The sequence below is a fragment of the Spinacia oleracea genome, chromosome 4, assembly GCF_020520425.1.
Source record: "Spinacia oleracea cultivar Varoflay chromosome 4, BTI_SOV_V1, whole genome shotgun sequence".
NCBI classification, from domain to species: domain Eukaryota; kingdom Viridiplantae; phylum Streptophyta; class Magnoliopsida; order Caryophyllales; family Amaranthaceae; genus Spinacia; species Spinacia oleracea.
This window is the reverse complement of record NC_079490.1, coordinates 109,865,168-109,937,256: the sequence shown is the minus strand read 5'-3', so window position 1 is coordinate 109,937,256 and position 72,089 is coordinate 109,865,168. Positions and strand designations below refer to the sequence as shown.

At 37.9% G+C, this 72,089-nt stretch overlaps 1 protein-coding gene and 1 long non-coding RNA gene across 3 annotated transcripts; both read right to left on the bottom strand.

The window, feature by feature from the left end:
* Nucleotides 1–22,313: 22,313 nt before the first annotated feature.
* Nucleotides 22,314–27,916, bottom strand: LOC130459406 (uncharacterized). 2 transcript variants are annotated; one of them, XR_008918788.1, is made up of 5 exons: nucleotides 27,248–27,916; nucleotides 25,252–25,572; nucleotides 23,406–23,491; nucleotides 22,740–22,916; nucleotides 22,314–22,649 (listed from the first exon to the last, which is right to left on the bottom strand). It is a non-coding gene; the product is annotated as an uncharacterized lncRNA (long non-coding RNA). The 2 variants fall into 2 exon arrangements; XR_008918789.1 differs by lacking the exon at nucleotides 25,252–25,572 and having other exon boundaries at nucleotides 27,248–27,914.
* Nucleotides 27,917–30,736: 2,820 nt separating this feature from the next.
* On the bottom strand, nucleotides 30,737–36,543 carry LOC110774833 (uroporphyrinogen decarboxylase 1, chloroplastic). Its single transcript, XM_021979422.2, has 6 exons — nucleotides 36,384–36,543; nucleotides 36,102–36,241; nucleotides 32,701–33,083; nucleotides 32,328–32,612; nucleotides 31,225–31,460; nucleotides 30,737–31,146 (listed from the first exon to the last, which is right to left on the bottom strand). Exons 1-6 carry the CDS (start codon nucleotides 36,404–36,406, stop codon nucleotides 30,984–30,986), a joined length of 1,230 nt encoding a protein of 409 aa, XP_021835114.1. The 5' UTR covers nucleotides 36,407–36,543; the 3' UTR covers nucleotides 30,737–30,983.
* Between the last annotated feature and the right edge of the window lie 35,546 nt (nucleotides 36,544–72,089).

Genomic DNA, 72,089 nt, shown 5'->3' with positions numbered 1-72,089 from the left:
GTTTTATTATTTAATAGAGGTGAGGGAGTTCTATTAATTAAATGTGCGGAAGCGAGAACACACTCCCCCCAAAAATAAATAGGTAACTTTGCTTGAAATCTCAAAGCCCGGGCAACATTTAAAATGTGTTTATGTTTTCTCTCAACCAGCCCATTTTGTTGTGGAGTTCCGACACATGAAGAGAAAAATAGAATTCCAGTAGCGGAAAAATAATCACGCAAACAATTAAATTCCGTGCCATTATCACTTTGTACAATTTTAATTGTCTGAGAAAATTGGCGATCAATCATGGCAATGAAATTCATAAAAATACGAAAAACTTCTGTTTTATCATCCAACAAATATACCCAAACGGCTCTAGAAAAATCATCAACTATGGTCAAAAAATAACGAGCTCCACAGGAAGAAACATGTCTATATGGTCCCCACAAATCACAATGAATTTTCTCAAAAATACGACTAGCTTTATTTTCACTAATAGGGAACTTGTCTCTAGGATGCTTGGCATGAAAACAAATTTCACAAGCTTTATTTAAACTACCCTTAAGGTCAACAGTGGGAGCAAGTAACTTTACTACTTTTTCTGAAGGGTGCCCCATCCTTTTGTGCCACAAATCTAACGTTGATGTTGTTCCATTCACCAAAACATGTTGCACCGAGTCAGCCTCTCCGAAGTAGTAAAGTCCATCTCTTCTAACTCCCGTTCCAATCAGCTCCCCCGTTTGGTCCTGTATAGCACACATAGACAAATTAATTTTGACTATTCCCTGCAAATCATCATTTAATTGAGAAACCGAGAGTAAATTGCAACTAAATTGAGGAACATAAAGAACATTTTTTAGAACAATATTTTCTGACAATCGAACCGACCCGCCTTGAGTTGCATTCTCCGTTTTCCCATTGGGAAGGGAGACCGGGCAATCATAAATATTCGAAGTATTAAATAATAAATTTTTATCACCTGTGACATGATGTGTTGCTCCGGTATCAATTATCCAAAAATTGGTATTAAACTTACCATTGAGTCGATGGTCTGAAACGGATGTGCTGCCAAATAAGCCTGCTAAAGCCTTCCATTGATCAGGGGTAAATAGACTTTGGGCCTGATTTGTTGAAGACTGCTGGCCCATTGCACATGTGTTGGGCGTGAGTGAAGATTGGGCAATATTAATACCTTGAGTACCATTGACACGTTGTTGGGCATTATCACCATTATTACTTTGAGAAATATTAGTACTTTAAGCAATATTAGTACGGACTAGGCCTCGATTTCCAGACCCAAAAGCCCGGCTACCATGCCCACGTGTGGACCTGCCACCACGCACACGATTTGGGCCAGTTGATCTTAGTTGATCAGTCCCATTCTCTGGATAGCCACAACCTCATAACAATCTTCACTCGCATGACTATGTTTTTTGCAATGGATACAAGGATTTAAAATCCAACAAGATGAAATATTATGGCCTTGTTTTTGACAATTTGTGCAAAAAGGAACTTCCCGTTCCTTCTCCGTGCTAGAAGTTGCACGGATAGAGAAACCAGTAACCTCGGTTGGGTTGTCTTCCATCGGGGGTTTGGCTTGCCGAACACGTTCATCTTGTGTGACCAATTGATACGCTCGGTCAAGTGAGGGAAGCGGATCTTGAGACAAAATATTGGTACGTTGTTGAGCATAATAGGGAGAATAAAGACCCATTAAAAATTCATGAAGTTTAGCCGTTTCACGTCTTTGAATGTGCTTCTCTGCAGCAGAACAATTAGAACAACACGTACAGGAAATAATAGGTTCAAGATTATTCAAGTCCTCCCACAATGCATTAAGTTTTCCATAATATTGAGAGACCGACATAGACTTAGTTTGGTCACAACGAGCAATAGATGTTTTAATTTGTTGAATTCTAGGACCATTAACAACAGTAAAACGATGTTTAAGATGATCCCACAAGCGTTTGGGCTCTCTATATTTTGTTAATTGAGATTTTACCTCGGGATCAATAGTGTTGGTAATCCAAGAAACGAGCATGGCATTGATTGCAGTCCAATCCGATTGTGTGCATGGTGGAATTGGAGCCGTGATGGTGCCGTCCAGGAACCCAAATTTTCGCCGTGCTTCTAATGCGGTTTGAATATCACTAGCCCATTCATCATAATTGTGATTACGGAGTCTAGTTGGAGTGATAAAATCACCCGGACGATCTTGACTACCTAATTAAAACGGAGAATCTGGTTCGATTTTCTTAGGTGGGGGAGGCGGTGTGGCTTCATCGCCTGCCATAGAGAGGGGAAAAAAAACGGGTTTATAAAAACCTTGCTCTTGATACCATGTAAAATATTATTAAGAGGATAAAAGCTTGAGTATATTGATTAAGCCATGCTCATATTTATAATACAATGTTGACGCAAGATTCTCATGAACCAACTAGGATTAGAAGTCTACTAATGCTACTGCTACTATTTACGTAAACATCTAGTCTAACGTAGATAATAATACTTAGGAATAGGAATTGTACTTAACTTCTAACTCTAAGAATTATTTAGTTGTACTAGGATTATATAATTCCGTAACACTTTTGCTGGTGTTTTATTTTGTGGTTCCTGAATCTCCAAGGTACTTGGTTTTGAAAGGCGAAAAACAGAGCACCCATGCGAATTTTGGAGAAGATATCCAAAGTTAATAAAACAGAGTTGTCATTTAGTGATCTTTGCTCTAATATGAAAATTGAGCAGTTAAGTGGTGTTCCTCCATAACGTAAACCATTGTTACAAAGTGTAGAAGCAGGAGTTAAACCTCCTCCCAATTCTCAAGATAGTCCTCACACGGGGATGCTTGATTCACTGTCAATGCTTCTTTCACCAAAATTAATTAGGTCAACCTTGTTTTGTGGGTAGTATTTTTCTGAAATGCCTTTACTTACTATGGCCTTATGTTGTTGACCACGGAGTTAAACAAGACTGACAGTACATGTCATCGAAGACAAATTGGTTTACAAGAGTCTGCCAATGTCAATTACAGAAATTGGTTCTAGTTTTAGCATTATAAGTTGGAAATTCTAGTTTATAGAACCTATTGGAAAACCCTTTTCGCTCCGCGCCCTATTTCCCTCACATCAGCATGGTAGTGGTGCTTTGTATTTTGCATCAATTTTCGTAAAAGAACAGGTTAACATGTTGTTTGGCAATCATGTCTCTGGTTGTGATGTGGGTTATGGGGTAGGCGAAGCATGATGGAAGTTTTCGTAATAGGATACCCTGTATCGTTTATATGTGGGGAGAGTGTTGACTAGTGTCTTTTAGATACATGATCATGCATGGGGATCTCCCTTGGTATTTATATGTCTGGTTATAGAGTGATTTTATTGCTACTGTTTCTTCTTAGCTTTGATAAAATTCTTTGTCCTCTCACTCTATAATATATGAAGGAAATAATGCCCTTGGTCCAAGTATGCATTCTATGTTAAGTCTAATAAATGCGGTTCAGTATTAATTAACAAGTTAATAATTCAGTGAGATCAAGTGAGCTGAATGCCTAGCTAGAGGCCGCTTCAGTTCAAGTGGAATTAATGATATTAATCCACAGCTTACTCTTGACTGAACCCGTAGGGTCACACAAATAGTACGTAAACGGATCAAGTATTTAATGGCATTAAATACTCCATCTATGGATATTCGGAATCGACGGATCTTGGTTTCAGTGGGAGCTGAGATCGTCACAGGCAAGAAATGAATACTCCGGAAACGATGATATTGCCGGAAACGGAAATATGGATCGTATCGGAAATATAAATATTATCCAAGTCGTAGATGTTGCCGGAAACGGAAACATGGTACGTATCGGAAAATATTATCGGAAATGGAAATATTGCCGGAAACGGAAATATTGTCAGAATCGGAAATATTATCGGAATCGGAAAATAATTCCGGAAACGGAAATATTAAATATTTGTTCGAAACGGAAATTGATTCCGAAATCGGAAATATTTAATATTGTTCGTATCGGAAATGAATTCCGGAATCGGGAATTTAATCGGAAGCGTATCGTACGAATTAGCATCGGACGAGGCCCGCTAGACGAAGGCCCAGCACAAAGCCAGGCCGTCGCCCAGCGAGCCAACGCACACCAGCGCACGCCAAGCCTCGACCAGGCCCAGCGCAAGGCCAGGCCCAGCCAAGGCCTTGGGCGCGCGCGCGGAGCACAGCAGTGGGCCGAGCGCTGTGCGCCTAGCGTGGGCCGCAAGGCTTGCGCGGGTGTACGGTGCTCGTGCAATGCTTGTGCGGGAATCCTGAAGCAATCGGGATTCGAAGTGTGATTAAATCCTAAAACTATTAGATAATGATTATTTAATTAGAGTCCTAGTAGGGTTATAATTAAATAAATTAGTATCCTAATAGGATTCAAAAACCCTTTCCATAACTCTATAAATAGGTGCCTAGGGTCACATATTTTCATAGATTATTCAAGTATTCAAAGTGAGTTTTTGAGAGAAAATTCAGACACATTCCTTGACTATAAGTGCCGAAAATCTTTAGTACCTTAAGGGCGATTCTAGTTGGTCAATCTTAAGGCGGATCCGGACGTGCTGTGGACTATCTACGGAGGGACGACACTTGGAGTCCTAAAGACTTGTTCTTGTTCGGTTCGGGCGCAGCTAGGGAAGGCACGCAACAAAGAGTATGCATCTAAACTATGCTATATAATTATGTGTAAATAATATGTATTCCTGGCTAAATGGTTTTTCCGCATGATTTATGAATTGTCATATGTATCATAACCTAACAGTGGTATCAGAAGCCTCTTATTATTTTCATAATCTAAATTGCATGAACATGGTTAAATATTACAAATTTGCAAGAATTAAAAGGGGTGATTAATTTTCGTAATTGTTAATTAATTGCAAATTGCATTTATTTAATTATACGTACGCAGTTTTTCGGCAGTTTCTTCGTTACTCATCCAAATCGAGTGATTTTTCTGCCGAACCCAGAATTCTCAAATTCGAAGCCTAACTATGACTTTTCGAAGGTTTTAGTTTTTCGAATGCAAAATTTCGTAAATTTAAGATGTTAAATTAAATATTTGCGATTCTTGTTGATAAATCTTGAATTTTTGATTGACCTACTGTATATGTTTAACAAGTTTGAATGCCTAGCCTTGTTAATTATGCAATCTAATTTGTAATTATGATTAATTTGTTGAAAATTAGAATAATTTAGAATTAATTTGATTTTCATAATTAATTACAATTTAATTAGATACCTATGATTAAAAACCACCATAAAAATTGTAAATTTATGTTAAATTTTAAATTTTTATGACCTAGGCTTGAATCCATAATAATCGGAAATCAATTGAATAATAAATTTTCGATTTTTCGCCCTAAAATTATGAAATTAATATTATTTATTAATTTGTCATTAATTTTAAATATAAATTTTAAATTTTTTATGCGATTCGTTCATATAACTTGCACGCACAAAGCAATGGACGCTTCGTGTTACCCTTAAGGGGTGTTGTATAGTGCGGGCATGCGACGACGAGCAAGGGAGCTCGTCGCCCGTGCGGCACGAATGCAATGAGCAGGGGCATGGTGCACGAGCACAAGGCAGCAGCCCTGCCTTGTGTCGTGGGCCACGAGCTATGGATGAATGGGCATGGGCGAAGGCAAGGGATGGCAGTCGCGTGTGGGCAGCAAGCGAGCTGCGCCACAACGCGCACTGCCTCGCGCAAGCGCGCGCAGCCTCGTGCGCAGCGAGCGCAAGCTCGCGTGCCACGAGCGCTGCGCCCAGCGTTGATCGCGCGCAATTGCTCGCGCACAGCGAGCGATGGCTCGCGTGCATCAAGCGCTGGAGCGCGCGCAGCAAGCGCTGGCGAGCGCGCACAGCGAGCGATGGCTCGCGTGCGTCGAGCGCTGGCGCGCGCGCAGCGAGCACCACTTGTGCGATGGCTTGCGATGGGAAGATGCAGCAGCTATGCGACGAGCGCATGGGCTGCGCGCACATGGCCAGCGATGGCTGTGTGCGTGTGGCCCATGGGCGTGCGATGCGTAGGGTGTTTGCGTTGCGATTAGATCGTTTTGAATGTTTAATTTGAAATTTTCAGTTTACGTAATTTTAATTAATTTTAAAAATTAATAATTTAAATTATTTTCTTGGATTTTAATTTTGAATATTGTAATTATAATAAATTTTATTTATTCTAATTATTTTACTAAAATTAAAATCATGAATTAATTTAAATACGACTGAAATTAAATTGAATTTTTTGGATTCAATTATAAATTCATATGAGCTTTAAATTTTAATTAAATTTGTATGTTTCCGGTTAGACTAGAAATACATTTTTATGTTTAAAATTAGTAAAGCATACGAATTTATTGGTTTAAGTGGGAGCCCTTTTAGTCATAAACTCTTGATTAGGTCTACAAATCCTTAAGGTTAAAACAACTTGATTAGAATTAATAAGGACTGAATAATTGGTAGATTATTGGTGCTCTTGATTAATTGCTGCAAATGTTTACGTGATGCATAATGTGTTTTACTAACCAGCTATGTGGGCCATTCATGATAATGAATGGGTGAATGGTATATATTGTATATGTACTGTTTTGCAGGTTATGAAGTGACTAGTATGGCCCAAATAGGATAGAAAATATGGTCTGCGCACCATTAATTTGAATGTAATTGGTCTAAAGTACCAAAGTTATTTTTCAATTCAAATATGGTATGCGTACCATCAAATAGTTGTAATTAGTTTTAATTATAGCTTATCCTATTTGAAGAAAATGGTGCCTCCCACGGAGATTTTCAAGACGGACTTTGAAGTCAAAGCTTCAAGATGAAGTCGGGCCATACTAGATCACATTTATCTTATGCATGCTTTAAGTTATTTATTGCTTTAAATATGTCTTAATTATGCATAAGATTGTGGCTTGATTATGTTGCATGATTAAGGATTTTAGTTCACTTAAAATCTAACCAACATAGTAAGAGCCTTAAGTTCCAAACTTAAAAATTGAGTTATAAGGTGCCATGCCAAAATATACACTTGCTTGGATATCCTTTACATCAATCTAGTAATAGTTTTCGCTCAGCGAGGTGTTACTTATTGGTCCTAAAGGGGCAAGGTACACAAATAATTGTGAGTACATGTTAGTTTTGGTGAAACTCAACGATATAAGTAAGGAGTCCTTTTATGTCGTGGCAAAATCGATAGGTTTACCTAATAAGTTCTTAGACGTACCTATCAACCAAGAATAGTTTCTAGACTATTAGCAAAAGGCTTTTGCTTACCTAAGATGTTCTAGGATTAAGTCGACAAACTGTGCTTAGTTCTTCAATGATTTTAGGATCTTGGAATCATTTTATTCACACCTGCCGGAACACATAACTTGAATAAAATGCTTAATAAACATTGAATTATGCATGTATGCTAGAATTTAAGTTTATTAAGAGAAACTGTGAATGGTTATTTATTTGTTTATTCTTTTCAATTGTATTTTTTAATATGGCAAACAACAATCAAAACATCATCGAAGGTTCTGAGCTTATGGTCAAGCTGAAACTGGCAAATTTTCTTGAATGGGAAGCTAAGCTAGTTGAAATAGTCAAACTCAATGGACTTGAGTATGTACTGTCACATCCCATGCCAAGCTACTATGCCAGAGACATGACCCCTGAGAGATTTTACGCCTGGGATGCGGATCTCAAAAAGGTTATGAGTCTCATGCTGAACAATATCCCTGATGATTGGGCTAGAAGGTTTGTAGCCTATGAACCTTTTACGCTCATCAAGAATCTGAGGGATATCTGTCGTGGAAGCACGGAGGACAGGGACCTGAACGTCCACGAGTTGATTGAATCAATGTCTGGTCTAAAGGTTAGTTCTCCCAACAGGTGTTATAGGATGGAAGTCCAAGAAACACATGTTCAGCTCCTTCGCACTAAACAGAGGGTAGGCGTCCCACTGAGGTTCCATGTGGATCTTATGCGTTCATACTTTGATCGCCTAAGTCTACTAGGAACACCAATAAGCGAAAGGATGGCAGTCTCTATCTTGCTCAATTCACTACACAGTGGGTTTGGTCGCTTCAAGCAACTATACCTAAGTGAACCAAGAGAAGAAACAGTTGCAGAATTTGTTCACCTTGTCAGAAAGGCTGAAATAATATTGGACTGTGAAACCAAAGATTTACTCAAGGCTAGAAGGAGACCGTTCAAGAAAAGTGGAAAGTCCAAGGGCAATGCTAAATCAAAGCAGGACAAGTCCACATCAAGCTGTCTTTATTGTGATGGAATAGGCCATTACAAAAGAGAATGTCCGAAGCTAAAGGAAGATCAGAAAAACGGAACAGTCGTTCCATCTTCAGGTATTTTCGTTATAGACTGTATACTTGCTAATTCAACTTCTTGGGTATTAGATACAGGTTGTGGCTCACACTTATGTTCCAATCCACAGGGACTAAGAAGAAGTAGAAAGTTAAGCAAGGGTGAAGTCGACCTACGAGTGGGAAATGGAGCACGGATTGCTGCATTAGCTGTAGGAACTTACTATTTGTCGTTGCCCTCCGGGCTAGTTTTGGAACTGGAAGAATGTTTCCATGTTCCAAGTCTTACTAAAAACATCATTTCAGTTTCTTGCTTAGATGCTAAGGGATTTTCCTTTTTAATAAAAGACAATAGTTGTTCGTTTTATTTTAAAGAGATGTTTTATGGATCTGCTAGATTAGTCAATGGACTTTATTTATTAGATCACGACAAACAAGTATATAACATAAATACCAAAAAGGCCAAAAAGGATGATTCATATCTCACCTATCTGTGGCACTGTCGATTAGGCCATATAAACTTGAAACGCTTAGAAAGACTTCAAAAGGAAGGAATTCTAGAACCATTTGACTTAGAGGATTATGGTAAATGCGAATCATGTTTACTTGGCAAAATGACAAAGCAACCTTTCTCTAAAGTTGGAGAAAGAGCAAATGAACTATTGGGTTTAATCCATACAGATGTATGTGGACCAATGAGTACAAATGCTAGAGGTGGTTTCAGCTACTTTATCACTTTCACTGATGACTTCAGTAGGTATGGTTATGTCTACCTAATGAAGCATAAGTCTGAATCCTTTGACAAATTCAAGGAATTTCAGAGTGAAGTAGAGAATCAATTAGGCAAGAAGATTAAGGCACTGCGGTCTGATAGAGGCGGTGAATATCTGAGCTATGAATTTGATGACCATCTGAAAGAATGTGGAATTCTATCAGAATTGACTCCTCCTGGAACACCACAATGGAACGGTGTGTCGGAACGGAGGAATAGAACCTTGCTAGACATGGTCAGGTCAATGATGGGTCAGGCCAAACTTCCATTAGAATTTTGGGGACATGCACTAAATACAGCTGCACTCACTATAAATAGAGCTCCGTCTAAAGCTGTCGAAAAGACTCCATACGAATTATGGTTTGGAAAGCCTCCAAATGTGTCTTTTCTTAAGATTTGGGGATGTGAAGTATACGTCAAACGATTAATTTCAGACAAACTTCATCCAAAATCTGACAAATGTATCCTTGTGGGCTATCCGAAGGAAACAAAGGGGTATTACTTCTACAATACATCTGAGAACAAGGTGTTTGTTGCTCGAGATGGTGTCTTTTTGGAGAAAGATCACATTTCCAAAATGACAAGTGGGAGAAAAGTAGACCTCGAAGAAATTCGAGTCGAACAACAAACTCTAGAGAATGCTCAAGATGACATTCAGGATGAAACTCAGAGATCTTTAGAAGAATCTGGTGAGAATCATGGTCAATCTAGAAATATTACCCCGCGTAGATCGCAAAGGTATAGATCTCAACCGGAAAGGTACTTAGGTATTTTGACGAACGAGAGCTATGACGTTCTATTACTTGAAAGTGATGAACCTGCGACTTACAAACAAGCTATGACGAGCCCTAGCTCCAAGCAATGGCAAGAAGCCATGCAATCTGAATTAGACTCCATGTCTGAAAACCAAGTATGGGATTTGGTCGATTTGCCAGATGGCTACCAAGCCATTGGAAGCAAATGGGTTTTCAAACTGAAAAAGGACAAGGATGGGAAACTTGAAGTTTTCAAAGCTAGATTGGTTGCAAAAGGTTACAGGCAAGTCCACGGTGTGGATTACGATGAAACCTTTTCACCAGTTGCAATGCTAAAGTCTATTCGGATAATGTTAGCAATCGCTGCATATTACGATTACGAAATATGGCAGATGGATGTCAAAACTGCTTTCTTAAACGGCGTTTTAACAGAAACAGTGTTTATGACACAGCCTGAAGGTTTTGAGGATCCAAAGAATGCTAAAAAGGTATGCAAGCTAAAGAAGTCAATCTACGGATTGAAGCAGGCATCCAGGAGCTGGAATATACGTTTTGATGAAGCAGTCAGTGACTTTGGTTTCATCAAGAACGCGGACGAATCTTGTGTATACAAGAAGGTCAATGGGAGCAAAATTGCTTTCCTAGTATTATATGTCGACGACATATTACTTATCGGAAATGACATTCCTATGTTGAACTCTGTCAAGATTTGGCTTGGGAAATATTTTTCGATGAAAGATCTAGGAGAAGCACAGTACATATTGGGCATCAAGATTTACAGAGATAGATCTAAAAAGATGATTGGACTTAGTCAAAGCACTTATATCAATAAGGTGCTTGATAGGTTCAAGATGGCGGACTCCAAGCGAGGCTACCTACCCATGTCTCATGGAATGACTCTAAGCAAGATTCAGTGCCCAAAAACACTTGATGAGCGTAGATGAATGAATGGGATTCCATATGCATCATTGATTGGTTCAATAATGTATGCTATGATATGTACACGCCCGGATGTTGCGTATGCACTCAGTGCTACGAGCAGATACCAGTCAGACCCAGGGGAGGCGCATTGGACTGCTGCCAAGAATATTCTGAAGTACCTGAAAAGGCACAAAGATGACTTCCTGATCTATGGTGGAGATGATGAATTAATTGTTAAAGGCTATACGGACGCAAGTTTCCAAACCGACAAAGATGATTTCAGATCACAGTCTGGGTTTGTCTTCTGCCTCAACGGAGGAGCAGTAAGCTGGAAAATTGCTAAGCAAAGCACCATTGCGGATTCTACAACTGAAGCGGAGTACATTGCTGCACATGAAGCAGCAAAGGAAGCTATATGGCTAAGGAAGTTCATAGGTGAACTTGGTGTAGTCCCCTCCATTAAAGGACCAATAGCCCTGTATTGTGACAATAACGGAGCTATTGCACAAGCAAAGGAGCCTAGACACCACTAGAGAGTCAAGCATGTACTTCGTAGATTTCACCTTCTACGAGAGTTCGTTGAAAGAAAAGAAGTCGAGATAAGCAAAATTGGAACTGATGACAACATATCAGATCCATTGACTAAACCTCTGCCGCAAGCGAAGCACAACTCGCACACTGCAGCTATGGGAATCAAGCATATTGGAGAATGCCTTTGATGTCTCTGTTTAATGTTTTAAAGTTTTAGAGTTTAAATCTTTGTAAAACATTATTGGTTAATCATTCACAATAAATGAAAAGAATTCATTTTTCCATTTAATTTGTGGTTTATTAAATGATGAGTCCCTTCAATTTGACGATATATTCAAGATAGACTGTCAGGACCAGTCCTGTGACTAAGAAATGTCTATCAAGTGAACTTGAATGTCAAAGGTTAAAAATGGTCCCTAGTTGGAGTTTTCTATAAAATTGGACGCATAGAAAACGTTAGACGATTAGAATGCAAGATGACTAGTAGTTCTGTTTCTTGAACTATGTGGACATGGCAATGTCATAATCATTTGCATAGATACTTACTTTGGGAAGACTAGTATCGGACAAGACCTATGAAACTTTACTGTAAGAGATGAAAATCTGTCATAAGTAAATTTCATTAAAATTATTAGACACTAAATCCTCAATACCTGAGTGAATTGAAATTACTTGTTTGAGAACTGGTTGCTTTGACGTTGACCAACCGTCGCACCGTAAAAGGAGGCTATAAAGGCAACGCTCAGGTAATCACCTATCAAACGAAGTCTAATCTCAAGATCACAAGATTGGGATTGTCCTCCCATAAATCGGGATGAGATGCTTAAAAGTTGTACAAGGCCACTCGGAGAGCTAGAAACTGTGAAATGCATGGCCGTGCTCGGATGAATCATAGGCTATGATTATCTGTTTATTTGATCAGTTGAACTCTGAAACCGAGAAACACCTCTGGACATAATAAGGATGACAACTCTTACCTTATGTTCAAGAGCAAGCATCGAGCGACAAAGGAATTAGGAAATGCACACTTGTCCCTAAGGACAAGTGGGAGACTGAAGGAAATAATGCCCTTGGTCCAAGTATGCATTCTATGTTAAGTCTGATAAATGCGGTTCAGTATTAATTAACAAGTTAATAATTCAGTGAGATCAAGTGAGCTGAATGCCTAGCTAGAGGCCGCTTCAGTTCAAGTGGAATTAATGATATTAATCCACAGCTTACTCTTGACTGAACCCGTAGGGTCACACAAATAGTACGTAAACGGATCAAGTATTTAATGGCATTAAATACTCCATCTATGGATATTCGGAATCGACGGATCTTGGTTTCAGTGGGAGCTGAGATCGTCACAGGCAAGAAATGAATACTCCGGAAACGATGATATTGCCGGAAACGGAAATATGGATCGTATCGGAAATATAAATATTATCCAAGTCGTAGATGTTGCCGGAAACGGAAACATGATACGTATCGGAAAATATTATCGGAAATGGAAATATTGCCGGAAACGGAAATATTGTCAGAATCGGAAATATTATCGGAATCGGAAAATAATTCCGGAAACGGAAATATTAAATATTTGTTCGAAACGGAAATTGATTCCGGAATCGGAAATATTAAATATTGTTCGTATCGGAAATGAATTCCGGAATCGGGAATTTAATCGGAAGCGTATCGTACGAATTAGCATCGGACGAGGCCCGCTAGACGAAGGCCCAGCACAAAGCCAGGCCGTCGCCCAGCGAGCCAACGCACACCAGCGCACGCCAAGCCTCGACCAGGCCCAGCGCAAGGCCAGGCCCAGCCAAGGCCTTGGGCGCGCGCGCGGAGCACAGCAGTGGGCCAAGCGCTGTGCGCCTAGCGTGGGCCGCAAGGCTTGCGCGGGTGTACGGTGCTCGTGCAATGCTTGTGCGGGAATCCTGAAGCAATCGGGATTCGAAGTGTGATTAAATCCTAAAACTATTAGATAATGATTATTTAATTAGAGTCCTAGTAGGGTTATAATTAAATAAATTAGTATCCTAATAGGATTCCAAAACCCTTTCCATAACTCTATAAATAGCTGCCTAGGGTCACATATTTTCATAGATTATTCAAGTATTCAAAGTGAGTTTTTGAGAGAAAATTCAGACACATTCCTTGACTATAAGTGCCGAAAATCTTTAGTACCTTAAGGGCGATTCTAGTTGGTCAATCTTAAGGCGGATCCGGACGTGCTGTGGACTATCTACGGAGGGACGACACTTGGAGTCCTAAAGACTTGTTCTTGTTCGGTTCGGGCGCAGCTAGGGAAGGCACGCAACAAAGAGTATGCATCTAAACTATGCTATATGATTATGTGTAAATAATATGTATTCCTGGCTAAATGGTTTTTCCGCATGATTTATGAATTGTCATATGTATCATAACCTAACAATATATTGCTTTCTTAATAATGAAATTTAGCTTCTCTGGAACATAAAAAGAGGTCTGGAATATATTTTAGGAGGTTAGGGGTTGGGGAACTCACTGATACTATTGTACATGTTTCATGGGTAGTTGATTTGTTGAGTTATGCTTATATGCTTAATGGACAAATTTTTTGGGAAATCTTTAGATTGTAAGTTCATTCTTTTTCTGATGTTAAGTTGTCATGTATTCAAGAACTTCACTTGGCTAAAGAAGCTGTTGATAGATTGCAGGTTGTAGGCCAGAGATTCTGCGGAGATGCAGACCAGATTCTGCCCAGATTGAGAGGAGCTCTTCCAGCAGGTAGATAAATATATTGTTTAGTTAATTTGAGTAGAATTTGATTAACTTTTTATCCTCACTGACTATATTTTATATAGTAAGTAATATGTGACTTTTTTCTTCCCTCCCTTGCTCAAGTTTCAAATTGATAGTGGACCTGGTTTGGGGTTTTCAGCGGATACGTTGGCTGGAAAGTGGATCCTTTCTATATTCCCATTTTCTACGTTCCGCTACATTCATCCTATTTCCCTTCCTCTCCTTCCCAAATTAAGAAATTAGTTGGATTCAGAAGAATTGAAGTGAACCAAATAAGTTTGAAGGCCCCGATTTTGCTTGCCAGACTTTGTCGGTCTGTTCTCATGGTTAATGTAGACATGCGTGCTTGTCTATTTGAGTGCATGAATACAAAAAGGAACATTGTACCTTAATTTTTATGCTTAAAGTGTAGTTAGGTTCGTTATCAACATGTTGGTTGATCTATAGTGGATTTGCCTTTTATAATATTGGGTTGTAAAACTTTATTGACAGGTTTATGTGTATTATAACATTCTCGGTATTGGGAAGGGTCAAATTACAAAGAAGACTTTGCCGAAATTTTCAACTAATTATTTACTTTTATTTTATGCTGATGTATATTTAGTGTAATGTGATCGGGCAAACATGAAATGAACCTACTAAATAAAAATACCCGAAAAAAGAAAAAAAAAGAGTCATTTGCGATCTAATCTTCTATGCAAATGACTTTTTTTTTAAATATGCTGAAAAATCATTTGCGTCGCACTTTAGCTAAAGTGGGACACAAATGACTTTTAGCTAAAGTGCGACGCAAATGACTTTTCAGCATGTTGAAAAAAATGTCATTTGCGTCGCCCAAATGTGCGACGCAAATGACTTTAGTCATTTGTGTCGCAGCCAATTGCGTCGCACCAATGTGCGACGCAAATGAGCTTAAATGAGCGACGCAATTGAATAGTTTTCCACTAGTGTTTTTTCGGGTGTATATACCCACTATAAGCCCACACTTTGACTGAGGTTTTTTGGTTATAAAAACTCGCAAGTCAAAGTATATTCAACTTTTTCTTATGCATATGATGACTCGACTTAACACGCCGGTCTAGGACTAGAATGTTTGAAATTTGAACAAATAACCCGAAATTTACCCGGGTGTTGATTCGAACTGCTTGAATTTGCGCAACTTGCGGCTTTTGAAATATTCGGCACAAATCATTGAAGCTTCGATTGTACAATGCCATGAAGAGAGGCGTACTCGATGGCATAAAGGGGGACGTTGGGCTAGTCCTTTTAGCAGGCCATGCGCCTGGCGCAGGCTATGCGCCCAGTGCTGGTGGTATTTCCAAGTACCGCCATAAGTGTTGGTTCTTGTATAAATAGAGGGCTCTCAAATCATTTTTATTGCTCCTCTTTTTTTCTGTTCCACTTCACCCTCAACTTCTTCACAAAAAAGAAATCAAATGGCTGTGTCTTTTGAAAATGCCTTGAACTTGTGGCTAGGTTTGCAAGGAATACTGGAGAAAAGAGAACTAGATGTCATGCATCTTGGGGTGATCGTCTCCTTCTGGTTCGTGAAACATGATTTTCATTTCGTCTATCCTGCTTTAAAGGCTTTTGATCCAGTGCACCACGTTTTCCGCTTTGGCAACAACGAGGTATGTCCCCTCCCTGAAGAGTTTTGCTATATTTGATTGGCCCTTTATGATAGACCCTTGTCTGCCTAGTGTTGAAGAACACTTCTCTTCAAATTTTGAGAGGTATTTGGGCCTTAAGCCCCCACTTTTGAGTGTTGTTGTATATGGGCGAGGGGTGGACTTATCCCTCTTTATTACCCATTTTTCTGGAGTGGACATCCCCAAGGTCTACCGCTTGAGGGCTTTGAGTTTTTGTATCTTTGCTCGCTTCACCTTTTTGAAGCATGGGTTTGGCAATGGTCATGCCTCCATAATAGAGATCGTGGAGCAGTTCGCTTGTGGTAGAGACCCAATGCCGCTCGTGATTGGCGAGACACTGCTAGGTCTTGATATGCTGAAGTCGGACTCCTCTTCCATGCCTTCGGGAAGCCCGGAGTTACTCCAAGTAAGAACCTGGAGTTTCTTGTATATTGAAATTACCATTTGTATTTGGAACATTGAATATTGAATTATTTTCTGGTATTTTCCCCAAGGTCTGGCTTATGGAGAGACTCATGTTGGTGGCACCACCAGAGAACATGGCAAGCTATAATAGAAAGGGATTCACTGTGCTGCCTATGCTATATGGCCGACTTTCCTTGGATGAGTGGCGCTGCACACTCTCAGGGATTGGATCTTCCATCAGGTGGGTAATTCCGTGGTCGGGAATTTCTTCCATGAGACATGCACCTGGCTCTACTGTCTTGAGGGTGCCTAGCCTTTCTACATTGGTCTTCTACTCTCCTGCTCGAGTGATGAGACAATATGGCTTGAGGCAAGAGATTCCGGATTGTGCTATGGAGCATCTGAATCCTGTTGTACTGAACATTGACTGTCTTATACGGTGGAGGAGGTATTGGGTTGCCAAACCATTCTTGAGCATTCTATTCCCACCAGAGCCTGTTACTCTGTCTACGGGGTATGTTGTATTGATGAAAGGTCCAAGCCAGAGGGACATTTCTTTCTCTGAGTCTATGGGAGTCAGAGGTTCTACAACTAGACATCCTACATCAATAGCTTATGAGGAGGGAGATGAAAGCGTGGCCCATTCGGTGCTTGACCGTTCGGGTTTCAGAGGAGGCTCGTCATCATCCCGCCTTAGAAGATTTGCTAGTCCCTTCTCCCGCCGCTTCCACAATGGGAAGATGGATGAATGATTACAAGAAGGGCAAGGGGATAATACTCGACGTTCTAGGGCTCAAGAGCATAGTCGCCCAACCCTAGATCTTTGTAGGCTTTAATTGTTTGAAATTGTACTTGTACGGGATGTGTATTACAGGGGTTTAGAAAATGTATTTTGGAAATGTATTTAGTGGAAGTGAAATGGCTTTGAATAACTTTGCTTCACTTGATCCCATCCTTGTAACCTAAAACAACAGTTATTTGAAAGTTGTGTCAAATTCCACTTGAACATGATTTTATTTGATTTGCACATTTGGAATAAGAACAAAAACAATTGAACTTCAAATTTGGTTTGATTTGTTTTTTAGAATGCCCTTAATTGAGGAAATTTTGATTTTTTTGTATGAAATTGGCCGGGCCTCGGAATGAGGTTGCCTACCTGTCCTGTTATGGAATCAGGCCGAACGTAGTTTTAACTTACAGAACATTTTGAACATTGAACTTTAAACTTCGAATTTAGACATAAAACTTCTTGAGTTGATCCAGGTTCGTCAAAGAACGTAACTCGGTCCCATCGACATCTGTTAACTCGACTGGTCCTCCGGAAAGGATTTTCTTTACAATGTATTTCCCGGCCAAGTTGGGTCTGAGTTTTCCCCTTGGGTCCATGACGCTTTTGCGAAGGGTCTTCGGGACAAGCTCGCCTTCAGTGATGTTCCGTGTTTTGACCCTTTTGTTGAAATGTCTGGCCACTCGGCGCTGATAAACTTGTACATGGTGAGCGGCTAATAGCCGGCGCTCATCGAGAATGACTAGCTCATTGTATCTTGATTGTACCCATGCAACTTGTGGGATTTTTCTTTCGAGGACTATCCTTAAAGAAGGAAGATCCAACTCAATAGGTTATACTGCTTCCATTCCATATACCAATGAAAATGGAGTTGCGCCAGTTGAAGTGCGAATTGAAGTTCGATACCCCCACAATGCAAAGTGTAGTTTCTAGGGCCAGTCCTTGTAATTGGTTGTCATCTTCATGATAATATTATTGACATTTTTGTTGGCCGCTTCAACTGCCCCATTGGTCCGTGGGCGATAAGGCGAAGAACGGTGATGTTGAATTTTGTACTCAGTGAATAGATCTTCACACTCGCCTGGGAAATGGGTTCCCTGGTCACTGATGTCTGATATGATGAACTTGTAAGGAACACCGTACCTGCATATGATGTTTTCTTGTATGAACTGGGCCAGTTTCTTGAAACCCAGTACTTTGAAAGATTTGGCTTTGACCCACTTAGTGAAATAATCGATTGTAACCAGTATAAACTTATGACCCCCGGTGCCTGTTGGAGTGACCTTGCTGATGACATCGATACCCCAAGCTGAGAATGGCCATGGTGATGATTGTGAATATAGCAAGGATGGAGGAATGTGCTTCAGGTTCGCACATTTTTGGACAAATAGGACACCTCTAGACGAAGAAGTAGCAGTCCCGTTCGAGGGTGGTCCAGTAATACTAAGCCCTAATGACTTTGAGAGCTAGCATCTTCCCATTCATGTGAGTGCCACAAACCCCGGCATGTACGGTGTCCATGGATTTTTTTGCTTCGTGCTTGTCAATACATCGGAGGTTGAGGCCGTCGGGAGACCTTTTGTATAGGATGCCACCTTTTGAAACGATTCCAAGACCCTAAAAGTCCTAAATCCTTAAGCAGCTTTGGCAGTCTTAAGTCTTTTAAGATTCTAGGTAAGCAACACCAATTGCTAGTAATCTCCAAATTACACTTGGTTAATAAATTAATACCATAATTTATCCCATTGCCACAACATATGCCATTGTTGTTTGAGTTACAACCACAATCAACGTGTTCCTTTGGGATACCTTACCATCTAAGTCAATTAAAATAGCACCTCGCTTTGGCGGAAACCTACTATCTTAGGTCCTTAGATTTTTGTAAGCGCTTGATTTGGAAGGCATGCAATTATAAACTCAATATTACTTTGGACCTAGTTGTTTCTATGTCGGTTCGATTATTTAGTGAGCTAAATCTAATCGAGCATACAAACAACATTCATGCATAATATACATTCATTCACAATATATATAGTGCATAAATTAATTTTGGTGAACTAGCATGGCCCAAAACTTTGTCTTGAAGCATCCAATCTTCTTCACCTTGTTAGCTTGGCATCGTCTTGAACTTCATTCAATAAGCTAACTTAAAGTTCTAAATTTCCTAGAAATAATTGAAATAATTAAATAATTACATCAAAATTTCAATGGTACGCATACCATATTTAAAACTTTACATTCAAAGAAAAACGATATGTAGACCGTATTTAACTATCCTAGATTGGCTATACTAGTCACTTGAGTACCTGCAATACATAAAATATACATTCTATGCATGCATCCATTCGTATCCTAAAACGAATGGCCCAAATAAATATGCAAGTATTTACATGATTTATTTAAAAATCACGTTCACATAAAACGCGTACGTCCTAAAAGATTTATCAATTCTGAATTATTAATCCTTAGAATTATTCTAATCAAAATTTAATTTAATTAAAATAATGGTGCCCTACGAAAATAATTAAAATAATTATTTCATTTTAATTTCATTAAATGGCTCCCACTCAAACCAATATTTTAATTTGGATAATTTAATTTTAAATATTTAATTAAACTCACGGCCCAGCCCAAGTTAAATAAAATAAATAAATAAATATCCACCGTTAGCCATTTCATGCAAAAATAAAATTTAAAGCCCAAACGAATAAAATAGCCAATTTTTTGCAATACGGGCCAGGCTTGCGCCCAACCCAACATCGCCAAGTGCATTGTGGCCATACGAGGCCTCGAGGAGTAACGCCCCTGCCTCGCAAAGCCCACCGCACATCACCGCAGCCTTGATGTTGTTGCTTGCTGCTTTGCTCGTCGCTGCTCGCAAGCCAAGGTCAGCTTTGTGCCTTGCTTGCTCGCTGCTTCGTCGCTGAGCCAAGGCATAGTTGTTGCCTTGCTCGCTGCTTTGGCCAGCGCGCGCTGGCACGCCCAGCTCGCTTGTTGGCTGCCTCGCGATGCTGCGCCAAGCTACGGGGAGGCAGCGCGCATGGGCTACGCCCAGCCACACACACCGCACACCCATGTTCCGTGCCTTTCGCTGGTGCCATACGAGCCAATTAACCAATAATTTCAGGGAACTTTATTTGCATGACGTTATTTTCCTTTGAAATAAACAAAATTAATCGTTTTATTTTCGAAAAATAACAAAGTGGGTGATTTAATTAATTTTCCAACAATCCAATTTTGCAAAATTTATTAAATCTTGGATAAAAACATTCAAATTTAACGAACGATAATTAACAACAAAATTTTGAACATATTTGATAATCCAATCCAAAATTTCAAATCGTTCTAAACATTTAAATTTCAGATTTTTATCAATTTGGTTTAAGTGATGATTAAATTAACGAATCTAATCAAAATTTTAATACAATAATTTTTAGAAACTTCCATTTATCATGAAATTATATTCCCTTTCCCAATTAAAACAATTTCCAGATCTAAAGTATTTAAAAAATTAATTTACGATCTAAAAATCACCAATTTAGGGAAAAATAAAATTAGGGTTTATACTTAACATTTATGGCCGAAAACTTTACCATAATTTTAAAATATAGCCAAGAACAGTAGCGCAAAATTTCAATTAATTTCGAGTAGTTTCGGTCTTGCAATTAATTGAAAAACTTTCCAAAATTGTTAATTTAATTCATTAATTAACAAAAACGCCCAAAAATCAAATTTCGGGGCCTATTTTGCGATTCTGTTCTCTTGAGTTGATCTTAAAACGTCGTTTTAAATCAGACTAGGTTCAGAAAAATCGAATTTCCGACAATTTTTGAATTCATAACATATTCTATGATCTATCCAATAATCCAGAAATATTTCGTAAATTCATGAAAAAATTCAGAAAAATTCGACAGCACCAAAAACATATTAACATGCTAAAAAGTACTTAAAATACATGTTGCTCTGATACCACTATAGGGAATACAGTTAAATACACATAGCGGAACAATACCCAAAGCCAGGAAGCATGTATAAAGTACAGATTAAGCAAACTTACATTCGAAGCGTGTTTTCCCTAGTTCAAAAATTCACGAACACGAGCAAAGAACTTCAATTGTCGTTCCTCTATTTGGTTCACCAGCACGTTCAGATCCGTCTCGAGATTCATAGCTTAGACGTCACTCAAGAGTTTTTAGCTTTTAGGGAAGAATGGTATGAACGGAGGCAAATTAAGAGAGAATTAGGGTTTCTCTTTGATTAGTTTTTTCTGAACTCACGTACAATTAGAATTGTGTTGTGTTGGAAAACATAATGGGAGGTGGTGTGTTATAACCCTAAGGTTATAACATGACCGGCCAAGGCACAAGGCCTCAACCGGCCAGCTACACACGCACAAGCCCACAACAGCGCGCACAAGGCAACGCAGCCGTGGGCCTTGGGCCTCGCTGCTTGCTTGCTGCCAGCGCTGCTGTCCGCGCGCGCCTAGCCGTGGCCTTGGGCTTGCTCTCGTTGCTGGCGAGCTACTGGCTCGTTGGGCCTTGCGCGCTTGGCTCGATGGGCCGGCAGCCTCATATTGCTCGTATCCGCGACCAATGCCTTACGGCTATTGTTTATCGTATAGTACTTGACGAATCACCGTCATACGATACGATTATTCGTTTCTCCTAGCTTACGAATATTCGCGATATGATATACGATTCTGATCCAACGTCATATCGTATATTTATGTTTTTCCGAACTAATTCCTGAAAAGCTATTAAATGAATTTCCGATTCATTTAATCCGATGATCTGTAACATGCCATTGGTGTGACCTTATAGGTTCGGTCAAGAGTAAGTTGTGGGCCTAATATATAGATTAGAACTCACTGATCGAAAGCATTGCTCCAGCTAGCTGTTCCGATCACTTGAGCTCACTTAATTAATTCACTACTACAAATCCCGCCTTTTAGTGACGCTATATAGACTGTTTACCGTCGTCGAAAAGCGTCTAGAAATTATCCCTCGTCGCTTTACATAAGCGTCGAGAAAATTAAAGTCGAGAATCTTCTCGACGCTTTTTTGCGCCGAGATTGTCGACGCTTTTTAGCGTCCAAGATTTTCCTTCAGCGTCGAGATTCTCGACGCTAATAGGCGTCAAGATATTTATTTTAGCGACGAGTGTATCCATATTCCCACTTCGTCCCACAATTACTTATTGCATTTTCTCGACGCTAAAAAGCGTCTATATTTTTTTGCGGGAGCTATAAATCTAATTGAACCCTCTATCATGACATCAAAAAGCGCTCAGATTTATTTGTATAAAGCCTTTTTTTCAACATATATACAATCAATTTTAAACTATTATACAAAAATAAAATTCAATAATGATAAATGACTAATAACCATAGAAGGTCTAAATGTTGAATTCTATTCATTATTAATGATATAAAATACAAAATAAGGTTTGATTGAGTCTTACAAGGACAACAAAAAACAGTTACAATACTATTATAATACTGTATACTATCAAGGCATACTTCCTCCAAAATTGTTTACATTAGAAGCATTGAGAAATTTAAATTAATTAAAGCTTCTCTCTTCTTCAAGAATTGATGCAGTTTCTCATTGTTTGCGGATTTGGACCTACTTGAATAATCTCAATACCAGAACTTCTCTGTATTATGGAGCCATATGAAGCCAGGATACACGAGACTTGAATCACACGGTCATTCATCTTTAACACAAATCTCATAACTTCACCCTGCAAGTAATTAATTAATTTTCAACAGCCATAATAAACTATATTGACTTTCAAGGAATTGGCCAACAACGTTCAAAAGCATTTCAATACCTTTTGAACATTTTGAGCAGTTTTTGCAGAACACTCATAAATATCAATCCATGTCCCTTGGGAAACTATTCACCTTCCACGATCACAATTGTACCTATAAGCATGATTGTCATGTTAGCATTAGCGTGTTGCCTTGCATCCTCCAGCCAACTTGCAAGGTGATTAAAAATCTCCCTCCTACACAAACAATGAGGTTTCATATACCTGGTAGATTGTATTATAAGCCATATTTATCTCCCAAATTAAGCATTTTAGAGGAAAAAGCAAGGGACCAATGCCTCTTTTGTAATACAAAAGCCCACATGGCCACATGATCTCCATCACAGATTAATCCCCATCTTTACAAAACCCCACCAAAATTTTCATACATGCCGCTTATATCTCTTACTGTTCTATACTAATTTCAAACAATTGCTTTGTCAAAAAAATTTGTACCCAAGTATTCAGAATACATGTTCACGCCAGGAATTCCTTTTCAATTTTTCTGGTATTATATATCCTTCAAAAAGTGGAGATCCTACTCAGGAAGCTTTGATGCCTTGTTTTGACAGGGGAGCATGTTGGGGACATTATAAAAATGACCTAAAATGAAGTACTCCGTAATTGCTAATGATAATAAGATGTGAAAACCAGAAAAATACTCGACAATCTTAGCTACAACGTTACCTAGTGATGTGAAGCGCGCCAGCAACCCCTCAGTAGTAGGATCGTGTGATAGACCTGAAGGATTTTTGCCCCAAGAACATCACTTGCTGAACACAGACGGAGAAATTGCAGTCAATTACAAAGGATTAATAGCCTTACACTTATTCGAGCAAAACTATGAATATTTAAGCGCTTGATAATTGATATACAATAATTCTTGTGTGTACACTTCACTATCAAAAGGAAAACATTTAACGTAGGCATTTAGAAGTAATACTAGACAATTTTAAGACATAGAAGTATTTACCTAAAAACTTTATGAGATATAAACATATAATTTATCACAAAGTTCAATTAAACAGATAACCCACTATTCTTTTCTACTTATCTTGACAAAAACTCCTCAGACATAAAGATCTATTTTATTTATCACCCATAAATGGAATCTACGCGAAAAGGAAAGATATTTTGAGACTCAAGAACAGGTAAATGTATACAAAAAGTAACGACAAGAGTTTACCAAAACTTGGTGCATATACAATTGGAAACTAAGAGAACAAATTAGAATAATTTTACAAAATGAAAATGAACTATGGAGGCGAACTGTGGAAAAATACATTTGGAAGCAAGACGAACTGTGGCAAATTAGAATAATATTACAAAATACAATAGAATAATTTTACAAACTAAGAGAACAAATGAGAATAATTTTACAACATACATTTGGAAGCAAGACGAACTGTGGCAAAGTTTCCCCGGAAATACAAATTATAAAGTGTAGCATCATCACATGACACAACAACACATTTCACAGAGTAATATGTAAACACGAAGGACAAAATAAAAAGTTATAACTCACTAAATCATTGTATACTTGCAACTTTGTCAATAGGGACAGGGAGCCCATCTAAAAGTCCCATTCCGAGGCTCAAAAGTTCCTCAATTACAACTGCAAACTCGTCGAAACACTAGGAATTCAGGCACAAAACAACATAATCACAGCTCCTAAGATATTCAATGAAAAAAATCTATTGTTACTAATACTTAAAAGAGCATGAATCACATATCAAAGCTCCAACCTTGTCTTACATCACAGAAGTGTCAAGGTTTAGGTTCTCGCTAGTGCTTCTTATTACACTAAAAAACATTGACGAGTTTGAAATACAAGCAAGCCTCACAGCAGACATGGACTAAATTTTGCCTGTACGAGGCTGGAAAAGAAAATTATTCTTGTACTCGTAGTAATTTATAGAATCAACAGTAGACAGGAGGCATAGATACAACAAATCAAGAGGAAGGCAACTCAATTATAGCCAGCATTAAGCCATATGTAGTGCAAAACATTATGTCAACATCTTAAGCTTATTAGGTCCCTTAAATCCATCACACTTTACCTTTGAATCATGACAGAATATCAAGCGAAAAAGAACAAAGATTTTAACAACACACAAAAACGAAAAACATAATATAAAATAGGGCTAGAACCGCAAATTTCTACTCAAGATAGACAAATATAAACCCAATTTAAAGGGTGAACCCAAAATTACTCCGGTTTAAACCAATTATATTAGAAGAACGAAATCAAACAATATGACTGAACTGGAAAGAAATACCTAAAACCCTAGAAATTCAGATTTCAAAAAAGAAGAACGAAAATTGAAAAGACAAAAGAAAAAAATCAAAATCAAAATAAAAGAAATGTAAACGAAAATTTTGTTTACCCTTCACAAGAAGGACAAGGTAGAAGATGATAAATAACCATGGGAATACCGAACAAGATCTACAAGTTCAGAGAATAAAATTAAGAACAATGGGAGAGGCGAGACAGAGGAAGACATGCCCAACAGAAGACAAATGAGGAAGCTACCTGTAAGAGCTTTCCAATGAGAGAAGAGTAGATCTGAGATTCTTTAGCACGAGATGAGAGGCGGTGATGAGAATTTATTGAGGCGGTTTTTCTTTTCCCCGAAAAGGAGAAGTTGCGGGAAACAATAGCTAATTAGAAAAAACATCATGTGTATTGCCCGTGCATTCTCGACGCCTATAACTGTCTAAAAACCCATGGACGACAAAGAGCGTCGTGACTAATTTTTTTTTCCACCAACGCTCATACCCAAGCGTTTAGCTCCATGCGTCCATAAAACAAAGCTTTTGTAGTAGTGCATGTATGACAATATATGCAGCAAATCTATGCAAATACGACATCAGAACAACAAATAATTAAAAAAAATACACCAGTGTCAACTGTCAACATTAAAACTAAATACAATTCATAAAATAGAGGGTAGCACTGAATCGAGTCCTGAATCGAGTTAAGTTAAACCAAGTTGGATCCCAATCAATAGGCGGAGGGAATATAATAATCCTTCAGTTCCACCTCCCCTTACCCAAAAAGTTGAATACTACCCAAATATTATATTGTTGGTTAATGTCATAAATAGGATACACACATAAAAGTATCATGTAACTTAAGCTTATACTTCGTATTAAAATGGATATGAAACCAGATAAGCAGCAACCTATTCCTGGCATATGGCATAAGTCCTTGTGTCAAACAGATCATACCTAGCTAGCACTTAACGACGAGGACATGAATAAGAAACAATTTAAGCAGCAACCTTAATCCATAGACACAAGTATTAGTATTAGTATTAAATATAAGTCCTTGTGTCAAACAGATTATACCTAGCTAGCACTTAACGACAAGGACATGAATAAGAAATAATTTAAGCAGCAACCTTAATCCATAGACACAAGTATTAGTATTAGTATTAGTATTAAATATAAATGTTTTTCCCTTTCAGCTAGCTGCTCCTGAAATTTACAACAACTTACTATATGTAAAGTGCCCATATTCATTCCCATGTATCCCTGTAACCCATTACCCATGTGCTTTAACAGATAACATTATTTACTTATATCATGCCTTAAAACTGACAAACAAGTCCTTCCTACCAACAATGTATTAAGGGGGCGTGAATACCAAACTCCACTAGCAGTGACCACTTCCTCAATTGTTTTATATCATTGACCTTTTGCAGGCAAACTGAATTAATAACCATACTTGTTTTACACCAATCTGAATCGTTGTTAATTCAGATTTCAAGTTTTCCTTATTAGCTCAAGACAATAGGATTCTTTGGATATTCTTCAAACTCCAAAAACTATATGCAGAGGTGGTGACAAAGAAGCAATTAATGGAGAGGTGTAGATCTTATGACAATTCATAAAACTAAAAAGATGAGGACTTCTAATTCTTAAATACTAAAACCCAAACATAATAACTGAATTGCTTGTGTGCACCTAGAGTTTAACAGGATGTGAGGCTCTCTCAAGCAAAGTATCTTCTTATAGTACTCCAATTCTCAAATTATCTATCACGTTCCTTCAGCTTATATTTTTTTTTGACAACCCCTTCAGCTTATATTGATATGCCCTTAGAATCACAAAATTAGGTTATCCAGCAATAAATATTATGACTCCAATTCTCAAATTATCTTATGACTACTGAATTCGAAATATAGAGTAATAGTTGAAGGATTACGAAAAATGCAGTTTCAGCATTTGTAATCAATTAAACTGGAAAAAAAAGATCAGACATCAAATACCATATTCTTTCACATGGAAAAATAAATCACCCGTGAATTTTATTTGATTCCCAAATATCAAAACCCTACAATCCATCAAAACTTAAATTCGATTCAATTTTCAACCCCCTATATTTGATTCAATTTGTAACCCCCTATATTCGATTCAATTTTTACCCAGAAAGTAAATTTAAACCTAGATTTTATCACCAACAAAACCCAGAAAAAACAATTTAAAAGGTTCCAAATTGAAATTGAAATTAGTTGTGAACTGACCTGGCCACCATGAGACCATGATCTAAGACTGGAATAGACCGCTCGGTCATGGGAGAATAGGGAATCTTCGAAAGCTTGTTGAACTATGTAAACCATCAAATAGATCTTCTCGTATATGAATCATGATAATAATAATAGTGACAAACTAAATTAAAAAAATCTCAAGGAGATGAAAAGAAAGAGGAACCAAGGAGATGAAAAGAAAGAGGAAAATTGATTGTAAGGACTTACATCTGGAACTTTCAAAGTGATAGAAAAAGAGGAGAGAAGGTATTAGTTTAGGGTTGAGATGAACGAGGACTGTGAGTGGGGACGGTTTTCAGTTCTCACGCAAAAAAAAACAGGCGGGCTTCTAAATATGACCACGTGTTGGGCATGTGTCTATTTAGTTATATCTCGACGCTTATAGTAGACGGGATATAAGAAGGCGCATAAAATCGTCGACAAAACACGCAACTCATAATTTGTTACTGACAGTACTCCCTCAGCGTCGAGGCCCTAGGGTCGAGAAATGATGTGTTTTGTAGTAGTGATTGTTCGTAATTAATCTGAACCTTGGTATTAGACTAATGCACCTTGGGTGAAGGACACATTTCCTTCACTAAGACATGTTATTTTTGTGGTTTTTGTTAGTTTTGGTTTGCGGGTTGTTGCAAGCCCTAAGGTATTTTTTTGGTTGAGATTGAACAACAATTGGTTCTCTTTTGTTTAATAATATTATTTGGAGTTGATTATTATTCCTATAAAATTTGTTGGTTTACTTTTGTTAATTTGTCATGGTTATTTCTTATAGGTGATTGTGCTTGCTAATGTATGAAATAAATACGCTAGCTTTAATTTCAGTGCCTCTAACCACCTTTTATGACAATATCAAATTGCATCTAAATATCAATATTTTATTTTAAAAAAATATATTGCCTCTAATTATATATAGAGGCATAATTAAATGGTTGCCCCTAAATATAAGTCGTTTAAGAAACAACTTTTTTATACTGCCTCTAATTATATTTCGAGGCAATTTCATATGGTTGCCCCTGACTTTTTATATTGCCTCTAATTATATTTTGAGGCAAAATTATATGGTTGCCCCTAAATATATAATGTCTTTAGAATTGACTTTTAATATTTCCTCTAAATATATTTTGATGCAAGAATATATGTTATGCTTCTAATTATATTTTGTGACAAGAATATACAAATGCCTCTTATTATATTTTGAGGCAATAATATGTGGTTGCCTCTAATTATATTTTAAGGCAAATATATGTGGTTGCCTCTAATTATATTTTGTGGCAAATGTATACGGATCCATCTAATTATAATTTGAGGCAATAATATGTGCTTGCCTCTAATTATATTTAGAGGCAAGGATTTATGGTTGCCTCCAAATGTATGAGCTTTTAGAAGCAACGCTTTGTATTGACTCAAAAAGGGGCCTTTAGAGGCAACCACTAATTAGCGACGGATTTATTAGAGGCATCCACTTTTTTTGCTTCAAAAACTCATTAGACGCTAAATCCCCGTTTTTAGAGGCAATAATGTCTTGCCTAAGCGATTTTTCTTGTAGTGCCCCTACATAACGTTTCCATAAATTTTTCCATTTTTCAGGTGGTAAAAAATAAGTTTTAAAATTTTTTTAGGTGGTAAAATACAAGTTTTAATTTTTTAGGTTGTAAAAACAATTTATCCTAAAAATAATATTACAACTAACATAAATAAAATTAAAATATGAATGTCTTTAATTTTTTTATGCTCAATAAATAGACATAAAATGAATACAGTTTAGATCACAAAAAAATAATCTTAGGGCTCGTTCGGTATCACTGTCGATTTCTGGTTTTTGGTTTTTGGATTTTGAAAGTCATATGATTTAGAGTGAATCATAAACTTAAAAAATTGTCATACTTATAGTAATCATTTTGATTTTGAAAACTAACAACATAAAAATAGAAACTACTTTTTGTGAATTTCATATTTTGGTTTTTTGTTTTGTAAAAAACAGAAAACTAGAAACAAAAAATGATTCCGAACGAGCCCTTAATTTTTCTCTCTTGTTTTATTTTGTTGTTAACAAAATGGATAACAATTCATTTTTGTATTATAAATAACAATCCATGATTAGGAGGATAGAAGGGTGGCAAAGTGATAGAACTGCAAGGGGGTAGGGGAAAACCTAAGAAAACTTGGAGGAAGGTGATTGAGCACGATATGAGCTTTCTTGGGATTGGGGAAAATATGGCGTTGGATAGGACAGTGTGGAGGGAGAGAATATACATTGATGACTTCAGTTGATTTATACAGCTTTCATGTTTTTGTTTCTTTCTATTTTTTTATTTTATTTTTATTCTTATTTTTATTTTTATTTATTTTTAGAATTCTTTTAAATTTTTTAATTTACATGCTATTTTGAAATATACTTATTTTACTTATTCATTTATTTTAAACTTTACTTATTTTTTATTATCTCTTACTATATTTCTTCTATAATATATATACATTTTTCCCTTTCTTACTTTCATTAATTCCACTTTCTCTTCCTTGTTTTTCTTATTACTTCTTGCTCCTTTTTTGTTTGATTGGTGACAATGACGATATTCTACGACGATTCATGTTAGCCGACCCCAAATCATTTTGGGACTATGGCTTTGTTGTTGTTGTTGTTGTTGTTGTTGTTGTAAATAACAATCCTCGATAGTACTCCCTCTATTTCGAAATAATGGGAACAAATTTACCTTTTCACGCTTGCCAATGTAAGTGTCTAGACATTAATATTTAATTTTGTATTCGTAAAAATTATAAAAACTTAACATTCCGAAAGTATATATAGACACGTTTCAAAAAAGACCCCACACGGCTATTTTTTCTTTACCCACAAATCACAAATGATGGTCAAATTGAAATTTGTGAATAGTGTCCAAAGTTAAAGTGTCCCTATTATTTCGATACGGATGTAGTATATCTTAACAAGTTATGTCTTACTTTAATCGTATACCTTAACAAGTTAAATCTTACTTTGTTTATTTTTTTAGTATTTAGTATTTATTATTTAAGTATTTTATTAGCTTATTATAAAATTTAATTAATAACCGATTATACGTTACTAACTTAATTAATAAGAGGCCGGAGAGGCCCATCTCAAAGATGTGTTTTCAAACACATATCCGAGGGCTAGCTAGTCGGTAATTTCACCATTATTTTGAAAAAAATTTAGTATAATATTTGATAAATGAATAACATTTTTGAACTTCTTGTACCATTTTTGAACTTCTAAGTACCATAGTTGAACTTACGAATACCATATTTGAACTTATGAGGACCATATTTGAACCTATAAGTACCATATTTGAACTTATTTTGGTATGTTAAAACATATCCAAGAGTGATATGTACCTAGTTCCTCATGGATGATGTAGGGGAGATATAACAATTTTGGTGTTTGATAAATGTTGTTAAATGTTATTGGTGTTGGGTTTGGTGTTGGGGAGAGAGAAACGATAACATATTATATTTTATTAGGTTGAGACCAAAATCTTGGTGTTGATAAATATGGTCTTACAACAATTCCTCAGCATTAACATTTACAAAAATCGGAATTTTGTCAGAATTTAGAATATGCAGCCTGAAATCGTCATCATACAACGTACAATCCTCTATAAACCAGGTGATACTAACGACGTAAATTCCTCTATAAATCAGGTGAACTAACAGAAATGGCCAGCTAATTGAATCAATACTTTCAAACTGCTGGTTTAGGCTCCTCTGTTGTGAAAATAACTCGGTCAAACTTGAAGCTTTTTGCAACATCAAAGAAGTGGGCAACAGCTTCTTCTGGTGTTCCGACGAGAACGCCGTGTCCAAGATTTAAGATGTGACCCTTCGGCCCAGCACATTTCACAACTCTGCAAATGCCAAAAAGGAATCAGTTAAACCACCTACTTGTAAAAAAGGATAAATAACATAAGAGTTTGAAAAGACACCTATGGATTTCATCAGTCAAAGCTGCAAGAGGAGAAAATAAAAAAGCAGGGTCAACGTTCCCCTGTACACTAATTTCGGGACCCAACCGTGATCTCCCATCAGCCATATCTACTGTCCAGTCCAGCCCGATCACATCAACTCCAGTATCTTTCATCCTTTCAAGGAGACCGCCATTTCCGTTGATATAGAAAACAAGCGGTGTTTCAGGGCATCTTTTCCTCACAGCATCTACTATCTGCACTTTAAAATATCTATCAGATCCTACCAAGCTCTTACATATTACAGCCGCACAAAAGGGAAGGTGTAGTAAAAAGGTATGCCCATCAAAACAACTCATGGCTACAATAAGACAATTTAAACATAGGAGGAGTAGATACAGTTATCATACTGAGGAATTGTCCCACAAGTCAATTGTTAGCTTTAGCTTATGCAGAACAAAAATTAAAATAAGAAATTTGTAACTGTCATGCAGAGAAAGCCTGCTTTAAAAGTTTTAGTAATCAGCTGAAAAAACACAAATCTTTGGTGTATGGTGCAGATTCACAAGAACGGATATACAGTTCAACAAAACCTTGCAAAGTTATCAAACCAAAACAAAACCCACGACCAGCACCAGCTTTACAAGTACTATCGTGCTATGCAACCCTGCCTCCACCCTCATCCCCAGAAAAAGAAGGGAATAAACCATTAAACAAAGCGAGGAAGTCATGTAGGTATGCAAAAAAACACTCATGGACAAGGAGGAAAACGGAAACTTCAGGAGGAGCTTCAACAAGGTCAGTAGGTGTGGGTCAGGGATTTCAAAGCTTGACAAACAGTTACATAGTAAATCTTACTTCCAATCACAAATCTGCGGGGCTTGGGCTCAAGATTTGACAAAATTTTCAAGTCTTGTTTACCTTTTCAATTTTATCAGTTGGATGTATTGTAGAGGAATTTCATCTTTTGTTAAGGCAGTTCGTAGGCATGCATCTAGAATTAATGGCTCATCAGATAAAGAGAGTTAATTACCTGGCCTTGAAAACAGAACAAGTTCAAAAGCACAAGCCAACAAATGAACAATAATCTGGTCACACATTGTAGAAATTAGATTGGAGATTACCTGTTTAATATAAGGCTTAGACCAGCGTTCCCACATATGTGGTGGTAGTTGTCCACCCCATGAATCAAATATTTGAATACAATGAGCTCCAGCCTGAACTTGGAAAACTATGTATTCAGTAATTGCCTCCGTTATGTGAGACAGAAGTGCCTCGAGGACATGAGGCGATGTGTGGCACATGCTCTTTATCGTGGTGTAGGTACGAGTAGTACCCCCTTCCACTATGTATGTTGCTATAGTCCAAGGTGCACCCACAAATCCCAGAATGGCAGCCTTGTCACCAACCTAAGGGGAAGGGAGTGCATTTAGAAACAGAAGAGACTCATACACCAAGAGGCATTTACACAGGCATCATGAAGAAAGCAACAATCACCTCATGGCGCAAAATTTTAAGAGATTCGCCTACAAAACTAAGTTTTTCCAAGTCAATTGGATGCAATGCTTTCAAGGCATCTTTATCACGAATAGGAGACTGGATGACAGGACCTCTGACTTCTTCTATGTCAAAAGGAACCCCAAAAGCAGGGAGAGGGGTGAGTATGTCAGAAAATATAATAACCCCATCAGGGTGAAATGCTTCCCAAGGCTGCAAAGAAATTTTCACAATCAGATCGGTTGTCTCTGATCTCTCTCTAAAGGATGGGTGTTTCTCTGCAAGCTTTCTGTAAACAGCCATATACCTTCCTGCCTGGCGCATCATCCATGCCGGGGGACGGCAAACAGGTTCTCCTCTCGCAGCTTTGACCAATAGTGGATCTGAATTTTGTAAAACGTGGCGAAAATAAGAAATATAGCACTATAAATAGGCAAAACAAAAAAGTTCTGAATGTGGTACATCTCACTTAAAGTCACCAGTCATCACCCTTTTGAATGGCAGCATGACTAAAACAGTCAGGCTGGCATCCGTGGAACTCTCAGAAACCAAAGATACGCTCATTTTATTTTAATCAAATTTTAATACTTTTATAGGTGCACAGCCTAGTCTATCATGGATTTCTTAACCATTATGCATGACTTTCTAATTATTTTTCATAAGTTTCTTTTTTCCTAATGCCACAAGCCACATCCATAAAACCAGTCTTCCAAGTTTTGTTGACAGCCAAGTCTGTTTCGGATGCGCATAATGGAACTAGCATTACACCACCAGCATGATTAATGATTTCTAGATCCTAGCCATCGTGATCCTTTGGCTTCTGTATTCAAAGCTTTACAAACTGTAGCAAGTTGAAGGTTCCTAATTCAGATCCTTATTATTCAAATGTAACAGGAATCTTTAAATGTTAATGAAGAATCTTTAAATGTTAATGAAGAGTAACAGCAATAAACGATCTAGTAACAGGGTTTCCTTCTCAGTGAAAAGAATGATCAATCATCTGCAGCAGCTCATTTTGTCAATCATAATAAAAGATATAGCATTACCATGAAATGTTGCAAGTGACAACTTCATAGCGTCCTTGGTAAGGAATCTACCCTCCCCCAAGGCCAGTGGAAATTACCTTCTCTCAAGTTTTTATTGCCAGTTTTGCCACTCATTACCAGATGATGTATTAGAGAATATTACATCTAAACATGCTGCTCACAGTCTTATGCAAATATATATCTTTAGAAAAAGTTACCTGAGCAAAACCATTCCTGAAGAGTGAATAAAGGTGCCTAGGGGTACTGCTCTGAAAGGATGGTCGGCCTTATTATGTAGAGGCCTCGCTCATGAACAAGTAATTTGTAAAAAATCATCAAAATGCAACCCTTTTTATGACAAAGTTAATGCGAAATGAAATGCTTAAGAAAACACCATACAAAGTAAAACAAATATCATTGATTGATATGTAATAAAAACTGGACAAACATTAATTCATGAAAAATGGACCTCCATAGTTGAATGCTTGGAAAACACACTAAACTGCCGAACTACTGCTACCCTACTGCTAGGCTACTAAGCCTAGGACAAAACTAAGCGCTAGGGCTAAAGCTAAGAAAAGCTAAAAAAATTATGAAATGCTTTGTTTGTGTGTTTATGATGTCCTTCTAAATGATGGTTTCTGATGTATATATACCCTTGAAAGGAAGCGGTTGAAGAGCGGTTTGTGGGAGAGTGGGAGTTATCTCCATAACTGCTTGGACGAGAGAAAAGAAACCGGTGATCGTGGCCACGTCATATTTGACTTTGTCCGTCTTCTTAATTCCTTCGTCTCTAGGAATTTAACCTTTCTGGGCTTGTGCTCCTTTTGGGCTTTCCCCTTCGCTGGAACAGCTCCCTCTTTTCTTCTTTGGGTCTGACTTTATTGTTGGGCCCTTAGTAGTTTAGGACAATTTGTCTACCATATACCCTTGCTAAGAGTAGGTTTTAAAATGTGTACAACAGTAACCTTATTAAAGGTTCGAGATCTAAGCTGGAATGAGATATGGTTGGACCATCAGTTATTAAGGCAATTTAATGTTCTCAACTATTACTAATTTGGGATTTTGGTTGAAAGAATGGAATCAGGTGATGGTTGTGTGAGAAGTTGTCAACTACAACTAATCACTTTGAGTTATTCAATTTACAAGCACTTAACTCGTGTATAAACTCTATAAAGAGTACACTTCCCAAATTAGTCATAAATTTCTAGCATGCTTTTGTTCCTGGTTCCTGGTGTAAACATAAAGGATAGATTCACTTGTTGTCCAATTGTCATCAATACAAGGGAAACAGAAACAACAAATTTGGAGGCGGTTAAGATTGATATGGATAAGGTGTGTGATTGGGGTAACTGGATCTTTCTTCCTAAAGTGTTATGTGTGCACGGATTCTCAAACATTGAATTCAATTGATCAGACAATGCATTTTAATAGTTGCCTTCAAATTTTGGGTAAATGGAAATACTTCTGAGCACTTGAAATACCACAGTGGTTTCCGCCAAGGTGCCTTCTCTCACCTTGCCATTTCACATACAAGGATTGCTTGGATTCCTACCATTGCAGCAGATAATAGTTGGAAGTTTTGCATTACTAAACCTACTCTATAAGCAGAACCACTAGCTTGTCTACATGGTTTAAAATAGGCTATTTCCAAATAGTTCACAAATGCTACAATTCACACAAAACTATGAAGTCATTGCAAGGAAGTCAAATACTGATCTCCTTCTCCTACGAAACATCAACACCATCAGCAAATTCGATAAAGAATAATGGGTGCATGATGTATGAATGTATCATATTCCGCGAAATCGTGTCTAGTCAACTCATAATGTTGCTAATGTCTATATCCCGATCTTATTTCATTTCTGTAACAACTAAAGCAATACTTTGTTTCTCCCCTATGTCAACTAAAATGTGAATGATACACGGCAAGGAGAATGTGGATTTCATTGAGTCAAAGTCTATGGAAAGGACTTAAACAAAAAGTGGGAAGAACTTGGCGAAACGGATGGAGTAATCAACACAGTCATCCACATTCTTCCCTACCAATTACCTATTGGTTCGTGGTGATTGGGGCTTGGGGCTGAACTTGGTAGAGAGGACCCCGTGTTCGATCCCCCGCAACAACAATTGGGAGGGGACTGGAACCTATCCACCCAGAACTCACCCCGAATCCGGATTAACCCTAAGGGTGAACCAGGTGCTAACACCAAAAAAAAAATCTACATTCTTCCCTTTCTCCTTAAAAACTAAATGACTTTGCGTTATGTCATCGATTCAGCCAATTAAATCAACTAGCAATCCCAGCATTTCAATAATCAACTTCATCACAAAGTAATCAATATGACCAAAAATCGAAAACACAAAAATAAATACCAGTAGCAGCCGAACAAGCCCGAGGAAATTTCCGGTAACTGAGCTTGCGATGAGGAGAGAGAGTGTGATTATAATTTGAATTAGGAAGACGAGAAAACAAGGTCCACGAATTCCAACCGATAGTGTGAGAACAACAACCACTGCAACAATTCGCCATAAAATTTTGAAATTGAGGTTTTATCAGAAATTCAAATTATAGGCAATGCAATTAAAAAGTTCATCAAAGTTGGTAATCAATTGTAATGATAAAGATGGTGAGAAAAGAAGGGGAGTAAAATTGACCTGGTGAGAGAAGAAGGAGTCATCTTCAATGGCGGAATCTCCAGTTATCTTCTTCAATGGCGTCCGTTGCGGAGAAGAGGGAATGTGGGCAGAGGATAGGATTCAAGTCATCCAATCTCTCTGTCTCTGTCCTAAAATAATCCACCATGGACCCGGTTGCGTGCAACTAGGTCTAGGTGCACCCAAATAGCCTGAAGTCTTGATTCATTATAACTAGATTTTAGTCCGGGTGATTCAAGGTTTTATTAAATTGTTAAGTTAAAATAAAACTCTATTTGGTACATTAAATAGTAGATTAGATTAGTTTTTTTATTTTATATTGAATTTATTTTAGATTTTTTTTATTGTTAGATTATTTAATTTTGGCTGAATTTGTATATGTGTAATATTAATAATTAATTAATAAAAATATCTTCATCACACCTAATAATTTATCTACGTGGCACTCGACTTTTTTTAATTCAAAAATAATTTTGAAATCTTATGATTAGAATTTTCAATTTATCTAATAGGAGTAGTACGTAACAAAAAGTAACAAAGTAGTTTTCAATTTATCTAATAGGATGATTAATCTGATTATTTTGTTATAATTAGTAATTAATTTGTTAATGAGTCTAGTTTCCTAGCTATGTACGGCCTAATTCATTATATGATAAACTTTAGGTTAGATCTAAATCTTTTTTTTTTATCAAAACTTGTGTTGTGATTTCAAAGCGTGAGTCTATAACTTTTTTGTTTGCATTTAAATATATCCACGTGTCATCTAATTAATTATCTACGTGACACTCAGTTTTTTAATTATTAGAGTATTTGATTTTGACTGAAATTGTATATATATGCGTAATATTAATAATTAATTAATACAAATATCTACATGACACCTAATTATTTATCTACGTGACACTCGACTTTTTTAATTCAAAAATAAATTTGAAATCTTATGATTAGAATTTTCAATTTATCTAATTTATCTAATAGGAGTAGTACGTAACAAAAAGTAACAAAGTAGTTTTCAATTTATCTAATAGGATTATTAATCTGATTATTGTGTTATAATTATATATGTATGTATTTGTATCTAGTAGGAGTATACGTAGGAAAGCAATAGTAATTAATTTGTTAATTTGTCTAGTTTCCTACCTACGTACAACCTAATTCATTATATGATAAACTTTAGGTTAGATATAAGTCTTTTTTTATTATTATTATCAAAACTTGTTTTGTGATTTCAACGCGTGAGTCTAAAATTTTTTTGTTTGCATTTAAATATATCCACGTGTCATCTAATTAATTATCTACGTGGCATTCAGTTTTTCTAATTCAAAAATAAAATAGAAATCTTATTTTTCATTGGCCGAAATCACTAGTAATCATATGTGGCGCTCTAATATTTCAGCAAAAATTTCAGTAATCTTATATATATATATATATATATATATATATATATATATATATATATATATATATATATATATATATATATATATATATATATATATATATATGTTAGGTTATGATACATATGAATAAACATAAATCATGCGGAAAAACCATAAAGCGAGGAAACATATTATTTACACATAATCATTTAGCATAATTCAGATGCATACACTTTGTAGCGTGCCTTCCCTAGCTGCGCCCGAACCGAACAAGAACAAATCTTTAGGACTCCAAGTGTCGTCCCTCCGTAGATAGTCCACGTCACGTCCGGATCCGCCTTTAGATTGACCAACTAGAATCGCCCTTAAGGTACTACAAATTTCGGTTAATAGGGCAAGTGTTTGTGGTTGATCTTTGCTTGAAAATCTTACCTTTGAATTCTTCAATTCTCGATGTAAATATGTGACCCTAGGCACCTATTTATGGAGTTATGGAAAAGGACTTGGAATCCTATTAGGATACTAATTTATTTAATTAGAATCTTATTAAAACTCTATTAAACAAATTCTATCTTTATTAGGATTAGGATTTAATCATAGAACGAATTCCTTTAGCTTTAGGATTTGTATTGAAACACAAACGTTGCACGAGCACGAGCGTCGCACAAACCCGCGCAGGCCTTGCGGCCCACACGAGCTGGCGCTGCTCGCAGCCCACGAGCATCAGCCCGCGCGCGCGCGCCAAGGCCATTGCTGGGCCTGGCGTGGCTTGGCAGCGTGTGTTTGGGCGCTCGGCTTGCTGGGTGTAGGCCTGGCTTCGTGTTGGGCCTTCGTCTAGCAAGTCTCGTCCGATGCTAATTCGTAAGACGCGCTTCCGATTAAATTCCCGATTCCGGAATTCATTTCCGATACGAACAATGTTTAATATTTCCGATTCCGGAATTAATTTCCGTTTCGAACAAATATTTAATATTTCCGTTTCCGGAATTATTTTCCGATTCCGGCAATATTTCCATTTCCAATAATATTTTCCGATACGTACCATGTTTCCGTTTCCGGCAACATCTACGACTTGGATAATATTTATATTTCCGGTACGATACATATTTCCGTTTCCGGCAATATCATCGTTTCCAGAGTATTCATTTCTTGCCTTTGACGATCTCAGCTCCCACTGAAACCAAGATCCGTCGATTCCGAATATCCATAGATGGAGTATTTAATTCCATTTAAATACTTGATCCGTTTACGTACTATTTGTGTGACCCTACGGGTTCAGTCAAGAGTAAGCTGTGGATTAATATCATTAATTCCACTTGAACTAAAGCGGCCTCTAGCTAGGCATTCAGCTCACTTGATCTCACTGAATTATTAACTTGTTAATTAATACTGAACCGCATTTATTAGACTTAACATTAAATGCATACTTGGACCAAGGGCATTATTTCCTTCAGTCTCCCACTTGTCCTTAGGGACAAGTGTGAATTTCCTAATTCCTTTGTCACTCGATGCTTGCTCTTGAACATAAGGTAAGAGTTGTCATCCTTATTACGTCCAGAGGTGTTTCTCGGTTTCAGAGTTCAACTGATCAAATAAACAGATAATCATAACCTATGATTCACCTGAGCACGGCCATGCATTTTACAGTTTCTAGCTCTCTGAGTGGCCTTGTACAACTTTCAAGCATCTCATCCCGATTTATGGGAGGACAATCCCAATCTTGCGATCTTGAGATTAGACTTCGTTTGATAGGTGATTACCTGAGCGTTGCCTTTATAGCCTCCTTTTACGGTGCGACGGTTGGTCAACGTCAAAGTAACCAGTTCTCAAACAAGTAATCTCAAATCACTCAGGTATTGAGGATTTAGTGTCTAATAATTTTAATGAAATTTACTTATGACAGATTTTCATCTCTTACAGTAAAGTTTCATAGGTCTGTCCGATACTAGTCTTCCCAAAGTAAGTATCTATGCAAATGATTACGACATTGTCATGTCCACATAGTTCAAGAAACAGAACTACTAGTCATCTTGCATTCTAGTCGTCTAACGTTTTCTATGCGTCCATCTTTATAGAAAACTCCGACCAGGGACCTGTAGACACCTATTTTTGTCCCCATTCCTGAAATGGAAAGGTTCGATGATGAAAGCATAAATCTCCACTTGACAACGCATCTCCTATAAAATAAATAAATCTCGATTCCCCATTTCATTTCACCCGAAACCTGCTATTTATGGAAACCTGCTAAAAATAGTAACTGCCGTAAAAGGTAGCTTCTAAAAGTGGCAAATCATAAAGGATAGAAACCTGTCAGAATTAGGTGTTGCATTCCAACATAAATCCTAAATGAGATAGAAAACTGCGAGAATCCTATTCCTAATATGATTCGGAAATAAGAGTTACGTATTAATTAAAATCCTAACGAGCCTAGAGTTCGTAACGGGCCCAGACGCATTCCGTCATAAAATTGATACGCGCTAAAAGACTCGATTAAATCTCAAACTCTACGGATTTCAGGAATCCGAATCTGACTAAATAAAACAGCCCAGACCCTATTTTCAACGCCTGGCTCTGGGCGCAAAAAATACCTGGGTACGTGTTTTTTCCTAATTCTTTGTGGATTAGAACTCAACAATTCTATCTTTCCACGAACTCTTCCCTATAAATAGACCCCTAAATTCGACGTGAAAAGAACACACACAACACATAATTATTGTAGACACCTACTTTTGTCCCCATTCCCGAAAGGGAAAGGTTCGATGATGAAAGCATAAATCTCCACTTGACAACGCGTCTCCTATAAAATAACGAATCTCAATTCCCCTTTTCATTTCACCCGAAACCTGCTATTTATGGAAACCTGATAAAATAGTAACTGCCGTAAAGGGTAGTTGCTAAAAGTAGTAAGAATAAAAAGATAGAAACTTGTCAGAATTAGGTGTTGCACTCCAACATAAATCCTAAAAGAGATAGAAATTATAAAAGGAATTCTATTCCTATCGCAGTTCGATAAAAGAGTTAACGTATTAATTAAACTCATAATGAACCTAGAGTTCGTAAAGGGCCCAGACGCATTCCGTCGTAAATTGATACGCACCAAATAACTCGGATTAAGTCTCTTAATGAACTCCGTACTCTAGAGTCCAATCTGACAAAGAATTCTGCCAGACCCTATTTTCAACGCCCAGCCCTGGGCGCCGAAATCTTTGACGCCCAGAGCTGGGCGCCGAAAATACCTGGGACGGATTCTTTTCCTAATCCGTTTCGTATCCAAATTCCTGAAAAACTATATTTCTACGCCACTTTTTCCTATAAATAGACCCCTAAGTTCGACGTGAAAAGAACACACAACACACACAATTATATTCTGAGTATTGACTCCAACCCTTAGCCTAAGCCTCACGCTGCGAAACTGTTCACGCATTCTGTCGCAATCGATCCATAAATCGAACAGAACGTATCCTGTCCCATAATTGAGATTCGTTAAATAAAAAGGAGAAATAGCAAAGTCAAAGTGGTTAGTTTTCTGAGAACCGTGACGCACCTCTCAAGGGTGCGTCGTAATGTGTCCCTTTTCGATGATTTAACTGCTTTCCTCGCCCTTTTTATGAACTGTTAAACTAACCTAATCTGATTGTTCTATCACGCCTAACAAATATAATATTTTTGGAAAATCGGATTATCATGCTAGGTCCCTTAATGCTATTTAAATCAGATAATCACGATCGAATTAGTATTATATGTTGCATATTGCTAAAATCAATTCAGATTAGTTTAATAGTTAACGCATGTCCCTTCAATTATTTATGCTGAGCTAGTAAGGATATCCTGCCTCTGGAGTTATCGACGAGCGAAGTACTCCTCTCGGTAGTTACAGTCCCCCGAACCCTCAATCTCTACCTTGCGGGTGTATGTTGAGAGATCCCCACACCAGGGATCACAAGGGAACCTACGGCCGTCGTGGTCAAACATAATTGCACTCCCTTTATGTCACGCTAACCGGGTTTTGTCAGTTTTTCTCATTGTCGTTAAAAACTGAATGGCGACTCCTATATTACTAGTCAATTGGGTGTAAACTCACAGGAAATCCAATTACACTTGATTGAATAAAAAGAATCGTCACACCCATGAGGGACGAGGTCACGCATTAGCCTCGTGCTTTTTCGACCCCCTCACAGTGGCGACTCCACTAGGGATAGTGAAGGAAGTACTCGTGCTTGTAGGTAATCAAAATAGTCGAAGGGTGAAACGATCCTACCCCGCGTTTATTTCCCCATCAAGTTGGGACGACCTGAAAATCAGCATGTTAATGTGAACGGACAGAACAGCATAACGAATCTCGGCTCCCTCGGGAGTTGGGACTAAGGATACCTTTTTTCACCAATAGGGGGGTGCATACGCCGCACATGTTGCCCACTCGGTACTTGTGCAGGTAGTACACCTATCCCGAACCCAATCGCTCGCCCATTAGGTCCCTCTCGCCTGCATGCCCCCTTGGCTTGCACTTGCGGGTTGGCGTCTTGAGCGAAATTCGTCTGTTGAAGACACTACCTCGACCGGGGCATGTGTTGGATCTACGATAGAAGCGGTACCAAGCCAGGCGCAAATACTACCCATAGAAGCCTATCATAAACTATGTGACATATTTAATTTTCAAATCCATGTTTGTAATGTAGTTATGTGTAGCGAACTATGTGACTATGTTATGATTGCGCGTACGAATAATGCTAGACAAATAATGCTAGAAAACCAACGACCTTAAAAATTGCTCAAACATTCATGAACCAATTGGCCAAAGAGTTATACCAAAATACATGTTCCGCAAACCCGAACGATCGCCACAAAAATAAGCGACGCTCGGGATGGCCCGTAACGAATCCCACAAACGCTGCACAACGCGTAAAGGACGTTATAAGGCAAGCACGCAAAATTAAAGTCGTAAAAACAAAAGTAGACGAAAACTGAAAACGAGAACCAGCCAGGGACGCATTTTCAACGCCCCTGGCTGGGCGCTGAAATTTCTCACGCCCTACGCTGGGCGCTGAAGTTGCTGCCTGGCCTTTTGGTCAGGCACAGCAGCTTCGGTGCCCACGCATGAAGAAAATACGTAGCAAAAAAAAACTTTTCGTGAAAAAAATTTGCTACGAGGGCGTATGAAAAAGCACTCGATTCTAAAAGCGACTAAAAAATAAAAATAAATAACTCTTTGTGTCGTTGTTAGGCCTCCTACGACGACAACGCTCGGCACCAAAACCGAGCATGCTAATTAAACGACCTTGAATATCACATGGGCAAAGTATTCAAAAAATAATGTTCGAATAAAAGTCTTCAAGACAAAATAAATGTTCGAATAAAAAAAATATATATATCCGAGTCTAGACTAGGTTATGCCGAAGTACAATCTAAATCCTAAGTCTTAGTTGTCTTATCCATAGAATCGGTCCTAATACTTGGTGTCGTTCTGCAAGTTAAAAGGTTAAACCATATTGATTCTCCCTTCCTGACATTTAAATCAATAGGCACCCATATGTAATTGTCATCCCTTGCTAAGAGTCTACGGCCTCAATACTCTCTCTCACCCACAAAAAGAATATGTTATGTATTTGCAAAATGGAAACAGTCACATTCTGAAAATCATTCCCCCATAGTCGCACAACCCCCAAAGTGAACCTAAGGTGTCAATACCATTGGCAAAGAAAAAAATTAATGGCCTCAAGGCTTATAATCACATTGGGTCACGACTATCATAGTCCTCTCGAGTCACTCGCTCCTTGAAATACTACTAAGTACGGAATAAAATATTTTCCATGAATGCAACATGACCAACCATGAAAATACCCAAATCGGCATACCATAAGGCTACCATTGGGGTAAAGCAATACACGCTAAGAGAGAAGCCGCACTAATGATTCTAGTCTTGCAAAAATAAAAATTCGATCTCCCCAATTAACTACCTCGCCAACATTAAGCAAAATGGCGCATGACAAATGAACACCCAGGGGTTAAAATCTAAAGTGTCAACCAACGAAAGTTATGGTCCAATTAGCCTAAGTCTGAGAGTCGCTCGGTCAAGTATTATAGGCTTACGCCACGTCATTATTTTGAGTCTAGGCCACCTCCTTGTATTCATACACGGGTTATAATCAGAAAGATTAATGAAAGTTCGAGTCTAAATCACAACTTCCAGTTAAATGCCGGAAACCGGAATCTGAAAAGAAACAAAAAATTATTTTCGATGTAATTCTTTCGTTAAATTTCAATAAGGTAAAAACAACATTTTGAATCTACGCTATTTGCACATTTTAAAGAAACGACTAAATACGCTTGCAAAGTAAGACAATTTAAAAGGTCCACCCTAGGCCCACTAAAGCTAAAGGTCCACCCTAGGCCTACTAAAGTTAGAGGTCCACTATAGGCCTACCAAACGAGGCTCACTCAGTCTCGCCTCGTGACTCAAAGACCACAACCCTCTACCTTTTAGCCCAAACAAAAAATTGATTGAAGGATTTATGTTAGGGAGAAATCCCAAGCAAAAAGAAGAAAGAGAAAGAGAAAAAGGAGAGCGAAAAAGAGCCATGAAATACTTAGCCCGTACCTCCCAAAGTGCGAAACCTACCCAAGTAAACGAAGGAAAAGAATTGAGTCAACCAATCCAAATCATAAAATTCTACGATGTCTACCCTTTCCAATCCTTATGCTCTTAGACGCCTTCGCTCTGGGGGTCCCTGTTCAGCTCATCTAACCCATCCATGTTCTCATTGCCATAACCCAAGAAACCATTACCTCGACTCTTGTTCTTGAACTTGTTGTCAACCGCAAACCACGCACGGCCATTGACACGTGCGTCATACCCATTATTTCCAAAGCCCAAAACCTGTTCTTACACCACCATTAGCATAATGACCATATAACTTGTTTGGATACGTCTTGTTGATATACCCTTGAGCCGTCCCCATGCTATTCATTGGCCTTGGTTGATATAATCCTCATACTCGACTAATACCTATACAACTTATCCTATCTCATTCAACCCATCTTTCAAACCGTCTTGAGTCATGAATATAAAAAAAAGAGAAGACAATGAAAAGTGCAAAAAAAAAAATAATAAAATGTGAATAATAAAAAAGGAAACTTTGCAAAATGCCTCTAAAGTTAGTCTAAAAAGGAAAAGAAGCATCTAGCGCACCAAAAAAGATCCGCCCAGAAGTCATTTTCAGCGCCCACAGCTGGGCGCCGAAATCTTTAGTGCCCCAGCCTGGGCGCTGAATCTCTCTGCTTGCTAAAATTTGTCCAGAAGTTCTCGTCATTTTATCCGCACATACACGGAACAATAACGAACACTTGGAGGGGTACAACACGTATTTAGACATACGTACCACCAAAAAATACATGTACTCAAAAAAAAATATATAAAACAAATTTTTGGCTTACGGCAAGGCAACAGATAAAAATAATAATAAACTTCACTTATTCTACCGTTTCAAATAATATGTTTCCACCTCAGAACGTACTTGTTTAAAATCGGCATTCTAAGAAACCATTTTCTAGGCTAAGAACTACGCAAGACCTGATTCCAAATTAAATCTATTTAAGGCGGATACGTAGGCAATCCATGATTCGGTCCAACCAATTTGCAAAGATGTTAAAGCCTATAGAATAACAAGAATAAAAAGTCCCTTATTGAAATTTAATTACTTGCAATCCAAGTCGAAAGAAAAATTTAAGTCAAAGCAAGAATCCAAGCCATCAAGATGCCAAAATAAGCACACATCGAAAAATAATAAGGGAACATACCCTTGCCAGAAGGAGCACTCACACTCCTAGGCACTTAGCCAAGACTCAAAAGATCGCTTTGCCTCAATTGAATGGGGGCTAGCGCAAGCGTCCATGACCTCTAAAGTACTCGACTTGACCCTCCCTAAAGCGAACTAACTCACTTAAAGACTTTCTTTCACCACTAGACATAGTCGTTCGCTTAAAAACCTTCTTTCACCACTAGACACAGTCATAATCGCCAACAAGTAGTAAAGGCAGTAAAGCTTGCAATAAAGAGGATTATTCGACGGCATCGCCCCATCATTCCTTCGAACTCAGGGCACCCGTTCATGGTAATTCAAATGCTCGCTAATCCCCTTCGAAAAAAAATCAGACATTGTCAATAGGACTTGGCACTTAACCAAGGCTCACCCTACTCAGACATATGACACGGGCATCTAAAATCGAAATGTGAAAAGCATCATTAATGGGAAGACATAATAGCAACTGGGAGCTGAAAATTGAAATGAAAGAGCTAGGGAAAGAACTAAATATACCTTGACCTTTTGTACAGACATACACCAAGTAAATCTAAGTTAGTTTGAAAACGGTTTATATTCCCACAATTTTGGAAAAGATAGCCCTAAAAGCCTAAAGCATATGCCAAACGGACGCAAGTATATCTTGACGTCTGCACCCTGGCTTCCAGCAAATCCTTAGACAGCATTCCAAAAATCGTAACAGTATTTTGATTCACTCATGTGATCCTGTACGAACCCTTCTATAAGTCAACTTGCTTAGGACACCTTGGATTGTACACAATAGGACTCGGATTTTAAACAATTTCCAAATAATTTTCAAAGACTTCTTCGAACATAATAAAGAGTCGTTTGTTTAATCTAAGTATGCGTTTATCCCGATGTTGCAAGTGAGTCAAAAGATTTCTAAATATGATTATGGGTAAAAGAAAGGCACCTAACTTTTGGTCAAGGCACACTTCGACATGTGACTACCTTGACCATGGCAATGTCGCACAATACGACATTTACAAGAGAAGTAGTAGATCACTACTCGAACGTACCTCGCACTTTACGAGTCTAGTTCAAACTATTCATGATCCATGTCACCATGAAAGCATAAAGACGTATGCAAAGCATTATAGCACCAAGCCAATCCCGTAGCTACAGTTGGGGGCTTGACAAAAAACACTCTAAAAATGCTCGAGATGACGATTTTATCGCAAATTCTCGACGCTAATGCTATACACACGTCATAGGGGCACAATCCTAAGCTTTAATCGTGTAAAACGAACCTTAGGATGGCTACAACCCCTCCCGAATTCTAAAAGCACTACTTAGAATATATAAAGTCACCCCACTAACAATGGTAACTGAAAATCGCGAGTCACCAAAACTCCGATCAAACTACTGCACATAACGCTCGCCCTACAAGCGTCCGTTACACAGTCTACCTCGTTCCAAAGCGAAGACAAAAGAAAAAAAAATCAAGGATAAGAACTGTCAAAATATACCCAGAAATCAATTTCAACGCCCATAGCTGGGCGCCGATATCTTTGACGCCCCAGCCTGGGCGCTGATTCTTTCTGCTAACCAAGTTTTTCCCAGACATAAAAATAAGAAAGAAACACCTATGAATCCTCGCATCGAACGAAGTAATAAGCCGTGCAAACCAACGCAGAAGGTGCTACACTTGTTCGAGCACCTGAACGAGGCTTGATGAAGTACTCCAATGCAATGATATCCCAACACCTGGAGAAATGTTCTAATACATGTTGTTAGGCCTGACAAGCCTACGTCGCACCATAAGTTCAGCCATCCCACGGTGCAAGTCTAAAAAACGAGAGTAAGGCATATTGCACTAATGTAGGCACGACCAAGAGCACGTGTAAAAGAGGCAAAGACTACTTATCGCCCAAATTCAAAATGCAAGCCACACGACTTCTACATTAAGGATTAAAGGTAGAAAAACATTACCTACCACGGAAGGGATAGCTCGCACCTACACGAGCGGAACCCCAAGGCATCTTTGTCAAAAGAACCTACAAAAATCGTACGCCAAAAGGAAGCATCCCAATGTGCATACTTGGGGGCTCCAAGCTACGAAACGACCATAGCAAAATAAAAAAATCTCGAAGAAAATGTTTGAACGATCGAAAGGGCACGATGCTTGAGCCCACCTCGTGAATAGGCCTGAACCCTACCAAAACTTCTAAGCAAACTATTCAAAATCAGTCATTGCTAAAAAAAAATGGTTCAAGCAAACTGATTAATGGACCTTACGCAAAGGCCATTCTATGAACGCTCGTTCGCACATACATATCATCATTCTAAGTATCGAACATTCACGAACGCGTTCAAAAGAAAAAATATACAACAACAAGAGCGGTCAAAGTCTTACGCCTCAAGGTATGTTCCTCGGGTCATATAGACTCGCCCAACTGTTGCAATAACTGTACGCCTTAGAGAGCAACAGTTCCTTAAAATAATCGCCCCAAAGCGACAAGCACCGTAGTCCACCCATCGGCTACGGCTTCTCAAGAAAATCATCACGTTCTAAAAATAAAGAAAAAACAAAAGAGAAGAGAATACATAGAACTTCCAAGTGAAATAAACGAATAAACAAGAGGCCGACTGTGTCATCAAAAGACCAGCCCAAACTACACTTTCAACGCCCCACCTGGGCGCCGAAAATGAACCCAGGCTCAAAAAAGGCCCTAACTTCTATTGGGCCCTGCCGCATCCATTCGACTCGAAAATTGCCGATTTCCTTACTGAAAGTCGCACCTCACGACTTTGTCAAGAGTAGCAAACCACTACGAAGATCGCTCGCACTTACGAGCACGATCCCAAACACAATCAAGGACATTACAAAATGCGTATCCCCAAAGAACCTCTTTGACAAGAACTGACCGCCAAGCACGAGTGCTTGGTGGCTCGAAAGAAAGTATATATTTCAAAAGAAAGTGTGCAAAGTTAAAACAATATTCCCAGACTACACTATACGAAGTCCCGTGTTTGGATAACCTCAAAAGATAAAACCGGATTACGACCTCAAGACAAAGGTCGCCGTTGATACTTATACATAGTCCCCTAATCAAGAACCCAGGTAAAGGAAAAATTGAGCCATAAAGACTAGCTTAAAACCATGAAAGATGATGACCACAAGACAATGGTCCGTTTAAGCACGTTGTCAACCCACATTCAGGTTACAACTAAACCCGAGCATCCCTCGAAAGAATTCGCTCCTGCAAGAATAAATAAGAAAAGAAATTCTCAAAAGAAATCACAAAAAACCAAAGAAATAGGAACTTGCCCATCTTCAGTTGGCAAGACCGCGGCACACGAATCCCAAATCAAAAGACCAATTCAGGTTCGCTCACCTCCAGCGAGCGGGGCGTCCACCCTTAGCGGACAGGGCTCGCCCACCTTCAGCTGGCGGGGTCTGCGTCACTAGCCGCGCAAGTCCTCAGTTTTCAAAAAATGAAGTCTTCAAAAACAAAATGAAACAGGCTCGCCATCTTCAGCCGGCGGGGTCTACGGCGCAAACCACGTAGGTCCTTATTTTCAAAAAGCGCAAACAAATTTCAAAATAAATTCGTCCACTTCTATCGGACGGGGTGTCCACCCTTAGCGGACAGGTTCGCCATCTTTAGCCGGCGTGGTCTACGTCACAAACCACGTAGGTCCTTATTTAAAAAAAAAAAAAGCAAAACAAATTTCAAAATAGATTCGTCCACTTCTATCGGACGGGGTGTCCACCCTTAGCGGACAAGGTTCGCCATCTTTAGCCGGCGGGGTCTACGCCACAAACCGCGTAGGTCCTTATTTTCAAATTTCAAAAACAGATTCGTCCACTTCTATCGGACGGGGTGTCCACCCTTAGCGGACAGGCTCGCCATCTTTAGCCGGCGGGGTCTGCGCCATTAAACCGCGCAGGTCCTTAGTCGCTGCAACGATAACTTTTGCTGGATTTTCCTTCGTTTTACGTCCTATAAAAACAAGGGTGCTGGATTTTCCTTCGTTTTACGTCCTATAAAAACCAGGGTGCTGGATTTTCCTTTGTTTTACGTCCTATAAAAACAAGGGGGTTTTCTCGTTTAGCTAGCCCTGAAAATGAGAATCTTTAAAAACATTTTTTACCTCGTGATTGGGCTTGGCCAGGCCCAATTACACTTTATAGCTTTGATTTCGAAAACATCTGTAGCTACTCCCAATGACAAAGTGAGGGAGTTTCTACGCACCTTTAGATCCTTCCAATGACAAAGTGAGGAAGTTTCTATACTATCAGTTGACAAATCTCAATGGCACGTGAGGGATATGTCGACACTTCAAGTGATGACCCTTAAGTCAAATGTTATCACCCGGGGGCTCGTGAGACCCTCGCAAAACAGGTCACATACACCATGGCTTGTGTGACGCACTCCGTCTAATACTTTGACCATCGTCTTACTCCAAGACTCAGTCAAAGTGGGGGCTAACTGTAGACACCTACTTTTGTCCCCATTCCCGAAAGGGAATGGTTCGATGATGAAAGCATAAATCTCCACTTGACAACGCGTCTCCTATAAAATAACGAATCTCAATTCCCCTTTTCATTTCACCCGAAACCTGCTATTTATGGAAACCTGATAAAAATAGTAACTACCGTAAAGGGTAGTTGCTAAAAGTAGTAAGAATAAAAAGATAGAAACTTGTCAGAATTAGGTGTTGCACTCCAACATAAATCCTAAAAGAGATAGAAATTGTAAAAGGAATTCTATTCCTATCGCAGTTCGATAAAAGAGTTAACGTATTAATTAAACTCATAACGAACCTAGAGTTCGTAAAGGGCCCAGACGCATTTCGTCGTAAATTGATACGCACCAAATAACTCGGATTAAGTCTCTTAATGAACTCCGTACTCTAGAGTCCTATCTGACAAAGAATTCTGCCAGACCCTATTTTCAACGCCCATCCCTGGGCGCCGAAATCTTTGACGCCCAGAGCTGGGCGCCGAAAATACCTGGGACGGATTCTTTTCCTAATCCGTTTCGTATCCAAATTCCTGAAAAACTATCTTTCTACGCCACTTTTTCCTATAAATAGACCCCTAAGTTCGACGTGAAAAAAAAACACAACACACACAATTATATTCTGAGTATTGACTCCAACCCTTAGCCTAAGCCTCACGCTGCGAAACTGTTCACGCGTTCTGTCGCAATCGATCCATAAATCGAACAGAACGTATCCTGTCCCATAATTGAGATTCGTTAAATAAAAAGGAGAAATATCAAAGTCAAAGTGGTTAGTTTTCTGAGAACCGTGACGCACCTCTCAAGGGTGCGTCGTAATGTGTCCCTTTTCGATGATTTAACTGCTTTCCTCGCCCTTTTTATGAACTGTTAAACTAACCTAATATGATTGTTCTATCACGCGTAACAAATATAATATTTTTGGGAAATCGGATTATCATGCTAGGTCCCTTAATGCTATTTAAATCAGATAATCACGATCGAATTAGTATTATATGTTGCATATTGCTAAAATCAATTCAGATTAGTTTAATAGTTAACGCATGTCCCTTCAATTATTTATGCTGAGCTAGTAAGAATATCCTGCCTCTGGAGTTATCGACGAGCGAAGTACTCCTCTCGGTAGTTACAGTCCCCCGAACCCTCAATCTCTACCTTGCGGGTGTATGTTGAGAGATCCCCACACCAGGGATCACAAGGGAACCTACGGCCGTCGTGGTCAAACATAATTGCACTCTCTTTATGTCACGATAACCGGGTTTTGTCAGTTTTTCTCATTGTCGTTAAAAACTGAATGGCGACTCCTATATTACTAGTCAATTGGGTGTAAACTCACAGGAAATCCAATTACACTTGATTGAATAAAAAGAATCGTCACACCCACGATGGACGAGGTCACGCATTAGCCTCGTGCTTTTTCGACCCCCTCACAATTATATTCTGAGTATTGACTCCAACCCTTAGCCTAAGCCTCTCGCTGCGAAATTGTTCACGCGTTCTGTCGCAATCGATCCATAAATCGAACAGAACGTATCCTGTCCCATAATTGAGATTCGTTAAATAAAAAGGAGAAATAGCAAAGTCAAAGTGGTTAGTTTTCTGAGAACCGTGACGCACCTCTCAAGGGTGCGTCGTAATGTTTCCCTTTTCGATGATTTAACTGCTTTCCTCGCCCTTTTTATGAACTGTTAAACTAACCTAATCTGATTGTTCTATCACGCTTAACAAATATAATATTTTTGGGAAATCGGATTATCATGCTAGGTCCCTTAATGCTATTTAAATCAGATAATCACGATCGAATTAGTATTATATGTTGCATATTGCTAAAATCAATTCAGATTAGTTTAATAGTTAACGCATGTCCCTTCAATTATTTATGCTGAGCTAGTAAGGATATCCTGCCTCTGGAGTTATCGACGAGCGAAGTACTCCTCTCGGTAGTTACAGTCCCCCGAACCCTCAATCTCTACCTTGCGGGTGTATGTTGAGAGATCCCCACACCAGGGATCACAAGGGAACCTACGGCCGTCGTGGTCAAACATAATTGCACTCCCTTTATGTCACGATAACCGGGTTTTGTCAGTTTTTCTCATTGTCGTTAAAAACTGAATGGCGACTCCTATATTACTAGTCAATTGGGTGTAAACTCACAGGAAATCCAATTACACTTGATTGAATAAAAAGAATCGTCACACCCACGAGGGACGAGGTCACGCATTAGCCTCGTGCTTTTTCGACCCCCTCACAGGACCATTTTCAACTTTTGACATTCAAGTTCACTTGATAGACATTTCTTAGTCACAGGACTGGTCCTGACAGTCTATCTTGAATATATCGTCAAATTGAAGGGACTCATCATTTAATAAACCACAAATTAAATGGAAAAATGAATTCTATTCATTTATTGTGAATGATTAACCAATAATGTTTTACAAAGTATTAAACTCTAAAACTTTAAAACATTAAACAAGGACATCAAAGCCATTCTTCAATATGCTTGACTCCCATAGCTGCAGTGTGCGAGTTTTGCTTCGCCTGCGGCAGAGGTTTAGTCAATGGATCTGATATGTTGTCATCAGTTCCAATCTTGCTTATCTCAACTTCTTTTCTTTCAACGAACTCTCGTAGAAGGTGAAATCTACGAAGTACATGCTTGACTCTTTGGTGGTGTCTAGGATCCTTTGCCTGTGCAACAGCTCCGTTATTATCACAATATAGGGCTATTGGTCCTTTAATGGAGGGGACTACACCAAGTTCACCTATGAACTTCCTTAACCACATAGCTTCCTTTGCTGCTTCATGTGCAGCAATGTACTCCGCTTCAGTTGTAGAATCCGCAATGGTGCTTTGCTTAGCACTTTTCCAGCTTACTGCACCTCCGTTGAGGCAGAAGACAAACCTAGACTGTGATCTGAAATCATCTTTGTCGGTTTGAAAACTTGCGTCCGTATAGCCTTTAACAATTAATTCATCATCTCCACCATAGACCAGGAAGTCATCTTTGTGCCTTTTCTGTTAGGTTATGATACATATGACAATTCATAAATCATGCGGAAAAACCATAAACCCAGGAATACATATTATTTACACATAATCATTTAGCATAGAATAGATGCATACTCTTTGTTGCGTGCCTTCCCTAGCTGCGCCCGAACCGAACAAGAACAAGTCTTTAGGACTCCAAGTGTCGTCCCTCCGTAGATAGTCCACAGCACGTCCGGATCCGCCTTAAGATTGACCAACTAGAATCGCCCTTAAGGTACTAGAAAATTTCGGCAATTTGAGCAAGATGTGTGACTGAATTTTTCTCTCGAAAACTCACTTTTGAATACTTTGAAAACTCGTGTTAAATTGTGAGCCCTAGCCTCATATTTATAGCGGTATGGAAAGGGAATCGAAATCCTATTCAGATACAAATTAATCAAACCTAGAATCCTACAAGAACTCTAATTTAATTAATTTATCAAATAGAATTAGGAATTTAATCATTAACCGAACTCTGCATGTTTTAGGAAACGTGCACGAACACAAACACTTGCACACACACGCACGACAGCCACGATGGGCCTCATGCGTGCGCGCGAGCAGCAGCCCACTCAGCGCCCGCGCGCGCTGCGCGCTGCGCGCGCTGTGCGCGCTGTGCGCTGCGCGTGCTGTGCGCGCTGTGCGCGCTGCGCGCTGCGCGCAGCCTGCTGGGCCTGGCCTTGCTGTTTGTGCGGTGCGCTTGGCTTGCTGGGCGATGGCCTGGCTTCGTGCTGGGCCTCGTCCGGCAGGCCTCGTCCGATGCTTATTCGTACGATGCGCTTCCGATTAAATTTTCCGATTCCGGAATTCATTTCCGATACGAACAATATTTAATATTTCCGATTCCGGAATTAATTTCCGTTTCGAACAAATATTTAATATTTCCGTTTCCGGAATTATTTTCCGATTCCGGTAATATTTCCGATTCTGACAATATTTCCGTTTCCGGCAATATTTCCGATTCTGGCAATATTTCCATTTCCGATAATATTTTCCGATACGTACCATGTTTCCGTTTCCGGCAACATCTACGACTTGGATAATATTTATATTTCCGATACGATCCATATTTCCGTTTCCGGCAATATCATCGTTTCCGGAGTATTCATTTCTTGCCTGTGACGATCTTAGCTCCCACTGAAACCAAGATCCGTCGGTTCCGAATATTCATAGATAGAGTATCTAATGCCATTAGATACTTGATCCGTTTACGTACTATTTGTGTGACCCTACGGGTTCAGTCAAGAGTAAGCTGTGGATTAATATCATTAATTCCACTTGAACTGAAGCGGCCTCTAGCTAGGCATTCAGCTCACTTGATCTCACTGAATTATTAACTTGTCAATTAATACTGAACCGCATTTATTAGACTTAACATAGAATGCATACTTGGACCAAGGGCATTATTTCCTTCATTTTCAGGTACTTCAGAATATTCTTGGCAGCAGTCCAATGTGCCTCTCCTGGGTCTGACTGGTATCTGCTCGTAGCACTGAGTGCGTACGCAACATCCGGGCGTGTGCATATCATAGCATACATTATTGAACCAATCAATGATGCATATGGAATCCCACTCATTCGTCTACGCTCATCAAGTGTTTTTGGGCACTGTGTCTTGCTTAGAGTCATTCCATGAGACATGGGTAGGTAGCCTCGCTTGGAGTCTGTCATCTTGAACCTCTCAAGCACCTTATTGATATAAGTGCTTTGACTAAGTCCAATCATCCTTTTAGATCTATCTTTGTAAATCTTGATGCCCAATATGTACTGTGCTTCTCCTAGATCCTTCATCGAAAAACATTTCCCAAGCCAAATCTTGACAGAGTTCAACATAGGAATGTCATTTCCGATAAGTAATATGTCGTCGACATATAATACTAGAAAAGAAATTTTGCTCCCACTGACCTTCTTGTATACACAAGATTCGTCTGCGTTCTTGATGAAACCAAAGTCACTGACTGCTTCATCAAAACATATATTCCAGCTCCTGGATGCCTGCTTCAATCCGTAGATTGATTTCTTTAGCTTGCATACCTTTTTAGCATTCTTTGGATCCTCAAAACCCTCAGGCTGTGTCATAAACACAGTTTCTGTTAAAACGCCGTTTAAGAAAGCGGTTTTGACATCCATCTGCCATATTTCGTAATCGTAATATGCAGCGAATACTAACATTATCCGAATAGACTTTAGCATTGCAACTGGTGAAAAGGTTTCATCGTAATCCACACCGTGAACTTGCCTATAACCTTTTGCAACCAATCTAGCTTTGAAAACTTCAAGTTTCCCATCCTTGTCCTTTTTCAGTTTGAAAACCCATTTGCTTCCTATGGCTTGGTAGCCATCTGGAAAATCGACCAAATCCCATATTTGGTTTTCAGACATGGAGTCTAATTCATATTGCATGGTTTCATGCCATTGCTTGGAGCTAGGGCTCATCATAGCTTGTTTGTAAGTCGCAGGTTCATCACTTTCAAGTAATAGAACGTCATAGCTCTCGTTCGTCAAAATACCTAAGTACCTTTCCGGTTGAGATCTATATCTCTGCGATCTACGCGGTGTTACATTTCTAGATTGACCATGATTCTCACCAGATACTTCTAAAGATCTCTGAGTTTCATCCTGAATGTCATCTTGAGCATTCTCTAGAGTTTGTTGTTCGACTCGAATTTCTTCGAGGTCTACTTTTCTCCCACTTGTCATTTTGGAAATGTGATTCTTTTCCAAAAAGATACCATCTCGAGCAAAAAACACCTTGTTCTCAGATGTATTAATTGTAGAAGTAATACCCCTTTGTTTCCTTTGGATATCCCACAAGGATACATTTGTCAGATTTTGGATGAAGTTTGTCTGAAATTAATCGTTTGACGTATACTTCACATCCCCAAATCTTAAGAAAAGACACATTTGGAGGCTTTCCAAACCATAACTCATATGGAATCTTTTCAACAGCTTTAGACGGAGGTCTATTTATAGTGAGTGCAGCTGTATTTAGTGCATGTCCCCAAAATTCTATTGGAAGTTCGGCCTGACCCATCATTGATCTAACCATGTCTAGCAAGGTTCTGTTCCTCCGTTCCGACACACCGTTCCATTGTGGTGTTCCAGGAGGAGTCAATTCTGATAGAATTCCACATTCTTTCAGATGGTCATCAAATTCATAGCTCAGATATTCACCGCCTCTATCAGACCGCAGTGCCTTAATCTTCTTGCCTAATTGATTCTCTACTTAACTCTGAAATTCCTCGAATTTGTCAAAGGATTCAGACTTATGCTTCATTAGGTAGACATAACCATATCTACTGAAGTCATCAGTGAAAGTGATAAAGTAGCTGAAACCACCTCTAGCATTTGTACTCATTGGTTCACATACATCTGTATGGATTAAACCCAATAGTTCAGCTGCTCTTTCTCCAACTTTAGAGAAAGGTTGCTTTGTCATTTTGCCAAGTAAACATGATTCGCACTTACCATAATCCTCTAAGTTAAATGGTTCTAGAATTCCTTCCTTTTGAAGTCTTTCCATGCGTTTCAAGTTAATATGGCCTAATCGACAATGCCACAAATAGGTGAGATCTGAATCATCCTTTTTGGCCTTTTTGGTATTTATGTTATAAACTTGTTTGTCGTGATCTAATAAATAAAGTCCATTGACTAATCTTGTTGATCCATAAAACATCTCTTTAAAATAAAACGAACAACTATTGTCTTTTATTAAAAAGGAAAATCCCTTAGCATCTAAGCAAGAAACATAAATGATGTTTTTAGTAAGACTTGGAACATGGAAACACTCTTCCAGTTCCAATACTAGCCCAGAGGGCAACGACAAATAATAAGTTCCTACAGCTAATGCAGCAATCCGTGCTCCATTTCCCACTCGTAGGTCGACTTCACCCTTGCTTAACCTTCTACTTCTTCTTAGTCCCTGTGGATTGGAACATAAGTGTGAGCCACAACCTGTATCTAATACCCAAGAAGTTGAATTAGCAAGTATACAGTCTATAACGAAAATACCTGAAGATGGAACGACTGTTCCGTTCTTCTGATCTTCCTTTAGCTTTGGACATTCTCTTTTGTAATGGCCTATTCCATCACAATAAAGACAGCTTGATGTGGACTTGTCCTGCTTTGATTTAGCATTGCCCTTGGACTTTCCACCTTTCTTGAACGGTCTCCCTTTAGCCTTGAGTAAATCTTTGGCTTCGCAGTCCAGTATTACCTCAGCCTTTCTGACAAGGTGAACAAATTCTGCAACTGTTTCTTCTCTTGGTTCACTTAGTATAGTTGCTTGAAGCGACCAAACCCACTGTGCAGTGAATTGAGCAAGATAGAGACTGCCATCCTTTCGCTTATTGGGGTTCCTAGTAGACTTAGGCGATCAAAATGTGAAAGCATAAGATCCACATGGTACCTTAGTGGGACGCCTTCCCTTTGTTTAGTGCGAAGGAGCTGAACATGTGTTTCTTGGACCTCCATCCTATAACACCTGTTCGGAGAACTAACCTTTAGACTAGACATTGATTCAATCAACTCATGGACGTTTAGGTCCCTGTCCTCCGTGCTTCCACGACAGATATCCCTCAGATTCTTGATGAGCGTAAAAGGTTCGTAAGCTACAAACCTTCTAGCCCATTCATCAAGGATATTTTTCAGCATGAGACTCATAACCTTTTTGAGATCCGCATCCCAGGCGGCAAATCTTTCAGGGGTCATGTCTCTGGCATAGTAGCTTGGCATGGGATGTAACAGTACATACTCAAGTCCATTGAGTCTGACTATTTCAACTAGCTTAGCTTCCCATTCAAGAAAATTTGTTAGGATCAGCTTGACCATAAGCTCAGAACCCATGATGATGTTTTGATTGTTGTTTGCCATAGTTAAACTACAATAGAAAAAGAATAAAAAATAAACAATCATTCACAGTTTCTCTTAATAAACTTAAATTCTAGCATACATGCACAATTTAATGTTCATTAAGCATTTTGTTCAAGTTATGTGTTCCGGCAGGTGTGAATAAAATGATTCCAAGATCCTAAAACCCATTGAAGAATTAAGAACATTATGTATTTAGACTCAATTCTAAAATCTTTTAGGTAAGCAAAAGCCTTTCGCTAATAGTCTAGAAACTCCTCTTGGTTGATAGGTACGTCTAAGAACTTATTAGGTAAACCTATCGATTTTGCCACGAAATAAAAGGACTCCTTACTTATATCGTTGTGTTTCACCAAAACTAACATGTACTCACAATTATTTGTGTACCTTACCCCTTTAGGATCAATAAGTAACACCTCGCTGAGCGTAATCTATTACTAGATTGATCTAAATGTTATCCAAGTAAGTGTTATTTTGACATGGCACCTTTTAACTCAATTTTTAAGTTTGGAACTTAAGGCTCTTACTATGTTGGTTAGATTTTAAGTGAACTAAAATCCTTAATCATGCAACATAATCAAGCTTCAATCTCATGCATATTTAAGACATATTTAAAAGCAATAAATAACTTAAAGCATGCATAAGATAAATGTGATCTAGTATGGCCCGACTTTATCTTGAAGCTTCAACTTCAAAGTCCGTCTTGAAAATGGATTGGAAACTTCGTCTTGAATTTCACCGTGGGAGGCGCCATTTTCTTCAAACAGGATCAGCTATAATTAAACTAATTACAACTATTTGATGGTACGCAGACCATATTTGAATTGAAAAACAAATTTGGTGCATTAGACCAATTACATTCAAATTAATGGTACGCAGACCATATTTTCTATCCTATTTGGGCCATACTAGCCACTTCATAACCTGCAAAACAGTACATATAGAATATATACCATTCACCCATTCATTATCATGAATGGCCCACATAATTGGTTAGTAAAAACACATTGTATGCATCACATAAGTATTTGCAGGAATTAATCAATGGCACCAATAATCTACCAATTATTCAGTCCTTATTAATTCTAATAAGGTTGTTTAACCTTAAAGGATTTGTAGACCTAATCAAGAGTTTATGACTAAAATTGCTCCCACTTAAACCAATAAATTCATATGCTTTACTAATTTTAAACATAAAAATGTATTTCTAGTCTAACCGGAAACATACAAATTTAATTAAAATTTAAAGCTCATATAAATTTATAATTGAATCCATTTTATTTATTTAAATTTCAGTTGAATTAAATGAATTTAAATTAATTCAAGGTTTAATTTTAGTAAAATAATTAGTATAAATGAAATTTATAATAATTATAATATTCAAAATTAAAATCCGAGAAAACAATTTAAATTATTAATTTTAAAATTAATTAAAATTATTTCCGAACTGAAAATCTGAAATTAAAATTCAAAACGCGTCAATCGTAACACGACGAGGCACTTGGGCTTGCGCCCAAGCCCCATCATGCGCACGACCAATCGCTGGCCCATAGCACATCGCAGCAGCAGCCACGCGCAAACGCAGCAAGCTAAGCCACGCATGCGCGCAGCCTGCTTGCCCGCATGCATCGCAGCAGCTACGGAAGGAGCGCTCGCTCGCTCGCGCGCAAGCAAGCCCTCGAGGCATCGAATGTTGGTGCGCTGAGCAGCGATCGCTGGGCGACCCAGCTCTCGCCCTCGCGCGCGCGCCTCTCCATGTGCCACGCCATCGCCCTTCGCCCATCGCCCATAGAGTCGCACACGCCCAGCTCCCTTGCTTCGCGCGCGCTCCTCTTGCTTGTTGCTCGTTGCATTCGTACCGCATGGGCGACGAGCTCCCTTGCTCGTCGTCGCATGCCCGCACTATACAACACCCCTTAAGGGTAACACGTAGCTTCCTTTGCTTTGTGCGTGCAACATTTATGAGCGTTTTCATAAAAATTTAAAATTTTTAATTTAAAATTAACGACAAATTAATAAATCATATTAATTTCATAATTTTAGGGAGAAAAATCGAAAATTTATTAATCAATTAATTTCCGATTAACATGGATTCAAATCTAGGTCATAAAAATTTAAAATTTAACATAAATTAACAATTTTTTTATGGTGGATTTTAATCATGGATACCTAATTAAATTATTAATTAATTAAGAAAAAAAAATCAATTCTAAATTATTCGAATTTCAACAAATTAATCATAATTACAAATTAGGTTGTATAATTAACAAGTCTAGGCATTCATAATTGTTAAACATATACTGTAGGTCAATCAAAAACTCAAGATTTATCAACAAGAATCGCAAATACTTAATTTAACATCTTAAATTTACAAACTTTTGCGTTCGAAAAACTTAAACCTCCTTCGAATTTGGGAATTCTGGGTTCGGCCGAAAAAACTGTTTTTGTCAAAATTTTAGAATGCCTTTTACATTCGAAATTGACACAAAAATCACTCGATTTGGTTGAGTAACGAATATTCTGCCGAAAAACTGCGTACATATAATTAAATAAACGCAATTTGCAATTAATTACGAAAACTAATCACCCCTTTAATTCCTTGCAAATTTGTAAAATTTAACCATGTTCATGCAATTTAGATTATGAAAATAATAAGAGGCTCGTGATACCACTGTTAGGTTATGATACATATGAATAAACATAAATCATGCGGAAAAACCATAAAGCCAGGAAACATATTATTTACACATAATCATTTAGCATAATTCAGATGCATACACTTTGTACCGTGCCCTCCCTAGCTGCGCCTGAACCGAACAAGAACAAGTCTTTAGGACTCCAAGTGTCGTCCCTCCGTAGATAGTCCACAGCACGTCCGGATCCGCCTTAAGATTGACCAACTAGAATCGCCCTTAAGATACTACAAATTTCGGTTAATAGGGCAAGTGTTTGTGGCTGATTTTTGCTTGAAAATCTTACCTTTGAATACTTCAATTCTCGATGTAAATATGTGACCCTAGGCACCTATTTATAGAGTTATGGAAAAGGATTTGGAATCCTATTAGGATACTAATTTATTTAATTAGAATCTTATTAAAACTCTATTAAACAAATTCTATCTTTATTAGGATTAGGATTTAATCATAGAAAAAATTCCATTAGCTTTAGGATTTGTATTGAAACACAAACGTTGCACGAGCATGAGCGTCGCACAAACCCGCGCAGGCCTTGCGGCCCACACGAGCTGGCGTTGCTCGCAGCCTACGAGCATCAGCCCGCGCGCGCGCGCCAAGGCCATTGTTTGGCCTGGCCTTGCGCTGGGCCTGGCGTGGCTTGGCAGCGTGTGTTTGGGCGCTCGTCTTGCTGGGCGTAGGCCTGGCTTCGTGCTGGGCGTAGGCCTGGCTTCGTGCTGGGCCTTCGTCTAGCAAGTCTCGTCCGATTCTAATTCGTACGACGCGCTTCCGATTAAATTCCCGATTCCGGAATTCATTTCCGATACGAACAATATTTAATATTTCCGATTCCGGAATTAATTTCCGTTTCGAACAAATATTTAATATTTCCGTTTCCGGAATTATTTTCCGATTCCGGCAATATTTCCATTTCCAATAATATTTTCCGATACGTACCATGTTTCCGTTCCCGGCAACATCTACGACTTGGATAATATTTATATTTCCGATACGATCAATATTTCCGTTTCCGGCAATATCATCGTTTCCTGAGTATTCATTTCTATCCTTTGACGATCTCTGCTCTTACTGAAACCAAGATCCGTCGATTCCGAATATCCATAGATGGAGTATTTAATTCCATTTAAATACTTGATCCTTTTACGTACTATTTGTGTGACCCTACGGGTTCAGTCAAGAGTAAGCTGTGGATTAATATCATTAATTCCACTTGAACTGAAGCGGCCTCTAGCTAGGCATTCAGCTCACTTGATCTCACTGAATTATAAACTTGTTAATTAATACTGAACCGCATTTATTAGACTTAACATTAAATGCATACTTGGACCAAGGGCATTATTTCCTTCAATATATATATCTCTATTATATAAAGGAACAGCTGAGGGCATAATAGTAAAATAACTTTTCGTGTCCCCTAGGAAATTTACAAAAATACCCCCACCTTTGAATTAAACCCCAGCCCTCCTTCGACGAGCTCTCTCTCCCTCTTTGACTCCATTTCCTTTCTTCATCTCTCCCTTTCTCTCTCCTCTCGCATTTTAATTTTTTGAAATTTCTGCTCCTCAGATCTCTCACATTTTAAACTTTTGTTCTCCGGAGATGAAACACCGCCACTAGCAAAGTGGTGGAGCTAGGCGCATCTTGCGACCACGACGAGGCCGAGAACGAAGTCGCAGAGGAGATTGACGAGGATGACAACGAAGTCGCAGAGGAGATCGACGAGGATGACAACGAAGTCGCCGGCCACCGTATTCTCCGCCGCTTCCTTAGCGCAACCACCGTATTCGCTTTTCTATTTCCATCAGAAGTTCAGATTTGAAGGTAAAACCTTCCCTCATTTCCTTTATTATTTTCATGTAATGATAGTATTTGTTGTAATATGTATTCTCCAATTTGTTTAGGCGTAATTCTTCTAATTCTTCACTATTGCAGTACAATTTATTGGGTTTTGAATTAGGGTTTTTTTTTTGCCCTCCCTTTTGATTTCGTATTTGTTGAATTAGGGTTTTTTGGCCCTCCCTTTTGATTTCAAATTTGTTGAATTAGGGGTTTTTTTGCCCTCCCTTTTGATTTCGAATTTGCTGAATTAGGGTTTTTTGCCCTCGATCCCTTTTGATTTCGAAATTGTTGAAGTAGGATTTTTTTGCCCTCCCCTTTGATTTCAAATTTGTTGAATTAGGGTTTTTCTTCCCTCCCTTTTGATTTTGAATTTGCTAAATTCTGATTCTTGATGTGATTCTGAAATGGGTTTTGGGTTTTGTTGAATTTGTGGGAAATTGGGTTTTTGTTTATCGTCAAAATTTAGAATTGGGTGCTGATTTTTGCTAAAAGTTCATTGCTGGTCTTGCAAAACAATATGGCTATGTTGTTTTAGTGCTGGTTTTCTATTGCTTATTGAGTTTTTGGATGGCTTTTCAGTTTTCAAGTCGGCAAAGCCCGGAAAAAGTATGCCCTTTTTCAGTTTTTACTTCAATTTTGATCTAAATTATTGTGGGTTTTGATTGTTTTTTATGGGGTTTTTGTTTCTATATTTTCCTTGATCAATTTCTCATATTGGTGATTGAAATTCTGGGTCTTAATCAACAGAAGCTAGACCAATCATATTGGTGATCTGCTGACTGCTGATACAACGCTACCCGTTGCTTCCAAACAATAGAGGTACACTATATTCTCTATCCCTTAACACTAAAGTCTGTAGCAGCAGTTCATATACATATACAGAGTTCAGACTAGAGCTGATAGCCTGATACAGATGAATTTGATGCGATTGTATTCACAGATTGTGGTTCCCTGACATCGCTTCTTGAATCAATGCGGAACCTCACATCACTTCAGACACTTGAGATCAGTGTATGTCGAGGGCTTCATCAATACCTAGAACAAAACTACAAAGAACCAAATGGGGAGGACTGGTACAAGATTAAACACATCCCCCATATTGATTTTAAATTAAATAATTAGGTGAGTTCTAATTCTTTCATTCCATTTCAATTATTAAAGCCTAATTTCTTCTCTGCTTTAAAACAGTTTGTCATAATTTCTAAAACGCATCTATCTTTCTGCTTCAGCTTTATTTAGCATGTGCAACTTTATTTTCAATGTGCCCAGGAGAATGCAAATTCTCAAGGAGATACACTGCCTCTGTTTTCATTTTCATAGTCAACGACCTCTATATATATATTTTTTTTAATCAAATGCGTCTTATAGTCTTCATTGCAAATAACTCTTTCGTTTACATTTCTGAATTATAGAGGGGAGTAAACGGGAACCATGGATAGTGTCCGGTCTGGACCTTACAGTCAGATTTTCCGACCTGATAAAAGTGTCTTCGGGCAGGTAATAACTGGGCAGAAGATTAATATACTGAAGGTGCCGAGCTTATTGACTTTGTAAGGAGGCTGAGAATTGTGACTGTCTTCAAGGTATATAACGATCTTTCTCTCTTATTTTTCCTTTATTTTTTCTTTATCTTTTTGGAGTTTTTATAGGGTTCATAATTGTGCGATGGGTTATAATCTAGAATTGTGCAAACATTTGTTAAGAATTTGACATTATTGTAGAGAATTTTGGATAAATGGAATAGCGATTATTGTAAAGAATAATGTTATTCTTATACTTTCTGAAAGAATTGTGAAGAATAGTGAGAGTCAAATATAATTTGTAGCTTATCTCAATAGTGTGTTTAACGTTTGACCTTCTCTCAATATAAGTACCAAGTGTGTGTCACTGAAATCAACATCCACAATAACCATAGGTCATCAACAAATTTAATATTGTCTGCATCAAATGATCAATAAGGAATTATTATGAGGCTGTCAATTTATAAGTTCTAAATTCATCATACAATATCCATTCTTAGACATATATCATAATTAATTTAGGTCCAACTCATATTAAAGCTATTGCTACTGTTCGCACTCTTCCTAAATCTTAACACTGATAAGGTGTATCACTGTATCCTATCCATGGCTAACAGCAAGAAATGCTATTACTTTAGACCAAACAGCCTTATTATCTTCAAGCCAATGCAAGAGACTTTCTGCTCATTAAAATTAAAATTAGAGGCTTAGACCGAGTATCTAGAAAGCGACATATGCAGCTGAAAGACTAAAGTCACACCAGGAAAAAGAGGCCACAATCAAGGAATTTGAATTTGTTTGGTCCTTATTTATAGTTAATTTTTCAATTTAATCAAAACCCCTAAAACTTAACCCTGAATTGTGAATTCATTCCCCTAATTAACCCTAATTGTCGTTACACAATTCACATAATTAATCAAACAATTACTGAAATCATGAAATTAATCTTTCCGCAGAGATGCGTAACAAATTTGGGGAGAATTTAGGATTTTTGGGGTAAAACTAGCGAAAAGAAGTTGAATGCTACCATTGAACATGAACATACAACTGGTTTAGGGAGGTTCAGTATGATCAAATGTATAGTGGGAATGTGTTTATGAATAGCCATGTGTTTTCAGAACCTATTTATTTATGTGTTTTCTTTTTTATAATGTTAATTGTGTTACTTAACAATAATAGTTTCCAAGTTTAGGTACGAGGTTCATGTTTTTGTGATAGTATTAACCTATGAATAGAACAAGAAAAAAATCTATTTAATAATCTTTGTTAGATGCACGAAAGAATACATTTTGTGTGAACTTTCCAAACTAGCAATCTAGATAGGGTGATCAACAATACACCAAAAAACAAGGAGAAAAATTGTGTTGATTCCTGCAACAAGCTAACTGAGAAAACTTGGAAAGTTTTGAACTCGAAAGATTATATGCTTGGTATGAGCTTGGGTTTGAGTAGTTGTGACTTGACTGTGCTACAAAACTCGAGCTTTTCTACTCTGTATCTTGCTACAATCCTTTGCATACAAAATTTACTTACATTGCAGCCATTGAATTTGTGTTTAAGAAGTCCGATACATGAAGAGCAACAAAGGGTTTGTTGAAAATTTGAGCACAACATATAATATATACCTGAATTCCTCATTCATTTACTAGGTAGCTAAGTGCACACTATCTCTATTTTTTTCTGTTTTTTCGGGTATATTAGATGCATTTGGTGCTAGCAGAGAAACAGGAAAAAAAAAGGATATCTGATTCTTTCAAAATGGCCATAATCAGTCTCTGAAAATATATATTTGTGGCAATTTAGATATGGTCATTAGTGATGAATGATACTTAATTGATTTGATCAGGTACATGAAGCCAATGCTGCAGGCTAGCTTCTGCCTACAACCTCCAGGGGAGACTCCGTCAAGGAGATCAACTTTCGATTGGATAATTCGGGATGCATACACGTTTTCTTCGAGGATCAATCTGCCAAATTCAGTTTCAATGACTAATGTAAAATGTTTATTACTTTCTATTATTATTTACATTTCTTACGTACATAGATTTTTTGATTGATGCAATTGTTGTGTTTAGTTAAATATGAACTTACATCGCGAAATTGACTTATAGTATTAACGTTTTTAAATATGAACTTTGCGAATATTTTCTTGCCCAATATTTGTTGTGATTAGTTGTAATAATAAATTTTTAAGTTTTTTTATATAATTTCGCACACATCGCGTGCATATAAGACTAGTCTATTATATAAGGGAAGAGGGGAGGGGCATTTCAGTAAGTCCACTTTTCGTGTCCCCAACCAAAAAGACTAAAAATACCCTCTCTAATTTAGAGATTTAATTTCAATAACAAGACAGCTGAAACCAAAAAACAGTAAATGCTTAAAATCAAAGAGCAATAAACACCCAAACCTCCGTAATTGACGGTCAAAAATTTACAGCAGTTTAAAATTTTCAATTTAGAAGTTGAAATCAACCCATCCTACGTCGTAAAAGTGAGATAAGAGACCAACCCAGGTTGTATAAAAGACAAAAGGTCTTGTGCGCACAATTTATTGTACACCAAGATAACTTTAACCCCTTTTTTTTGTAACTTTAACTTAGTTTTGATTAACTTTTATATTAGTAAAAAAATTAATAGATAAATATTTTAAAGGGTTAAATGATTAATTTTATACATTATTAGTTATTTTGAAGAAATAAGTTTTACTAAAATAAAAAAATTTATAACCGAAAAATAGATAACTTTTACTTATATATGTTTAACTTTTAAGCATTTTGAGTTAACTTTTACTCCGATGTACAATATTTATTTTACACCCATTGTAAATAAAAATTTGGGTAAAAGCTAAATGAATCATTAACCTTCCTCACTCAGCACGCTATAAACACAAAATTGATCGGTGTTTGCCGGTGTTGTTGTTGGCGGTGCTGCTTCCGGCGGTGCTACTGCGGCGGCGTTAGGGATTTGGCTCGATCTAATTTCAAGCTTACATCTAATACCGAACGCAGCACCAATACAAGTTTCATCCATGGAGGAGGGTTCTTTGATTATTAAATGCAGAGTAAAGCCCCAGAAAATCAAATTCGATTAATTAAAAAACTCAATTCAGATTAGTAAGATCTGGATCAAATGAAGTAGGCTGTTGGGTTTGAGGAAACGTTGAAATCAATTTTGGGTAGTAACCTATGATTTTGGATGCTTCTCTAATACTCCGCCGCGTCATTGAAGATTGAAGATATAATCCATGGAGCTTAGAAAAATTAAATTGCTTAGTGGGGATAAATTAGTTGGTGATTTCGTATCATTGTGATGGAGGAAAGAGAAAGGTGGGAAAGGAGGAGAGAGAAAATTGAAGGGAGGGAGGTTATTTGGTCCATATTTCGGTAATTATTTGTGTGATAAACACAAATTAGTTTTTTTTTTCTTTTTTTTTTGACAAAATTAGTTAAATTTAAGTGATTACAATTGAAATTTTAGAGGATTAATTAACTAGATTTCAAATAGTGATTAAGAAATGAATAAAATGACTAATTAGTTTCCAACTAACAATCTAACATGCATGACTATTTTTGTACGACTTCTCTCAAATGGGAGTAAATTATAAGTACGGATAGATCTTTATTAAGGTCTAATGATGTTTACTTTATTTTCTTCTTAAAATATATATTAAGCAATGGTCTACTGATTTTTATATCATCGATACCACCGGCATCAAAATCTACGAGTTGAGATTTATAGCCAGGGTCAGTCTTAGAATTTTAGAAGCTTAGGACAAAACACTGATAAGAAAAGAAGCCTTTAGTGCAACTTCAAGGGTTAGTTATAATGTGGTGTAACTAAATTTGCAAAATTAAATTTTTAGCTACAATATTTTTAAGCTACACAGTGAATAATCTACTTTTTATGCTTTTATTTCTTTATTTTGGTAATACTCTTTACAATTGCTTTTCATCATGTAAAGACATGCGTATATATCCGTATATTGTTGCACTATTTATATATTTTAATAGAGACATGTCAATTTTTTTGTATATGAACTTTATGAACATTTTTTCTTGCCTATTATTTGTGGTGTAATATAATAGAGATAGAATATTTATTTTTAAATACCCGCACACATCGCGTGCATAGAAAACTAGTATATATATATATATATATATATATATATATATATATATATATATATATATATATATATATATATATATATATATATATATATATATATATTTCGGGGAGGGATCCAGTAAGAAGTGATTTTATGGTGAGAAGCGTGAGAATTAATCTTAGCCGTGTGATCCACTAAATCTAATGGATCAGATAGGTGTCGTATTATTATAGTCAGTCTAGGTGGCCCCTTCCCCTTGTCTTCCCTATCAAAGAAATTAACGTTGCCATGGAGCTTGAAGCTTGCGAAATCAGTTTCGTTGCTTTAAGAAGTCCCTCTTCCTACTCGATCTCTCTCCACATGTAATGTATATTACTACTGATTTCATCCATTAAATGTTAATGTTGGCTTTTCAAAATTAGGCTTTAAATGCAAAAGAGAAGTACAGATACATCAAAGTTAAGCTATAGATACATCAAAGTTATAGATACATCAAAGTTAAGCGGTAGGTACATCAAAAATAAACTACAGATACATCAAAGTTAAGCTATAGATACATCAAAGTTATAGATACATCAAAGTTAAGCGGTAGGTACATCAAAAATAAACTACAGATACATCAAAATCAAACTATGGATACATCAAAAATAATTGTTGGATACAAATACAATAGATAACCATATGATCAAAACTATGCTTGCTAACACTCTAATCACTTTATTCTTGTCTTCTTCCATTAACATTCCTATAGATCGATGCCACCATGCAAAGAAGTCAATTAATCAACAATTAAAAGAATCCCAAAATCTATCATTAGCAAACACCATCGTCTTCAATTCTTTGCCTATCTACGATCTCCTTAACCGAAATCAAACCCTTATCTTCACCATCCCCCTATGAATTACAATTTGTGTAATATATTAAAGAGAAAATTCAGACCCTCACAAATACCAATTAGAACGGAAATTTCTCAACGGGAAATTTAATCCTATACTGCCAATTTTCTATCTCCTCTAAAACTTTCCTCCTCAATTAACCTCCTTCACTGTGCTCCACTTTTCAATTATATCGTCCGTACTCGTAATTCTTGGTGAAAGATGAGAGGGAACTGAACAGGTATAACTGAAAGAGAAGGGCGTCACTGTTTATCGCCATGGAAGCAAATCAACAAGTTCATACTTAATACTTGATAGGGATGGCATAAGAGGGAGAAAGGAGGAGAGAGAAAAAGAATATGTAGAATTTTTTGGGTTGAATCATGTGAGAAGAGGAAAGAATAAACACCAGTAGAGTACTCCGTATTTTTTTATAATCTAGTATAATCCCGACCGCTTATTAAGTTAAAATCACTAGTGGAAAAACGTTTAATTGCATCGCTGCATTTGCGTCGCCATTCTAAACATGTGACGCAAATGACAAATTTTAGCATAAAAAGTAGTCATTTGCGTCGCAGTTTAATGACTCTATGATGCGCGCAGAGTCATTTACGTCGCAGATTAGTCAAACTGCGACGCAATTTACTCAATCATGTGCGTCGCAATTTTACTAATCTGCGACGCAAATGACTCTGCACGCATCATAGAGTCGAATTGCCTCGCAGTTTAATAAAGCTGCGACGCAAAGGTGTTTGAATTTAATTTGTCAAATCCGCGCTCACCCTCAATTCTTACTTGCTCCAAACGACCTAAATCTATCGAAACCAATTAAGCCAAAACCAACTTCGCCTTCCGTTCTCACAGCCGGCTTCACCCTTCCGTTCACACCGCCGGCCTCACCCTTCCGTTTTCACCACCGGCTTCACCCTTCACTATTGTCGTCCTTCCTTCCCCCTGCGTCGTTCAACCTGCGCGTTGTTCGTCCTCCTCTTCAACCTGCTGCTCGTTCTCTTCTTCCTCTGCGTCGTTCAACTCTATCTTCACTGCCGCTACTCCCTGTTAACGCCGCCGCCCACGGCAGCCGCCCACGCCGCCGCCCCTGCTCACTGTCGTCTCCCCTCTCTTAGGTACATTTAAGATTGAATTTTAATTTTGATATTAAGATTGAATTTTTTTGGATATTATTTAGTTGAATTTTAATTTAATTTTAATTTTTCATTTTAATTTTAATTGTGGATATTATGATTGAATTTTAATTATACATTATAATTGAATTTTAATTGTGGATATTATTTAGTTGAATTTTATTTGATTTTTAATTGTGTACATTTTAGGATTTAGGTTTTGTTGAATTTTAATTGTAGTTTTTGATGAATTGTAAATAGGTTATTATAATAGTTGGGAGCGAAGAATTTTAATTGTTTATTACATTTAGGTTTTGTTGAATTAAAAGTTATGAAATGAAGTTTTGGGTTTGTGTAGGTTTATGAGATGGTTTGTGTAGGTTATGAAATGAATTTAGGTGATGAAATGATGTTTTGGGTTTGCTACAAAATTTGGATTTGTGAATTTGTGATGTGAAATGAAGTGTACTATGGGAACTTGTTGTTAGTTATTATGTGTTTAGTTGGAAGCCATGGATTTAAAATGAAATTAATGGTCATATTGTTTTATCTTTAGTGGTTGAAAATGGATCGAAGTTGGATGTACGCTAAACGAATTTCTACAAGGTTCTTACAAGGGATTGTAGAGTTTAGTAAGGTTGCCATGAAACATCAATGAGAATATGAATCAAGTTTGGTTATGTGTCCTTGTTGTGATTGCAATAATTCAAGGGGGGTACCGTGATATTGATGATATTGTTCATCATTTAGTTCATCGCGATTTTAAGGGTAACTACACGACGTGGACATGGCATGGTGAGAGTGTAGGTCATGGGGAAAGCTCTAGTATACCGAGCTCGAGTCAACATAATCATTGTGATAATGGTAATGAAAATGAAAATGAAATTGAGGATTTCCCCGTTGATATTGGTGTTGAAAGTGAGGAAGAAGAGGAGAAAGATAGGATAGATGAGATGATGCATGATGTGGAAGACCATTTCATTGAGCGTCCCCGTATGTATGAGAGTATAATCAAAACTTCCGCAACACCGTTATATCCTGGTTCTACACAAACTGTACTTGGTGCCGTCGTCAAATATTTCAACTTAAAGGTGGAAAACGGTTGGACCAACAATAGTTTTTCATAGTTTTTGGAGGCCACGTATGATAATCTTCCTTAAGGAAATAAACTTCCAAGGTCTAACTATGAGGCCCAGAAGCTTATGTGTCATTTGGGTATGGATTATGAGAAGATACACGTATGTCCAAATGATTGTGTGTTGTATTTAAAGCAGTATGCAAATCTGCATGAGTGTCCAAGATGCGGATTGTCCTGTTACAAGATCGTGGAAAATGATGCAACATAAACTAAGAAAAAACCTTCTCCGGCTAAGGTGCTTTGGTATCTTCCAATTATACCAAGATTTAAGCGGCTTTTCTCATAAGCGAAAACTGCAAAACTCTTGAGGTGGCATACCGAAGGGAGGAAGAAAGATGGGTTAATGAGGCATCCTGCTGATTCTCCACAATGGAGGAACATTGATCGAAAGTACAAGGTCTTTAGGGAAGAAGTTCGGAATCTTAGGCTTGGTCTTTGCACGGATGGAATGAACCCATTTGGGACACTTAGTACCCAATATAGCACTTGGCCGATTCTTCTCACCATATACAATTTGCCTCCTTGGTTATGCATGAAGCGTAGATACATCATGTTGTCGCTCTTAATCTCTGGGCCTAAACAACCCAGGAATGACATAGATGTGTATCTAGAGCCACTAATTGAAGATTTGAAATTGTTGTGGGATGAAGGGGTGTTGATGTTTGATGCATACAACAAAACCAATTTCACTTTACGTGCCATGATTTTTGTACGATAAATGACTTCCCATCTTATGGAAAATTTTCAGGGTATACCGTAAAGGGAAAAAAGCATGTCCAGTTTTTCAAGATGATTTGGTGTCGAGGCGCCTAAAATTTTATGGGAAAGATGTATACATGGATTACC

Coding starts and splice junctions, on each gene's coding strand:
- LOC110774833 (XM_021979422.2), bottom strand. CDS start 36,406: ATGACTCCTTCTTCTCTCACCAG. Junction 36,242..36,383: donor ACTCCTTCTTCTCTCACCAG/GTCAATTTTACT, acceptor GAATTGTTGCAG/TGGTTGTTGTTCTCACACTA. Junction 33,084..36,101: donor GGCTTGTTCGGCTGCTACTG/GTATTTATTTTT, acceptor TACAAAATTCAG/ATCCACTATTGGTCAAAGCT.